This window comes from Suillus fuscotomentosus (genome assembly GCF_016647785.1).
Source record: "Suillus fuscotomentosus strain FC203 chromosome Unknown F5891scaffold_259, whole genome shotgun sequence".
Classification (NCBI taxonomy): domain Eukaryota; kingdom Fungi; phylum Basidiomycota; class Agaricomycetes; order Boletales; family Suillaceae; genus Suillus; species Suillus fuscotomentosus.
Window position 1 is genome coordinate 1 of NW_024539771.1, and position 51,966 is coordinate 51,966.

At 47.4% G+C, this 51,966-nt stretch overlaps 2 protein-coding genes across 2 annotated transcripts; both read right to left on the bottom strand.

Annotated features, from left to right (window-relative positions):
• Positions 1-29,834: 29,834 nt before the first annotated feature.
• F5891DRAFT_988909 (uncharacterized protein) lies at positions 29,835-31,144 on the bottom strand (the record flags this gene model as incomplete). The annotated part of the gene is made up of 2 exons (XM_041378040.1): positions 29,835-30,990; positions 31,020-31,144. 2 exons carry the CDS (start codon positions 31,142-31,144, stop codon positions 29,835-29,837), a joined length of 1,281 nt encoding a protein of 426 aa, XP_041216618.1.
• Positions 31,145-35,604: 4,460 nt separating this feature from the next.
• Positions 35,605-36,745, bottom strand: F5891DRAFT_1082481 (uncharacterized protein). The gene has a single exon (XM_041363442.1). The coding sequence runs from the start codon at positions 36,598-36,600 to the stop codon at positions 35,884-35,886; it is 717 nt and encodes a 238-aa protein (XP_041216619.1). The 5' UTR covers positions 36,601-36,745; the 3' UTR covers positions 35,605-35,883.
• Positions 36,746-51,966: the final 15,221 nt, after the last annotated feature.

A 51,966-nucleotide genomic window follows, 5' to 3' on the forward strand; every position in this document is an offset into this window, starting at 1 on the left:
CGCCACGTGGCTCCCTTCCCCGCACAGGACTTGCCAATGGATTTTCACCCGGCACATCGCCTGCTGCTGCTCCAGTCTCATCCACGCTGCCTGCTCAGGTCTCAAGACTGTATCCAATCCTATGATGCCCAAACCCTCTGATACTGGACATACGAAACATTCGTTCCGGGCTCCGGCCGCATCTCTTTGGCACGTGGAAGACAGCAGGCTTGGTCCTGTCCCCCTCGCAAGTTGTCAATCGTGGGGCGGAAGTCTTAATATGCGTGGTCTCGATCACGAGATTGCTGTTGAAGACGAAGACCTAGAGGAGTTCTTGCCAAGCTCCCTTAATGACCTTTTGACCCCCGAGGAACGTTCTCGCAGAATGTCGCGTACGAATTCTGTCCGCCCTACTCAGGTACACAACAACGGTCTTGGTCTTGACCCTCCCTTCCTCACTGCACATTCGCAAGCGGAGGGTTCCCGCCACCATTATTCACGTTCCGTGCCTGCCACTTCGCTCCTCGGTGACGTAAAGTCTATTTGGGCAGAGCGGACCGGAGGCCTTCCTGGCTCCCCTGACACATCTCATGCATTCAATCTCGCAGTCGGGACACCTAGTTCATTCAAATCCTCGAGCGGCTTCGGAGGTCGCTCCTTCACTAATGAAGACGTGAACCCATCTTCTTCCCTTCTTTCTCCATCCAATGCTTCGGCCGCTTTTCTCCCTTCTTTACACCAGTATTACCTTAACTCAAAGCCAAGTGGCATCCAGCGTTCCACTTCTGGTCTCGGCCGGCCTGCTGGATCCCCCCTACAGCCACCCACTCCTCAGAATCCACCCCCAACCTCATTCTCCCCCCCGCGGATCAGCTCTCTCGGTGGTCATCGTACGCCGTTCGATGAGCATGCATCTGGACGGCCTATTCCATTTGGTGAGGGTGAAGAGCGCCCAGCTGCTATTTCCCCCTCCATCCGAGCTCTGCAAGCGCACGCACCGGGGCAGAGTCTGCCGCAGGGGCTTGCGGCAGGTTACTCTCGTATCCACGCACTCCCAATGACAATGTCGCCCTCCTCAGCCGCAGCCTTCAGCCCTGGCTCCAACAATAACCCATATTCCCTCAACCAGGATTGGGTGGGGGGCTCTGCCACCCAAGGTGACCATCTCTCTGCTGCAGATGTGGGAGGAATGCCTCTCTCGACCTCGATGGCAGGCCTGGAGTCGATGTTCTCACGCCTGTCGTACTCCGCTGCCGCAACGTCGCGGTCGCCTCTGAACAGCGGCCTGGCGCATTCGCCAACACAAGGCTCACCGCTAGGTATCCAGCGTGGCACGCCTGGCAACCGGAACTGGCACGCACAGAGCCCACTGAGCAAACCTGTTGTTACAGCGGATGATGATGAGCTATTCAGTATGGATGGATGAATAGTAAGCTGTGCATAGAAGTGAAAAGTAAGTGCTTTAAAAGCAAGTGTACGCGATGTCAAATTGTTGTTATAATTGCTAGCTGCGCCTCTGCTTTGGTTTCCGGAGGACGCCATACCTCACTAGTCACTCTTGTTGTATTGCATGGTGTATGTATGTGTGGGGGCCGCCAGATGCATCTACGTAAAATATATTTATACCAACTCTCTAATCATTTGGTAGGTCGTGATGTCAAAAGTTATTGGGTTTTTTTGCTATTTTTTGTTGCCTGTCACCCATGGCAGCAAGTCACACGTTCAAATGTTGTTCCACGGGATATTTATGAATATGGTATGCCTGCAGTAGCTAAGGTTTCCACGCGAACACGTAATAAGTCGGGATATCCGATTGCACAACCGGCGACAGGTTTAGTCGAGTTGATTATGTAAGCAAATGATTGGAAGTTGTCTCCAAGTTTAACAGACCCGAAGTAATTCATCAATGTTCTTCACGGCTGTCTGTCTTTCGAAAGCTTCGCGGCGAGCTTTGACGCCCAAGCGGGGGAACAAGGACTTCTATAAAGGTGAGCCAAGCAACTTTGACTCTTGGAATGGTAGAACACACCTTGCTGTCAATTTCTCATTTGTTTCGGGCTGTCTCTAATTATGGTTTCTGTCTAAACAACCGGTCCTCTCATATCAACGCTCACACTGTACATAGGAACTAGACAGGCCTTTCTCCCTGGTGGACACCGCACGGGTGCCCCAGGCAAACATGTCATCCGAGGCGCGTCGAAGTACCGTTTACTGGACGAGAAAGTGCGGGTATTTGTCGCGCCAAGCATAGAGGAGATCAAAAAGAGCGAGGTGTGTTGTATAGATGTTATCAATTTACCCCTTTTCTGACTACTTTTGCTTTGTTATTCTCTTGATGTGTATCTGACTCTTGGTCGTTATGCACACGTATATCTACCCCTCATCCAACATCTCCCCCCATCTATTGTTTTCCTGAAATTAGCTGAAGCCGTACGTCGGGAAGGACGTCAAGCTTACAATGGTACAGAAAAGGGAGTTGTGGATGATCATGCCAAAGTCACCAGCGTCATCGCAGTCCGCTCCATCAAGCTGAACGAACAACTTTTTATTAGTGTCCGACTCTATGTACTACAACATAGAACATAATATCATGCATATCTCCTATTGTAGTAGGAGCTGGGAAGGAGTGGATGCTGGGGTACAGGTGGCGGTCTTCATACAATACGGTCCATACGAAATATTCCTGATGTATTGCATATGTCACCAAGTGATACTCTATCCCTACTTCACCTCCACCCGCAGCACGTTGACACTGTACGCTGGGGCAGTGTATGAGAAACTCTTACCAGTTTGAATTTGTGAAGTGACCGGCATGACAGCGTTGGGAGTCTCGGGCGAGTTGTTTGCAGTGGCAGAGCCCGAGAGCACTGTCGCATTGCCAGTGCCGTGAACACTGTTGAAGGGAAGCTCGAATAACATTTCTTCAGCTGTCATGCCCGTGTTGGCAATCTTGATAAAATATGAATCGTCACAACCAACAGAATAAGTCGAGCCTTAAGTACCTTGATGATAACCGTGTTGGTGGGTGCATCACGCGTGACACTCCAGTAGAGTGTGCCATTTTGAGGCAGGGTGCTTGGGAAATATTCGGTTCCACGGTTGAGACTGAAGAGCTGCAGCAGATGCTTGAGGGATGCAGTTCTACTCAAATATCAAATATCACTACCTGTTGTGTATAAAAGCTGGTTGATGGATACACGTGTGACGCACTAAAAGGATATAAATCTGATATATATCTTCAATTGTTTTGAGCAACTCACTCAAACGCAATAAGGTTGGGTGACCACTGATAGTTAGCAGTGTTCTAAAGTGCGATTGTTAGTGTCCACTCTAGTTGCAGAATCAAAAGTCAGCTCACCATTAACAAAGGAGCATACGACGCAGCGAATACAATGTCACTGTTACGCTCGAGACCGGTCATGAATGCGGCCTCCCCTACAGAACCTGTCCTGGCATCAGGTACGGTTCACAACCACGAGAGAGCACACACCTTGCATATTAGGGTATACGAGGCGACCGTTGAAGGGTTTTCCATAGAGATCGCTGGCGTTAGTTGATACAACAGCATATTCACCCTCAAAGTAGTAAGTGCCATCGCGCTTTCGGCCATGTCAGCCAGGTTCCCATCATGATGTAGGGCGAATGCAGAGCGTACGAACCTCTACAGAATCGTAGTAGAACGTGTTTTCTGCGAACCAGCCAGGTGTCTGGTACACGTGGTTATCGTACTGCTTCGGGATTGGATCAAGAGTGGGGTTGAAGGGTTGCGAAGTTGCGATGAACTCTACAAAGAAATATATCAGTCAAAGGCAAGCTCGTGCGCAGCAGTGTGTAGTGCTCACTCAGATGAGGGAATGTAGCCTCCAAGTGTTCCGCGAAATCTTTCCAGCGGTACATATACCTTGTGGTGCATCATTGACATGCTCATTCATCCGTTAATTCTAAATGAGGAACTCACGATTCTGGTGCAAAGAAGTCTTCATTTCCAATTTCGACATACTGCAGATGGAATGGTTCTGGGTGGCCAAGAGATGCACGCAGGGCAGCTGGTTTACTCGTGGCTGGATCACCGATGACAAAATTAATCTGGTCGATTGCCTGTTGGATGTATGGCGCAAGATCGTTCTCGGTGAGGCTGGCCCCGTCGAGTGAGTACCCTGTGCGTGAAATAAGCATGCAAACAATATGAGATGCACGCCTGTTATATACCTGCCCATACAGCCATAATGGGCTCCATTTCCATATCTTCGCAAAGATACAAGTACTCGAGAAGACCAAGACCGCTGAAAAAGGGGGAAATTTGTTATTGGTGGCGGAGTCAAAGTCATGAGAATGGCACGGACTCAGTATTGATGTATCCCCAGTTACCCATGCGTCCTGGACGGTCAATGAGGTTGCCTACCGTCGCATTCCATTGCCAGCGTGTAGAAAAGCTTTGGCCCTAGTGTTGCATTAATGATCGAGTCACAATAGGCTGGCCAATATTTATGTTTACCTCCTAGAAAGATCATTAACGTAGATAAATATGGTGCTATATAAAGCCTACCAAGTTATTACCACCAGGAAAACGGAAAAACGAAGGTTTCATGTCATACAATGTCTGCGTGCTGCTGTCAGAATATGTTACTTTAACTCTAGATGAAAACATGCCTGTGCAATGTCCATGCGCAGGCCATTGACCCTGCCCTTGAATGTCGGAGGGAAGAGAGAGAACATTGCGAAGTTGATCGTCTCTCCAATTGCGCTGGCACCATCGACTGTGACCGTGAAGATATTGGTAGTTGACACAGGGCTCGAGGTAGGAGTGAGATGCACCATGACCTGCTTCCAGGCTGTGGTAGAGCCGGAGACAGGGACGGAGGCATTTGCATAGACTACACCAATAGAAGACTGGAGCATGACAATGAGTTTTCCTGAAAAGTTGGATGCCCTAGGAAATCTGTAGTAGAAAGAGGCGTTGTAAGTCCAAGAGGCGTTGACGTTTATGCCTAGAGGGAAAACAATGAACTCGATGTACAAGTCCCCAGGTTAATTGGACATACCCCAATAGCCCTCATTGCCGAATCCTACTTGACCTGAGGAGCCAGATGGGATGGTGAGTTCAAGGGAGTTGGGCAGGGCACCAGAGAGCGGGATAGGGTCAGCAATAACATTGATGGATGTGCCGCTGATTGGAGCCCAGCCGAAGAGAGCATCAATTATATCTAGATACGTGTCAAGGATTATAGTTCGAAAAATATAGCTACGTGACACCTACTTGGTTTCACCTGCTGGAAGGCGCGGTTTTGGAGCACTTGCAAAAGAACCTCAGAAGCATGCCAGGAGCGTAAATTCGATGAAGCACTGACATTCGGCGTAGATACCACCATCACCGCTCTGCGCAAGAGGGTAAACGTTATTTTAAAAACACTTATAAATTATCTTGACCATGATGATATGCTCTTACATACTACAATGAGGGAAGAAATGATTAATAGGTCACAGTACATTACAGGAAACGTACACTGATATCCTACGAGTCACCGATATGTTGCATGTCAGAAAGGAGGCACGAATTTCATCACTATTGACTTGCCTCGAACATCTGTCCAACTGAACAGTAGGGCCATGTTAACGCAAAATACTTAGGGTCACAGGTAAATATCTCGACTCACAAAGCAGAGGCGGAATGCTATGGGCAGCTGTGCCATCAACACTGACAGTCGTCACGGTGGCAGCACAACTCGCGAGAATAGCGCTTGCAAGGACACCACAACTCAGAAGGCTGGATAGCATCTTGCAGCCCAATTGATAGGATATACGTAGCTGACCAGATGCCTTTTTATATAAGAGTCACATAATGTCGGGAGAAGACCGGTGTTTGGCGTGGTGGAACGCACGATCAATGCAAGTGGGAGGCCCGTGCACAAGACTCGCCAGCGGCGGTTCGTGCAAAACGTTCTCCCCGAACTTGACTTGAGCAATTGATTTTAGCCTGTGAAATTCATTCTGTCAAAGCTAATTGCCAGTGAGTACTCACTACTACCAAGTAACTAGTAGCGACAGGGTGGGTGCCACAGGCAACTTCCTTCAATTTGAAACTTCTGAAGCCGCAATAATCAATGGCCCATTGTAGCCACTTCCGGTTAGACTGGTGACTAGCCTGCAGGTCTATGAAAACTTCCGGTGAATTCGGTCACTTGGGCGGTCCGGCTAATGATTTGGCCTCTTCCAACTTGGGGTCTCCCAGTACCCAATATTGCTCTCGTCATGAAAACTAGCTTCCCACGTGTCCATGAAGCTACCGTGGTCTGTAACGGTGCGCGACATCATGGTATTAGGATGTCACGATGGTTACCCTTGAAACAGGCCTGCCAGCAATTGGCAAGCACCGACATCTTTCGTAACACCGTGGGACCATCAATGCATCATAACCCATTTCAATTGAGGAATCTATCTGCTGGTTTTTTCGTACGGCGGGCTCCGGTCTCCTATGTATCATCACGGGAGCAGGCGAAGTCAGTTATGAATCGGTAACGGTGCAAGCACCCGGATCCCCGACTCCTTGGGTTGTCATTCGCAAGTATGTGTACATTATTTTGGTGGTAGAAATAGTACAAATTGACTTTCAGATCATCTTAAGCTTGCTGCGGCTTGTTCCAGCTTCTTTCTCTTCTTTCATCGACATGATCCCGAGGTCCTTGTTGGTGTATTTTGTGGCAGGCAACTTTGCACCATGCTGGTAGTTGTCTGGTGAATTCTCCAAGAGAACAATCACTTTGTGGTTCATCGACGCGCTTTTGTGCAACTTGCCTTGATACTCATAGCTATAGGTGCTCGTTGTGAAGAATACGAGGACCGGTGCTCCGTTTTTCGATTTTCGAATTGCAAAATCATATTCTGGACTGACAAGAATCTCGTTATCAACATATAGATAGCGCGAATCGATCTATGCCACAAAGTGCATCAACGAGACGAGAGCTTAGGAGCATCACCATTGTCAGTGAATCACAACGATGACGCAACAAATTTGGAATTGGACAGACAACTGAGAAATGCAACATGCCGCAATCAGAACACATTTGCGACCACGAACGTCGCGACTCGTGAAAGACAAATGTTTAACGTCCTCGAGGACACATGTGACGATGAGTAGAAGACACCGTCGACGAAGAAAGAGCAATATTTGAACCCCTTTGCTAAGCCAAATACAGGTGTTCCGATAGAACGAATCTTAAATGGAACATCCGATGCCGAATGAAGCTCACGGGGTATCACACCTCACCACGAGGATGACAGGGAAATAACTGATCATCAAAACAAAGCCCTCCTAGGAATCGGGGATTGTGGACCTGAAATGATGCATCGTGCCAATTTATATTTACTACTGGAGCGGGGCGTCCCATCAGACCTAGGCAGGTCTGGGCGCAGTAGCAGGTGTCCTGGCTCGTAGTCGGTAGCCCTCGCGCCGCGCCGCGTGTCGTAGTCTGTCCTCGATAGACAGAGTCATAGCCTCCCGCTATGGAAGTCTGGCCTTGGGTTCCCCTTGCAGTCCGTTCCCGTTACACTATGAGTGACATTCACATCATGGACCACCGCATTCAGGTTGATCTTGCAGAGACCAGGGCAATGAGACGCGGAATGCTTTCCAAAGATAAAGAGGGAAGTACTTGCAATGGAGACACTTGGTAGACATCTCCCACTAGCATTGGCCAGCGCCAGGGGTTGTGAGAGACGTTTTCCTTGTAGTGGGCAATAACGGGTACGAAAGAGACGGCATTGTCTTTGCTCGTGATCGGTACGTAAAAATATGGACACGGGGTTTGGGATTCACTCGGAGGCACTTCGAGATATCGATCAACGTTCAACGTTCAACCTTGATACTCACCAATTCTATCAAATTGCTATCATGGCGAATACCTTGCTGTCGCAGATACAAGCCCTAGGGATTCTCGTGGACATCGATTCAATGGATGCCAAGGCAGCCGAATCCTTGTCTGTCTCAACGACGTTTCATTCCATGACATCTAACCAGGCGATTGTCAATGGCCAGTTACAAGTACAGTGGGACGTGAACCTGGAACCCCTTGTGTCTCAGTATGTCCAAGATGCCGCAATCGACATATTAACAGAGGACGGTATTTTGAAGGTGCTCGACCTCGTGGTATGTATGATTGGGATCACAATGCACATCGATCAACTTGAAATTCTATTATCTAGACTGTCCTTCTAGCTAGCAAAGTTATTCCTTATCTAGACAAGACGGGTAGGGTTCTCGTACAGACATCCCCTCGCACGGCGTACGACAAAGATGCCACCGTTGCACACGCAAAGGCTCTTATCAGTGTCTTTGGCAAACACGGCATATCTAGGTGGGTAGAACATTCTAGTCCTTCTTTTAGAAGGCAGACTGATAGTGGTTCTCACAGAGATAGGGTATGTATAAAAATACCAGCCACACCTGAAAGTATCCTTGCGTGCAAGGAGCTAGAGGAAAGTGGCATCCGCACACTCGCAACTTGTTTGTTCTCTGTCCCGCAGGCTATGGCAGCATCGCAGGCGGGATGTCTCTATATTGCACCTTACTTCAATGGTAGGCTTTCCAGACTTGGTTCTATAAGTGAGATCTAATCAAAGCCTCCAGAATTACGAGTGCACTTTCCTGAAGGTTCCTCCTCATACATTGAATACAGCGACCCCGTTCGGCAGCATCCTATGTCACCGATCATATACTCCATCATCCAAGCCTTCAAAGAGAGACAAATTAGCACGACTGTGATGCCAGCGAGGTAAAAGTTGTACTTAACCCTGAAAGTATAATCCACTCAACCTGCTTTGTGCAATCAGTATCATTACAGTAGACGAGGTGAGCATTGAGATTGACGAATTCATGCATGTTCATGCATATCACTTTTGCAGGCCGTTGCTCTAACAAGACTTCGTCCGCATCATCTGACAATTTCGGACAGGGTTCTCGCTCTGCTCGCTGTTGCTCCCGGAAGATCAGATGATGAGTTGGCCGCTGTCACATTGAAAGTGATCGAAGAAAAGTCTGGTTTGTTTGTTGCATTTTCGATTTCAAACCGCAATCTCAAGTTTGAAATACAGTGTTTGATGTTGACTATCTGTCCAACAACGCAGCTGCCTTACAGATTGCACTTCCAAAAGATGCAGAAACCTCTCGAAAGATCAAAGAAGCTCTTGAAATATTCGGTCGGCAGGAGGAGAATTCGATCCAGCTCTTGCGGAAGGCGTTGTCTACTAATGAAGCCTAACCAGTGACCTCACAACTGAGTTCAATTGGGTTATCATGTTAATCACTTTGTATTATCGCATCGAAGGGGTACAAAACAAGGTGCTAATACAGTCACAGCGTTTGAATTGTACATATCTCAATCAGTTTTTCTACGTACGAGAAAGGGTGTACTTTCAATTGCTCGTATACCGACGTGACATATAGGCTCTCAATTGGTATCGTTGATGCGATGAAAATCCATGTATAAGAAAGCAGATGATTGAAGCAGTATTTGCAGTGTACGTGACTACTGTGACGTCCCGCCGTGACAGACTAGACTCAGATGGACTGCCGTGTCGAATCTACTACTGGGTTGCATGCTAGACCCGTGGCCTACATCTTCTCAGAAGACTTAGTCAAAGTGAGTACGAGTACCTACGAATCCATTGTGTGTCATCGGGTGACGTCTAATCCATTTTCTCGGATATTCTGCACCACCGTGGCAGATATCTTCACGTCTACCTTCCAATAGAAACCGTTCTCTCCTCGTCTATTCACTCGTTCACGCATATGGACTTCTGGCAACATGCACTGGTCAAGAGTCCCAACGATTCCTGGTTGTGCGACCACGGCCTGCTGGCCAGAAGGAGCTCTTGGCTTACCATACTCGTGACTATCTCGAATACGTCATGAATCAATCAAGCGATGCGCAGAACCTGCTAGAAGCTTCAGAGTTTGGGCTTGAAGACGTGCGTATACCAAACAGATTTGTCGTTTCGCGACCTGTCAATGTATCACTATGTAGGACTGCCCCATGTTTCATGGAATCAAAGACTACATCACACTAGTCGCTGGCGCTACCTTGACCGGAGCGGCTACGATTAGAAACAATATTTCGGACATAGCCATTTGCTGGGATGGCGGAAGGTAAGTGCTCGCTTAGTTCATGGCGAACTTTCCTTGGAATTTCAGTGTCATCATATACAGACATCACGCCAAAAAAGCACGGGCTTCAGGTTTTTGTTACGTAGCTGATTGCGTTCTCGCTATTCTTTTCCTCAAACGAACAATACCTTCTACACATCCGTTGAAGAAACCACGTGTGATGTATCTCGACCTTGACCTTCATTTTTCAGATGCAGTGTCACAAGCTTTTCACAAACCTGGTTCCACAACTGCTGCTCAAGTTCTTGTGCGTGCACCTCGGGTCGTTGACAATATATGACCCAAACAATTATTTTCAGACACTATCTATTCATCACGCAGCTCCAGGATTTTTCCCTCTTTCCCCCCTCGCTTCCCTTCCGGACGTCGATGATCCGGCCTTCGATCCTTTCACTTTATCAGTGCCACTTAAAGCTGGTGCATCCAACAAAACATTCCTCCGCATTTGGCCTATCGTCGAACATGTCAAGGACATCTTTCGACCTGATTTCATTATAGTTCAGTGTGGCTTAGATGGCCTAGCGGGTGATCCCATGGCAACCTTCAACTGGTCCTTAGGTGGCGAAGGCTCGCTCGGCTGGTGCATACATCGCATCATCCATGAATGGCAAGGGAAAAAAATGTTACTTGGCGGAGGTATGGTGCTACTTATCAGAACATCTTCCCGCATACCATCCTAGGCTTTAGGTGGTTATAACATGTCCAATGCCGCGCGAGCTTGGACATATCTCACTTCTGTGGCAGTATGTTTGAATCTCAGGTTCTGGCTCGTCACATGTTGATACATTGTGTCTAACAGGGAGGGATTCCGCTATCCCTAGACGCTGATATCCCCGAGTATTCTGGTTATCTCCGCTTCAAGCCATCGTTTACGTTGGATGTACCCGCTGGCAACATGCAAGATCAGAACACGGAGGAGTACTTCCAGGCCATAGAAGCCACATATGAAGGTATACTGTCGGTACTGGACTCGCGGATGGTTCCCCCAACACTCTAAGCAATGGGTACGACGGCCGCTTGTGCTTGGTATACGTTAGACACATCGTAACAAGCCACACAGCAACAGGGCTGGGTTTCAAAATTGCTCTTGGTTCTCGGGTTGATCTCCAATCTCGTTTTGTAGATTCCTTTTATTTGAATAATTGTAGAATTGTAGGGCCGACATATCAGCTGACAACTCTAGCAAATCCGCGTGGTTTAATCCTTCGAATTTTACGTTGAATTTTGAAGTCGAGAAATATATGTACACAAATATTCATTGCGGCTACTTCCCGAGTCAGGGGCAAGACTAGACGTGGCTCATGAGTATTTCGTCCCATCCTGAGCAGTGCATTGTGAAAGAGCCTGGCCAGCACAGGGTGGCACCAACCCAGCGGGTTCATTCCCATCTTCATTGAGCAATAGCGCCACTACACCATGCGCGGGGACATTCATGGCCGTGAAGCTACGCACAGCGGTGCCGTTATTCGTGTGTGTCCACAGATCCTATCCCAAAAAAATGATCAATAATGACTACGAAGTGCCACGTGGTGTGGGAGAGCCTACCCGGACGGAATACTGGATGCCGGCGCGAATCCAAGGAGATTCGGTGAGGTTGAAAGATAGGTTAGCCGGCTCGTTCAAAGTGTTAATCTGGAGTAGATCATTATTGAAATGACTATGATACCGAGGTTCTGAGATTACGTACAAGCATGAAAACCGTTCCGTTCTCACTGGGACCACTCCAGTATTGAGCAGGGTGTGTTGCATCGTAGGTCCAGTCAGACTGTTCAGCCAACGATGTGTATGATAGAAAAACACCAAGAAGGCAGTAACGTACATTGATGCCCCAGCGGAAGGGCGAGATGCTAGTGCCATAGATGGGGTCCTGGTTAACCGCGATGATCTCTTGATTCTTCAGGATACTGAGCATTTCCTGGCTTATAGTGGCGAGCTAAACGTGAGGAGCGCTGGACGGCTGCATTGTTTGGAATGAATGAAGTACCCACGTTGGTGCCAATGAGCAAGGGGGCCTTAACAAGAGCCCACACAGTAAAGTGGGTTTTTGCTTCGTCGTACGTGAGGTCCCCATTGCCTATTTCGAGCTGTCATTTGAATGATATACTAAGTACTATTACAAAGGAGACCTTCGGTTGGACCTACCATGTCGAGATCATTGCGCCCATAGTAGCCAGTAGCTTGAGTAATGAACGACACGCTGTATTGAATATTAGGAGAAGAAGGTTTCCCGTGAAGCAGTGACTGACGAGTTGATGATACTAGAAATCGAGTTCCATTGAGGCGCAATGTCATCATCAATCTAATCATATTTCTGATCAGTTTGACGCCAGAATTTAGATGAGAGGTGACGAACTCTCCAACTGTGAGAAATTTGGGCACCCCACCTATACTTTTCCTGTGAGACAGTGATTATCAAGATGAGATTGATACTCACAACCAAACGTGACTCTGAGAAGATCGTCAGATACGTGAGATGCAATACAAATGAGTATAGGAGATGAGACTTACCCAGCCCCACTCACACAGACTGAATATTAGAGTAGTGCCAGTCTTCTTCGCTACCGCAGCGAGAGCGTCTGCCATGCGCTGGTACTCTATAGCTCAAAATGTTTAGGAAATGGACTACGGTGAGAGGATTTCTACCCACTTCCGACCATGCCCTCTCGGATGATATCATCGAATGGAACTGGAACGAAAATGGTCAGCATTGGCTGGTAGTTCCTGGTCACTGATATGCTTACTGGCGCAGTTATCATATCTAAATTGAGTTGTTAGTGACCTTCTAGTCATCCTTATGAGTAGTGCTCACTTGAGGAAGTCGAAACCCCAGGATTGAAAGGTCATTGCGTCCTGTTCCTCATGCATGAAGGAGCCAGGAAATCCGGCGCAGGTAAACCAGCCAGAGTCGGAATACTAAGACTGACAGTGAGAAATTATATTTTAGTCAGAGGTAACCTTCATACAATGCCTGCGTAGCTAGGAGGCATGTGTGAATGGTGTTGTAGTACGGACAATACATGTTCACGTACAAGCCAAGAGCATGGAGCTGATCTGTGAGTGTTCTCATGCTTGGAAACCTGATGCTATCTTTGATGAGGGTTGATTAGCACATGGATTCGATTTTTAACAAAAACCAACCCGATATGACCTCGCCAGTAGAGCTACGATCCTTCATAGCCCAGCAATCGTCAAGATTGACGTGGTTATAGCCAACATCCTACAACGAAGTAAACCAGTGAAATTTGTCTGATTTAGATGTGCCAACGATACTCACCAGGAGGCCATACTCCTTCATGTATTTCGCAGTCTGTATGATGAGAGTCTCATTGACGTTGCACTATCGAATACTACGATGAGGCCACTGTTCTTGGTTGAGAATTTTCACTTACCGCAAAAGCGTTCCAAGCTGACAGCCACAGGGACTGATTGTCAATGGTGAGCTCCTGCACTACTAACAGCACGTACCATTGTAACCCATTACTGCACCAAACACGTCAATGAAGCATCATCGCATCGGGAAGAACTGAGAAACAGACCAGGCAGTTTACCAACACCGTTCGTGATAGCATTGGCAGACGTAGCTGCAGAAAGTATACAGATTGCAGCGGTGACGAATGTCCTCATGGACAAAGTCATTAGTAACTCCCAGAGACTCTAGTCGGCATGCAATAAATCCTCAGCACTGTTCTTATAGCGATGAGCGGAGGCGGGAGTTGCCACTTGCAACGAGCTCGTGAAAATGAGCTAGTCAGGCCGGTAAAATTAATTGGCTTTTCACTCACAGTGACTCAGCCCACAAGTGTTCTTTGGTGTACGTTACTACGCACTAGGGGCCGAATTACTGTTCGGAGCAACGGGCATGCAGATTCAAAATAAGAACAAACACTAAGATTCAGTTTCCCAAGACAGCGAGCCTCTAGGAAAACATAGTAACCATTAATACAACATCGATTCGTAATTCGGAGAATAACACTCACAGATTATAATCAAATCAACAATTATATAAATGTATGACGGGCAAAGTCAATATTGTGATTATTGAATCTTCTCGAAAGCGTCGTGGCTGATGTGATTAGTCAGGGCGTGCCCTCGCAATACAGCGGACTATGAAAAATGTATTATGCAACCGCTGATATGACGGCAAATCGATCCACCACACAAACAAGAGTCAACAGGGGCGCCGACTCGACACTCGATCAGTCTCAGACAGTACTACAGCTGCAGGATCGACGTAATCCACCATGAAGCTCGTAAGGTGAATACTGCAGACGTTTCTTTCGTCTTGGTCTGACATTTTCAAGATCACTTTCATTTTGTGCATCACAAAGATCGGGCGCTGACCCTTATTTTCATCAGATTCTTGATGAAACTCAATAATGAGACCGTGACTATTGAGCTCAAGAACGGTTCTGTAGTCCATGGCACAATTACTGGTGTGTCAGATCCGAACAAAACCAACACTACAAAATCTAAACCATTTTTACAGGTGTAGATATGCAGATGAATACCCACCTCAAAACTGTCAAAATGACAGCCCGTAATCGGGACCCAACATCCCTCGACTCCCTATCTATCCGCGGCAACAATATCCGCTACTTCGTGCTTCCTGATGCCCTCCCTCTTGATACTCTATTAGTGGATGACGCACCAAAACCCAAAGGCAGGAAAAAGGATGATGCACGCGGAAGGGGCCGTGCACGAGGGGGGTTAGTTGACCGCGGGCGCAGCCGAGGGAGGGGAAGGGGACGAGGAAGGGGTTTCTGATGGTTCAGTCCTGAAAATATCATGCTCGTATTGCATTGTCACATCTGTATATCGTGTTTCTGTTTTTTTTTGCTAATGCTAAAATATTGCACCGAGCTACACATTCGCTCGGTTTGTATCAGTTATTTATGAGTTATCCTGCCAGGCTTCCCGTATGGCTTGGAGTCATTTTGCAGACCATACATAATAATGTCATTGTCAAGATCACAACAAAAATGGTTCGAAAATACGTGTGGCTGTGCAAGTTTCTTTCATGCTACTGCGCCGTTTTGCGACAGCTTCAACGTCGTTGCGGCCAACGATCCGACAGCTGTTGTCTTCATTGCCACCGGCTGGCCAGGCGATTGAAGTACAATTGAGTGGTTGGATCAAATCTGTACGAAGACAGAAAAATGTCACTTTCGCGGTGATTAACGATGGAAGTTGTGCTTCCGGCTTGCAAGCAGTCTTGAAGCCAGATGCTACACCACACAAGTATGTTCCCAAGGCATTTCTGAACATAGAGGTCTATAATACTGTTCCTCAGCTTAACCAATGGCGCCAGTGTCCGCATTTGTGGCAATCTGGTCCAAAGTATGGGCCGTGGACAATCATATGAACTGCAAGTTGAGGCGGTTGATATCTTGGGCGAATGTAACCCAGAGGTACGCGTTATTGATGTACAAAAGGTCGTCAATGTTAGTTGAAACTCTTTGAAGGCCTACCCTATCCAGAAGCAAGCCTTACCCGTGGAGTTTCTGAGGGACAATGCTCATCTGAGGGCCCGAACAGATATCAATGCTGCTATGCTCCGTCTACGTGACTCTGTCCTCCGGATGCTACATAGTTATTATGAGGTGCTAATGGACATCCCATCGTCTGCCCTGTTGTTGACACATCCGAACCCAGGCCCAAGACTTCCATTACGTGCACACGCCCATTCTGACTTCAAACGATTGCGAGGGCGGCGGTGAAACGTTTCGTGTCTCGCCCGCTTCTTCCGCCCTTCCTTCAAAGCAATCGCCCGATCCGAGCGCACAAGCCGAGTTTTTCTCCCAGCCTGCATATCTTACTGTATCTTCGCAACTTCATCTGGAGGCCCTTGCTGCTTCCCTGTCTCGGGTTTACACGCTCTCTCCTTGCTTCCGGGCAGAACATTCCCAAACAAATAGGCACCTCGCCGAATTCTGGATGCTTGAAGCTGAATGGGCATTTATTAACCACGTCGGGGACATATGTGATGTGGTCGAGGAGTCTCTCAAACATGTCCTTCAGTGTCGATCAGAACAAGCCCTCCTTTGGAAGGATGGCGACGAAGCAAAACTCAAATCTCTGGAAGATGCATCGCGCCCAGGAATCCCCTGGACACGCATATCATATACCGATGCTGTAAATGAGCTGCAGAACTACCATGCTTCTTCTCGAGTAGGATTCGAATTCGAGCCTGCGTGGGGGAAAGCATTGCAAAGCGAGCACGAGCGCTGGGTTTCGGAACGACTTATTGGCGGTCCTGTGTTTGTCACAGACTACCCAACTTCCCTGAAACCATTCTATATGCGAGCTAATGATGACGGGCAGACTGTAGCGTGCTTTGATCTTCTAGTTCCTTCCATCGGTGAGCTCGTGGGTGGGTCGCTCAGAGAAGAGAGGTCCTCTCATTTGGTCGAGGCTATACGGAGGCATGGTCTCAAGGAGGAAGAATACGGGTGGTACGTGGATTTAAGGAAGTATGGAAGCGCACCTCATGGGGGCTATGGGCTGGGGTTCGAACGTCTGATTAGCTGGATGAGCGGGATTGAAAATGTGCGGGAGTGCATCGCGATGCCGAGGTGGGCAAAACGGATGTTGTTGTAACATATTACTCTTGTCAGCTCCTCTTGATTTAGTGGAAAAGTTACAAATCGATTTGGGCTCTGTCACAAATTTTCTTGTGAGCTATACTCTATAATCTTGAAAGCCACAGACGGGGGCGCTAAGTGATTGGAATTCTACCCTAAAGCGAGGTACGAGTGTATGGTCACAGAATAAGCTGACTGCTTCTCTTTTCGAACTGCGCACCACCGACAGCCCAGGCTATATTTCCGGGCCAGAAAAATCTGGCGCCTTTTGGATTTTCTTCTCTGCCACAAACTCTGGTGAGCTCTGATGGCTCTGATCCTCGCGTGCATCTGCATGCAATGAGGGCAAGTCCGGCGGGGAATCTGGCCATGAGTAGAGAGCACTCGAAGGTGCTACTGCACTGCTCTCTCAAGCTTACTCGTGTAGAAAGTTCACCGTTATGAACTCCCGTCAGGTTTCTCATCAGAAATCCAAGGAGGCCCGCGCCGGATGATCTAAACAGTCATCATGACACCTTTTGCCAGTGGCGAGCGAGAGTCAAGTTCGTCCTTGCCAACAACATGTGCTGCTGTGTGCATGCACTTTCGCGGACGCGAATGCCTGCAGATGCTCGCACGTACCTGGTTGCCTGCATTGACGCAGATGTTTGCATTGAATCTTGATCTGACGTGGATATGCGGCATTGTCGCGGATGCCTGTATTTACACAGATGCCCGTACTTATGCTCACGCGGACACCTTCTTACTATTTTTTTAACTGTCTCCTCATCTGGCTTCATCTTGATGTGTTGCTTTGCAGCTTTTACGATTTGGGGATCCGAAGTCCGCTTTGCTGCATCGCTACTGATTTGGGAATCGCAGGCCTCGCAGCTCACCTCGGCTCACTTTTGTAGTACAAGTTGGGGTCAGTATCGGGGGCTTTCGCCCGAAAAAACCCATCCGCGTGCAATCAATCATGCATTTTTTTTCTCATTCTCACTACGCCGTGGTCCGTTACACAACCGTACAAGAGCTCCCACAAAGTGTGGATCTTGTCTGCAGTACTGGAAAATTATTCGTTGGTTTGATTGTGAATGTCGCAAATTTCCAACATCAGGAAAACCCTCCCAGGGCAAAATTACATAAATTTGCTAAAGTTTACATAACATTGTGAATTCACATAATTACATTAAGAATGATAATGTTAGATAATGTCAGATGGATTATTTGAACAAGAACAAATTATTAGCGAGAATTATCTGAATTTTGAAAAAGTATGTCTATCTACAATCTATCTATCTATGTATCACTAGCCACTGTGTCACCACCGCGCAGTAACCTTGAGAGTTTATCAAGTCCGCTATTTCACGCAGGAGCAGACAGGAACGGTGTAAGTAAACCATTCAAATGATATGCAGGAAAAGCTGAGACCAGAACATTGAAATTTCGGGGGCCCTTGTTTTCGTACCACTACCATGGACGAATCTTCCCACACTTAAAAAATGCGGGCAAGGTAGAGCAGTCATAGCTCACAGAACCAACTGGCCATATACTAAATCAATCTATAACTTATATGAACTACAGGAACAATGATACACCCCTAAACTCCAAGGCCGCCGTCAGCCGTCCCCAACCAATGAAAGTACCGACACGTAGAAAAACACGATGAAAACACGATGAAAACCACTCACAGGCCTAGGTTAACCGAAACTAATCATACTCAATCAAGAAACATTTAAGAACATAACTGATGTCAAAACGACGCCAGGAGAGAACACAGCAAGTGATACACGTAAAAGTGAACACAAGCCATCCTCTCACTAACACATATCACCGCTAACAACCCCCATATGAAACTAACACCCACCAGCAAAACTCAGATAGCACACAGCCAACACGAAAAACCAAAATTACATTGGCCACGACGCCAATACCGACCCACCTTGGCGAAAAACAAACGAGGGACATTGCACCCAAGAAAAGGTATAAAAACCCCACCCCCCACCAACTTATCTCCCCGTCCAACCTAAGATGAAAGAGAAAGAACCCACTTCCCTCAAGGCCATATCCCAGGCCTCCCGCCCTTACCCCTCCACCCCCCGCACATCATCTCAACCATCCAGGTCTGGACCAAAGTTCTTTCCCCCCGACGTCCTGCCGGAAGAAGATCTAGAATGTGCTATGGACCTTATCCCTTACATACCTGACCCCCCCTCTCCACCATCCCCCCTGAGCCCACACTCCCCTCCTGATACACCGACCCCCTCAGGTACTACAGACCGCGTTCACCCACTTAACCCTGACCTCCTGGTATTCTGGGAGTTCAACGTTAAAACATCCAACCCGTGCAATGACGAACCAATGTCCAACAGTCTCGCAAACTCCATACACACCCCCAGCAACCCCGCAGTAGACCACACTATGAACGACTCTACTAGCCCAACCATAGACCACATCCTGACCCCCGAGGAGCAATCTATCTTGGCGCACCTAGCATTAGCAGATATGAACAGGTCTGTGCTCAGTCAAAACAGCACGAACCACGCCATCTCCCTTCCCCAGTTCACCCAAGCCCCAACTGGAGGTTTCCCTAAAGTGTACATGTTGCATTCCGCGCAAATCTTCGACCACTTAGAGAATAAAGTCCTACTTGCCTGGTTTCAAGTTGAACATCCGAAGTTTATGGTCAGGGTTTTCGATCACTCAGGAAAAGATGTAGTTGAGAGGGCCGCCATAATTGTGGAGCGCATTCGCGCCAATATCACAACAATCACAGAGTCCCTCAACAAAGACACTCCTCCCATCCGCGTCTCCCCCCCTGCAACCCCAGGGTGGAAAAGGAGCCAAGAACCTTCCAAACAGATTCCTAGTTCATAGCATCTCCAACGAGACCAAGGACTTTATCCTGAAACAATGTATATGGTCTACAACGGACATCACATTCGAAGCCCTACCCTTCAACTGCATGAACCCCCCAGATCTCCTCTTTGGACTATCCGGCTTCACGACGCTGGATGCAGCCACCATCCTCCAAGCCGTCCAAGAGACTTGGGCGCAAGACGAGACTTACAACCACATTGAAAGCTTCTTCTCTAAATGCGGTGTAGAAACAACAATACTGCTAGGAACAATGAGATGCTCCTAACTGTATCTAAAAATGTCGTAGGTCGAGTGTTGCCTAGTCTGCTATGCTTGAGGTGGCAAGCACGTTCAACCCTTAAGGGGAAGCAAGTGCAGCAAAGATCTAGAGGTACGCGCCGAAGCGAAGCACGAGAAAACACAGGTGCGCGCAAGGTACGAAGGCGCGGGAACGCGCGCGCGTATTAGCGCGAAGCGCGGGAAAGCGCGCGCGTGCGTGCAGAAATGGTAGAGAGACTAAGCTTAAGTGATAATATAATGCAATATAAGAGAAGAGTGCGAGATGTAAAGGAATAGAGTTCTATTGCGACTTTCTAGGTAGTAAGTACTAGGTAAAGTGAGAGGTGAAAGTTCAGTAAAGTGTAGTATGTACTGCTGGCGCTTATATAGCGCGCCTAAGCGCGGTCATGCGGAGCCGAAGCGCTACCGAGTAGGTATGTAAAAATATATATGAGTGAGAAACTATGATAAAAATAAAGGTGGAACTATGCTAATAAAGGAAATGGAAATATACGTACTAGGGAGCTTGGTGGACAGTGGATGGATGCATCTGAATGGCTGGCGCTATAGGGTGCGCAAGCGCGGGAACGCGCGCGCGCATACATCGTGAAGCGCGGGAATGGTGCGCGCATGGCGCGCATTGCGCGGGAAAGCTGCGCCTCATATAGAGATAGCTGCAGGTAGCACACAGAGTGACACTACAAGTTCATGCTATGTACTTCCTAGTGTAAAGCTGTCATATCAGACCATGAGACACACGAGTCTCTACAGTGGGCTACCTGATGATGAGATGATCTACAAAGCTACCAGGGACTTCATTGCATCCTGCCAAGCCGAGACCCTCAATTTCAAAGTACCTGGAGGACTCTCAGTCCCACACTTCAACATTTTCGCTACGAGTCCCACCAACAACGCGAAAACATGGACTGATCTCAGACTCTACCTTAGCTCCCTCACTTACCCCACCAACCTGGATGGCTGCGGAGTCGCTACAGCGCTCTTCGCATGCCAAATATGCCATTCTCTCGCGCACCCTCGTGGCTTGTGCCCTTTCCCCCTCACTCCAAACTGGAATGGCCCGAAGGTGGGGAACAGGAACTCCACAAATGGATCCTGCCAACTAGGAAGAGGTAGAGGTGGCAGACAGGGACGAAGCACCTAACTTGATCCTCCCGAGCATCCAAGTATATAACCTGACGAATGCATTACATACACAGCCGAGAACAATCACCACCGTTACATACACCTCCCTCTCCTCAGTTTTGCCTTAGACACAGCACATACATCCTATAACCCTACCTACCCAGCCTCCCTCATCAACACACAATAATCACATTCATTCCGTCACATGCCTGAAGTCTCATGCAGCATGATAACAAACTAACAACACGCTCACGAGCCTTGCAAACATGTCACACCACAAAATCAATAAGCGCTCCCCGAAAACTCTTAAAATTGAAAACCTAATCTACGATAATCTAAATCCTGAACGATAGATTATCAACTTGATTCACACAGTTTGCCAAGGCGCACTCTGGGCCCAAATATACTGACTGCCCCGCAGGACAGGAAAGCTTTGGTAGCCTCGACGGCAATTGCCAACAGCAGAGACCTATTGAGGTCAAGGACCCGCCGCGCTGAGAAGCTTAAGCCACCGCCGGATGAGAAAGGTAACGGGATACCTACCTCTGAAAGCACGAGCATACGTCCACCGTGGTTGCCCGGGATATGACAGCCCCCTCTTCCTAATGGTCATTTCGGAAGCTGCTGGTAACACGACCACCCCCCCACAAAGTAACACAACTCCCCCACATGGTAGCTCTCATGGTCCTGGTTTTCTCCTCTCAAGAAGCAGAGAGGTTGGGCTTCAAGCCACTGGGCCCACCCTCGAAGACGCTACACAAGAGTTCGGAGGTGGAAACACTCCTATGGTACCCAACCTGGTACCACAAAACTTAATGCAACAGAACACCATCAATGAAAGACACGCACCCCGTAACCATTACCGTGAACATGTCTACTCCCAATCACAGACATTGAGGCCTACCCTGCCAAACACACCACCACGCCAACAACCAAACACCGTGCAAAGGAGCGAAATCCAAAGGCCAGAATACTGAATCATCCTACCGAGACCAACATCAACCCAACCATATAGGGAAAACAATAATAACAAAAACATACCACACGTACGAAGCCCAAACGATCTCACACGACACAACCAACCCCTGCCACCCCTGAACAATATCCACCCACCCACAACTCAAGCAGCGCCCCCTATGCCTACAACCACAGGAACCAACACCAGCCAACACCAAGCAACTCAACAAACTCATACCAGCACGAACGAATATAAGAAAACTAGAGTGAACATTAGAATAGCTACCCTCAATATGAAAGGACGGACATCAACACACCTCGAACAGAATCAAATATCTAAATGGACGACAGTAAATCAAACAGTAAGAGACAAAAAGATAGGTGTGCTATGCCTACAAGAGACCCACCTGACCACAGACCACCAAAACCAAATCGACACTCTATTCTCCCGACGCTTGTGAGTCCTAAGCACAAGTGACCCAATTCGATCAGGCAATTCAGCCGGAATTGCCTTCGTTCTAAACAAAGAAATAACAAATACCATGGATGCCGCTATGAAAGTCTTGATACCAGGACAAGCGGCAGTATTGTCTCTAAAATGGCACAATAATGAGACCATCAATATAATGAACATCTATGCACCAAATAACGCGAATGAACATCGAAACTTCTGGGAAAAAATCAACTCTGAATGGTCAAGGACACATGCTGGCAATATAGACTTCATGGTAGGGGACTTTAACATCACCGAAGAACCAATAGACCGTGCTCCCACACGATACAACCAAGAATCAGCCACCGAAGCCCTGAGAGAACTAAGATCAACACTAAACCTACAAGACACATGGCGCCTCGAAAACCCAAATCGAAGAACGTTCACCTTCAGTAGCAATCACAATACTCTATCATGCCTAGACAGAATCTACACCTCAACATGCCATGTAGAAAGCATGATGGACTGGGACTCACACATCAGCCATATCCCGACAGACCACCACATGGTGTCGGCGAGATTCGCACCGCCCGGACTACCACACATAGGGAAGGGAAGGTGGTCGTGGCCAATAGGGATAATGACAGATGAAACCCTAATCAAGAGGATCGTAAAACTAGGGACTGAAAACCAACAAACAATGGAGGAAATGAACGTATGAGACAACACATACAACCCGCAAAAATCCTGGAATATCTTCAAAACGAAGGTAACCAACATAGCAAAAGAAACTCTGAAAATACACCTAGGACGACTTAATCAACGAATACGGACCCTAATGAAAGACCTACGGAAAACAACAAACCTAAATAACATAGACTCCTCTGAAATTACTAGAATAAACTGTATTATCATCGAAAAAGAAATAGATCACTTACAAAGGAAGCAAAACAAAAGAGCCCAGCTAAAAGCCCAGTCGAAATGGGCGTCACAAGGTGAAAAAATAAGCAAATACTGGTCAAAAATAAATAGTCAAAAAAAACCAAGAGATATAATATACCGACTACACGTACCTGGAACCAACAACTACACCACGAAATCAGAAGAAATGGCAGAAATAGCAAGAACATACCACGAAAACATACAAACAACCGACAACTCCCATCACCATAACCAGACCCAGCAAAATACGAGAAGAACATCACTAGCAGAAATACCGGCAAGTCAAAAGATTGAAACACAAACAAACCAACTCAATGAACTCTTACAAGAAGAACACGTTCTCAACGCACTGATGTCCTCAAAATCAGGAAGTGCTACTGGTATCGACGGAATCCCATACAAGCTGTGGAAACACCTGCACGACAAATACACAGACACGAGTAAGAAAAACCAGCCAGGTTTCAATATAATCAAAATGCTCACCATTGTAATGAACGATATCCAACTTCACGGAGTCAACCAGGACTCGGACTTCACCCTAGGATGGATGTGCCCGTTATATAAGAAAAAAGACTGCACTAGAATAGAAAACTACCGACCAATAACATTACTGAACACAGATTATAAAATACTCACCAAAGCCCTCACCATACAACTGACCAAAGACATACACCGACTAATTCACCCGGACCAAAGCGGCTTCATAAAAGGGCAATCTATTTTTGACCCGATCCGCTTAGCCCAAACAATGACCGCATATGCTGACCTAATGGAAGAAAATGGCGCAATTGTAGCCCTAGATCAAGAAAAAGCGTATGACAGAATTCAACACTCTTACCTACTCAAAACACTAGAAGCCTTTAACCTCCCACGCATGTTCATAAATACTGTCAAAACCTTATATCAATCAGTGTATACACGAGTAGCAATAAACGGTTTCCTCAGCTCACCGTTCCAAGTAACACATGGAGTGAGGCAAGGTGACCCGCTATCCTGCCTGTTATTCGACCTAGCGATAGAACCTCTGGCCTGCGCAATATGAAACTCCCCGAAAGTGAAAGGATACCAAATCCCTGGCATACAAGAACGAGTAAAGGTCAATATGTACGCAGATGATACCACGATATACCTCTCAAAAGATGACAAATACTCAGACTTAGAAACAATATTACAAACCTGGTGCACAGCATCAGGCGTGAAATTCAACATGGAAAAAACTGAAATATTACCTATTGGAACCAAGGAACACCGCACCTCAGTAATACAAGACAGAAAACTAAATAGCCTTGACGCACCTTGGCAAGACCAAGTCAGAATAGCCAAGGATGGCAGCCCTATAAGATCACTTGGGGCCTGGATAGGCAATGAGACAGAACAAGCAGCATCCTGGGAACCGACACTAACAAAGATCGAAAACAACCTTAACAGATGGAATATGGGACACCCCTCCCTCGATGGGAAGAAGTTGATCATCCAAATGGTAGTCGGCGGAATGACGCAATTCCTCACAAAGGCACAAGGAATGCCTAAAAGTATTGAGAACACCATCACCAAAATAATCAGAAACTTTATATGGGATGGAAAAACAACCCCACCAATAAGCACGGGATGACTAGAATGTCCCATCGCTGAAGGAGGCCTTGGTCTTCTAAATGTCAAAGTAAGAAACGAAGCAATAGACATAACATGGCTACAAGCCTACATGGACACAACACCTCATAGACCAACATGGGCTTTCGTCGCTGACACCATAATCAACACATTAAAACCAGAAGGAATCACCAACAACACTGACCTACGTAATTTCCTATCATCCTGGAACCCTCCCGCCAAGGGTAAAAGAGCAAATAAACTGCCGTATATGATAACAAACATGTTAAAAACCGCTAGAAAACACCACGTAAGCTTCGCACCTCTAAAGATCTCCAAAAATCTCAAAGACCAACTCCCGGCCTGGTTACACATGGGCACTCCACCAAGAACCTACCATAAAACAAAAAACAACTGCCTACGACAAACACACCAAGTGACATCAGTAAAACACCTAAGAAATACTGCTGAACGAATAACAAACCAAATTCCCCACCAACCGCAAGCCACATGTACATGCACCGACTGTATCAACGACAGACTAGCGGGATGTAAGAACCCCCATCAATGTGCACAGACAGCACAACACATACTAGATAGCCTCCTACCGAAATATAACCCCAATACGACTCCCAAAAAAGACTACTTAACATTAACACACAGATGCCTAGAAAAAAACGCACAAGCTCGCACACAACCACAGGGAGAAATCCTCTTCAATCCCTCCATCACAATCTGGAACAGCCTGACAGACTGCTTTCACATTTCCGTAGACCCATCGAGACCGGTAGAAATACCTGCTTACAGACTACGTGTCCCACTCAATGGAAGACAAATGAACGACAACACACTCACCATCTTCACAGATGGCTCCTGTACCAACAACGGCAAATATAACGCAAAGTGCGGAGGAGGGATCTGGATCAACGAGAATCACCCAATGAATCGCGAAATTAGCATGCCCGGGACGCACCATTCAAACCAGATAGGAGAGCTTGTGGCAGTACTAGTAGCATTACAAACTGCAAACCCATTAACACCCATTAAAATAGTTACAGACTCTAAGTATGTAATAAACGGCCTAAACACCCACCTCGATGATTGGGAGAATAACGGGTGGATTGATGTGGCAAACACCCAAATATTCAAAGCAATAGCGTACCAGCTACGCCGATGCTCGGCACCAACAAGCTTCCAATGGGTTAAGGGACACAGTCAAGTAACGGGAAATGAAAAAGCTGACCTACTCGCCCAAAACAGCGCATCGAAAGCGACCACCGACGTCATCAATACATACGTACCACGAAACTTTGACCTCCAGGGCGCAAAATTGTCGAAAATCAACCAAAAAACAGCCTATAAAGTGTTAGTGATAAAGAAACAAATAGACTATGAAAGACTGACCTTAGGCATGCTAGACATCACGAGATACGCCATTGAAGCACTAACCAAAACACTGGAGACAGATGGAACGATATGGCAAGGATGCCGAAACAACGACCTCTCCAAAAAGGTCCAAATCTTCATATACAAAATGTTAAACAATGCCTTCCGCTGTAGAAACAACAATACAATGAGGAACAAAAGAGGCTCCTAGCTGTATCTATAAATGTTGTGAGGTCGCACGTTGCCTAGTCTGCTATTCTTGAGATGACAAGTGCGTTCGACCCTAGGGGAAGCGAGTGCAGCAAGGATCTAGAAGTGTGCGCCAAAGCAAAGTGCGAGAAAGCGCAGGTGCGTGCAAGGCACGAAGGCGTGGGAACACGCGCGCGTATTAGCGCGAAGCGCGGGAAAGCGTGCGCGCGTATGCAGAAATAATAGAGAAGTTAGACTCAAGTGCTAATATGATGCAATATAAGAGAAGAGAGATGCGAAGTGTAGACAAATGGACTTCTACTATGTTCTGCTAAGTAAAATGGTGGGTGGTAACTAGTAAGTTAAAGGGAAAGTAAGTGAAAAGTAAGTGGAAAACTTGTGTCTCTAGTAGTATGTACTGCTGGCGCTTATATAGCGCGCCTAAGTGCGGTCATGCGGAGCTGAAGCACTACCGAGTAGGTATGTAAAGATATATATAAGTAAGGGTCCATTATAAAAATAGAGGTGGAATGATATGCTAATAAAAGAAATGGAAATATACGCACTAGAGGGCTTTGTGGACAGTGGATGGATGCTTCTGGATGGCTGGCGCTATAGGGCGCTCAAGCGCGGGAACGCGCGCGCGCGCCTACATTGTGAAGCGCGGGAAAGCTGCGCCTCATAGTGGAATATCTGTGGATAGCACACAGAGTGATGCTGCAAGTTTGTGCTATGTACTCCTAGTGTAACGCGCCATATCACACCATGAGAGGCATGAGTCTCTACACCACATCAGAGATTTCTGGACACAGATACCCAATTTCGGGCACTGAGCGCGATGCCAATCCTGTGGAGAAGAACCAGAATCAATGGAACACATACTGACCCAATGCACCAACCCAATAAGAAAGAAAATATGGAGCCTAGCGAAAAACCTTTGGCCAAATAAACATAGCCCATGGCCCAAACCTTCATTGGGACTCACATTAGGAAGCGGCAACATATCACTCCCGAGGAATACACAAGCCCTCAACGAAAACGACTGGAAACACGACACAACAACAAAAGGGGCATCGCGCCTCCTAAAGATCTTAATTTCAGAATCAGCATACCTTATATGGGTAATAAGGTGCGAATGTGTCATTAGAGACCAAGCACATACCGATGAACACGTCACGAAACGATGGATGAATATCATAAATCAAAGACTACAACTAGACCGAGTGACAGCGTGCAAAACAAAGCGATCAACCAAAACGACGTCACAAATCTACCATACATGGGCTGATGTAATCGAAATAAACAATGACAAATACGAAACAGAAAAAGACTGGGTGACCGCCCTAGAGGTTTTAGTGGGTATTAAACTACCCCGGCCCCCGCAGACCGAGGTGTCCAGGTAGTATATGGAGCCCCACACTACTCCCAGTAACAGAGTGTGCATAAGTAGCATTTTTCCTCGGACGATGCCAGTACGTCGCTATAAGTGTTTATTTAGGACTAGACAGTGTCAGTTGCTGAATAATAAACTCACTTTTCAAAAAAAAAAAAAAACATTGAAATTTCGTTGAAGTTCATCATTTGCACATATTTGTTTTGTTCACGTGATTGTTTGGTTGATATTGAAATCAAACCATTTACATGTATTTGTTTGACTCACATGACTTTGGTTTGAAAACCTTTGAACTTTTGAACTTCCGACATTGATCCCTCATTATGATTCCTTAACATTGTCAGCCTCAACCATCAAGCTGATAGGTACGTCTTAGATATATAAAAAAGTTTTGTTTAACAGTTCATAGTTGTCCTTTCATGCTTGTCATTGCCCACTGTTTGCAGACCGAGTGTGCCAATTCTGCTTCAAGGTCGAGCCATGCTGATCAAAGTTGTCAGGGCCTGTCGTTCATGCTCACCATTTGCAATTCGTGAGTCTGTCTATCCTCATTTGAGCAACAGCCACACTGATCCAAGGTGTTGCCCGCTGTTCGCAGGCAGTGAGTGTGCTGATCCTCATTCGAGCAACAGCCACGCTAATCCAAGGTGTTGCCCCTTCACAGGATGTAGATTTGTTGATCCTCATTCGAGCAAGGGTCACGCTGATCCAAATCGTTGCCTGCCATTCACAGGAAGTAAGTGTGTTGGTCCTCATTCGAGCAAGGGCTACTGATCCAAGTCGTTCCCACCATTCGCAGGATGTAAGTCTGTTGATCCTCGTTCGATACCCAGGATATTCTAATTGACCTTAAACCAGGCTGAACTCCTCATATTGTTGATATCTAACCAGCTCTTTCATAGCTCAAGGGCCATTGGTGTGAAATTCGTGTCACGCTTTGTCGAAATCTCCAAGAACAAGTCGAAGTGTCCCGAAATTCCGTTGGCTTGCAGTAAGTTGAAACGGAATGGTGCTACTGGGGATCACATCGAGCTGAACGCCTTCGAACTGCTTGACCTTGAGGGTATGGAGGAAGACTAGTGACGGGAATCTGCTCTTTTGGTGTACCTATGTGATTCAAAGATTGTCGAGACTCCGAGTCATGGTGTTGATTGATACATATCTCTATTCCAGATATTACTAGCTATTACATACCCTTTTCTAATCAAAAACTAATTTGTTCGTGTAATGCTGTCTGATGGTGGGGAAATTGGTGAACACTGTTTGCCGAAATTTGAATGGATGGTCTCTCAAATGCTCGACAAATTAGTCAAATAACTAATGATTAGAAACATTTCTGTCAAAGTTTCTTGGGGTAACATAATCTATGCGATCCTTGAAATCAGTCGCTTTTTGAGTAATTTGTCAATAATTGTCGATAATCACTGATATTTAGCCCAGGAGGGTTTTGCTGATGAAAGGTTTCCAAAAATGGGACCCCTCTTGAGCGCTGAGCTTGAGGCTTTGCAAGATCACCCGAAATGTTTCCAAGTCAATTGGAAAGGACGTAAGTGAAACTTTTGCGAAAATCTGTCCTAATCTGTCTCTGAATGAGGTTCCAAATCAGCTTGCAACTTGCAAGTATCAATTGAGCCTCGCTTGCAAGATTTTCGGGTCCACTTCCAAGGCAGCTCGGTCAATTGAGGGCTTGCAATGCCTCATAAGGCATGCCAAACAAAAATAACTTTTTCCGACAGACCGCTCCTATGAGTCTACATATGACTGCCAGAGGAATGAACATAGAGAATTTTCTTTGCTCTTCGATCCAGCTTCATCTAGCTCTAGGGTCACTGACATGTTCTAACAGGTTGGGCTGGGCCGAGCATTAGCTCGGGGTGGTACGCGAGCAGGTGGAGCCGCTCACCCATTATGCCGGAATGACCTGCGGCAATCAGCTGCTCAGCCCAATGAGAGTGTAGGCGGCCACTAGAGCAATGCAGCGTTGGCCAAATGTTGCGAGGAAATTTGTTCAAACGCCCAGATATATGTTTCATAAGCTAAGGACTTCCAGCGGCCGGTGATCCGCACGATTTCTGGATCAACCTTTTTTGCAAGGTAAAACGAAGCACCGCCAATGCGAAAGGAGTGTCCGAAGGTAGTGCCCCATCCCCAGGCCACCAGTATTGAGTTGATCCGCTCTATTGCCCGTACTTTGGCCATTGGGTGGACATCGCCTTTGCTGTCATGCCATGAAAATAATGGGTCACTGGCAAGTGCGGGAACAACACTTGCCAGGTTATGGAGGGCTGTGAGAGGGCACAAATCACCCTGTTCATTGAGGAAAACTGACTGCCTTTCCCCAGGACGTGCGGTTTTGGCTGATGGAAGGTCTAGACGTGCATAGGGCTTGCATCGCAGGTCACGATCAAAGAATGTGTCTGCGCGATTGAGGTGTTTGGAAGGGGAGAAGGCTGCGCGGGATGCGACTGAAACTTCGCCGAAGCGCATCATCCTGAAAAAGGCACAGGCAGCCATGGCCCAAATGCACGTGTCAAAGGGATCTGACAAGACTAGGGTGGCTTTGAGAGCTGTAAGCATGGATAGTGTGATGGGGGGGCGAATAGGCCTTCTGCGACCACCATGTAGGTTTTCAAGGCCTCGAAGTGACCAGTTAATTCGGTCGTGGTTGGAATCAGATAGTGGTGGGGGCCATCCTTGTGCGATGTGCCATGCGCGTACTGCCGATAAGTATTTTCGTGCGACTCCCACTGAGACCGGTCCGAAAGGGATGCTGCCTTCGGTGGACAACAGTGGGTCACCAGAATTTGGGTCAGCAACCACCCATAAGGCAAAGGAGTGGAGTAACTCAAAAGATGCTGGAAGGCGGTTGGACTCAGGAACTGAGAAGATGTCACAAAATCTGTGGAACTTGCGCAATCCAGCACCATAGCTTGCTGCATCTCGGAGTGACGCACAGGTAGCAATACTGGCCAAATGGCAGATGACCGGGTGCTCTATAGTTGCCGGAGGAGGTGAGTTTGGCCCTCGCCATGTGAATAGCCTTTCTGCTGCCTTGCAATGCGGGCAGAGGTGAGAAGACTCGATGTAAGGTGCTGAGGGTGGGGGAGGCTCGTGCCTGTGGCTTGGTGATACATGGTATAAGGATCTTACAATGATTGAACAATCTTGTCTGCTAAATGCAGAGGCAAGGGAATCGGCATTGATGCCACTGCATTGGGAAAGCCAGTCAGAAATGAAGTGATGTCGCCACGAGACAAGGCGTCCGCAATGTTCATGCGGGTGGGGACAAAGATTGTGTGCAGGCGGATGCCGTTGTCTGCCTGCAAACGGTACACATGCTTTAGAATAGCATTTGTCTGTGCACTGCAGGAACGGCCTTTGTTGGCCACAGCCACTATTCCAGCATTGTCCAAATGGACTAAGTACACTGTGCTTACTGTGGTGCCGGCAGGAATAATGCCTTAAATATCATCAATGGGGAGCAGTTCAGACAAAACAGATAGGCGGTACCTAGATGCAAGGCCATGCGAAGGCCGAGTTCGAGTGCTGCGGCTTCCGCCCAGCCGATATCGAAGTCTTGTTTTGGGCCGACTTTGAATCCTGGGGCCCAACACCAGACGGCCCAGTGTCTAGTGGGGACGGTGTAGAGACTCACGCGTCTCAATGCCGAATATCCGGCCTTTACCCATACATTCCTATATGCTACAGCTCTAATCCTAAGGACCAGTCTCGCGCACGCCTTATCCGTACTCGCGCGCACTTAGGCGCGCCTTACCTGCGCACGTGCTATGCGCACTTTGCGCACCTTCTCCTAGGTCTTCGCACTATTGTCTGTCCATTCGTCCCATGTCCTTACTGATTCGCTGGTGCGTTATTCCTATCTTGTCCATTGAACTAATAAAATCTTCGGTCCGACGTCCGCGCTACATATAGAAAGTCTATTTAAACTTAGTTATAATTAGAGTTGATATGGTTACTCGGTGTAGAGAATCATGCCTCTCATGGTGTGATATGGTAGTTTTCACTAAGAAGTACATAGCACGAACTCATAGCATCACTCTGTGTACTATCCACAGTGATTCCTATATGATGCGCAGCTTTCCCACGCAATGCGCGCCATGCGCGCACCATTCCCGCGCTTCGCGATGTATACGCGCGCGCGCTTTCCCGCGCTTGCGCGCCCTTTAGCGCCAGCCATCCAGATGCATCCATCCACTGTCCACCATGTTCTCTAGAGTGTATATTTCTATTTCTCTCATTGCATATTATTCCATCTTTATTTTTATCATGGACTCTCACATATATATATTTTTACATACCTACTCGGTAGCGCTTCGGCTCCGCATGACTGCGCTTAGGCGCGCTATATAAGCGCCAGCAGTACATACTATTACTTTACCTGACTTTTACCTCCCAATTACTAGTTATCACCTACTTACTACTTAGCAGAATATAGTAGAAGTCTATTTGTCTATACTTCGCATCTCCCTTCTCTTTTCTTGCATTATATTATCACTTGAGTCTAGTCTTTATCATTTTCCGCATACGCGCGCGCATGTTCCCGCGCCTTGCGCGCACCTGTGCTTTCTCGCGCTTCGCTGAAGCGCGTACCTCTAGATCTTGGCTGCACTCGCTTCCCCTTTAGGGTCGAATGCACTTGTCTCCTCAAGTAACGCAGGCTAGGCAACGCACGACCTACAACTATTATAGATACAGCTAGGAGCATTATTTGTTCCTCTCTGTATTGTTGTTTCTACATCGGTTTGGGAGCGCTGTAGAAACAACAATACTACTAGGAACAAATGATGCTCCTGGCAGTATCTATAAATGTTGATAGGTCGCGCGTTGCCTAGTCTGCGTTGCTTGAGGAGACAAGTGCGTTCGACCCTATAGGGGAAGTGAGTGCAGCAAGGATCTAGAAGTGTGCGCTTAAGCGAAGCGCGAGAAAGCGCAGGAGCGCGCAAGGTACAAAGGCGCGGGAACGCGCGCGCGTATTAGCGCGAAGCGCGGGAAAGTGCGCGCGCGTATGCGGAAATGAGAAACTAAGCTTAAGTAGTGATATAAAGCAAGATAAGAGATATAAGAGTGCAAAATGTAAAGGAATAGCTTTCTACTATATTCTGCTAAGTAGTAAGTGGGTAGTAACTAGTAAGTGAAAAGTAGGAAAAGTAGGTAAAGTGTAGTATGTACTGCTGGCGCTTATATAGCGCGCCTAAGCGCGGTCATGCGGAGCCGAAGCGCTACTGAGTAGGTATGTAAGGATATATATGAGTGAGAAACTATGATAAAAATAAAGGTGGAACTATGCTAATAAAGGAAATGGAAATATACGTACTAGGAAGCTTGGTGGACAGTGGATGGATGCATCTGAATGGCTGGCGCTATAGGGCGCGCAAGCGCAGGAACGCGCGCGCGCGTATACATCGCGAAGCGCGGGAATGGTGCGCGCATGGCGCGCGTTGCGTGGGAAAGCTGCGCGTCATATAGAGATAGCTGTGGGTAGCGCACAGAATGACGCTGCGAGTTTGTGCTGTATACTTCCTAGTGAAACCTGCCATATCACACCATGAGACACACGAGTCTCTACAGCGCGCTCGGAAGCGCGCCGCTTAGCGCAATCTCCATTCTTAAATACAGAAGGGTTTCCTTTGGTTCTGGTACTTACTTTCCCCTTATCTTTGTGTACTGGAAAGTGTATAGATCACCTCCTCACTTGTTATAAGATCTTATTCTCCTGTCAATCATCCATCTGGGCATTCACTCCTCAATAGGACCTTTCCCTTAACGCTCAAGGCGCGCCTTCGCGTGCGTTATCTTCTTGCACCTGTTAGCGCCCACCTAGCTCATAGAGTTTCCCTCCACTTTATTTTGAGGAACTTCTCTCAGTGGTTGTCCCTTGGGTTGAGTCGTTGTCTCATATCCCGGTCTTGCTGTTGAGCACCCTTTTGTTTTAAGTGTTTTCATGTCTAGTCAAGATTCCTCATCTACAACGGGTTCGATAGGGGAACTGACTTCAGGAGGTGCGAAAGAAGGGATTGGATCCAGGGAAGGTCTGCGAGAACGGGATGGGATGGCTTGAGATGTGTGCGTGGCGACCGGAAATGCGCCGCAAAAACTGCTATTGAGCGCAGAAACGGACAAATGAGGGGAAAGATACATGCCACGTAGACAAGCTTCCCATGCAGGCCCGCTGCTTCTTTCGCTGTGAATGAAGCTCCTTCAAGCAGCCAGCAATTGATTAGTTCCTGGACTTTGTGGAGCTTGTCCTCTGGAAGGGAAACCTGTTTTCGGTCCAGGTCCCAATCGAATCTGATATAGCGCTGGATTGATGCGAAGCGTCTGAGTTTCTCCAGGCTCCATGGCAGGCCGAAGAAGGCTGAGATGGTGATGAAGTCTGCCTCTGTCCATGACTGGTGTGGCAGTCTGACAACTAGGAAGTTGTCAACCCACTTTTGGATGAGGCTGAAGCCAGCTCTGCCATAAATTGCCACCAGCATATCGGCGACTGAGCCGAAAATGCCTGCACTTGAGGTGAGGCCGAACATGAGAGCCCTGTCCATGTAGACAATGCCTCTCCAGATTATACAAAGGGAATTCTGCTGCCAAGGAAGCACAGGGACTATATGATAAGCTGAGGACACGTTGAATGTTGCTGCGACGCAGCCCAGTGGAAGTGAAAGAATGAGAGCGGCGGTATCGTCGAATGTTCCCCATACTGTGGGAAAATCGTCTGCGCTGATGTCTGCGTTCACAGCACGCATAGATGGGTCGTTGCGCGGGTAGGAAAGATCTTGGACTAAGCGGAATTTGTTGGAATGGGGCTTTGGCACTAAGCCTAATGGAGAGGTGCGAAAAGGTCCAATTAAGCACTCTAAGTCTGCAGGACTGTATCCTGTAGAGTAGCAGTCTGCGGCTTGCTCTGAAATTATGTAGTTGTCCATTACAGAGGGGTTGAGTAAGGAAGATGTGTGATTTTCGAAATAACAAAGTAGAGTTTGGTAAGCTTTGGACACCAACGTTGAAACCGTCGCAAATACTGTTGACTATATGGCACCAATCATTGAAAATATCGTATTTACGGAGGGTATCTTCGACCTTGAGATGGTCGAGAGGGGTCACTACTGTGCGTGGGTCAAGCTCGGACTTTGCAATTGCCAGCTCCATGGGACAAATCGCCGCAGAGACTGCATGCGTGGACATTTCTACAATTGGAATTGAAGGAGCAATTGGAGCCGTTGGCCCAATTAAAACAGTAGTGTTTTCCGGCCGCATTAGCGAGGGCATGCTTGCTTCGAGCATTGGATGCAATAGCTGCAACTGGCTTTCCTGCCGAAGTAGTGTCTGCTGAGCAGTCAGCAGGCAGATGGCCGGATGCTCCACAGCGAAAGCAATGGCTCGAGGCAAAGATATGCGGTTTCTTACGAGGCGATGATGGAAACTTGTTTGGAGCAGCACACTTGTTGGGTGAGATAGGAGCAGGTTGTGATAGTACGACAGCGGAGATTTTATTATTGGCTAGAGTGAGAGCAGCTACATCGAGTCCGGCGAGATTGTGCTCATGGTTGGCATGTGCTAGCTCCCTTTGCTGCACATCATAATGCATCACCACCGACCAACTGTGAGTCCGTCCGATATCGAGGACTACGAGGTGGTGCGAAATTAGAGCAGCGGCGCGCTCTTCACCCCAATGATGCGCTGTCCTTTCTTCAGCGGCTTTGGCCGCTGCAATCCAGTCCACTGTTACAATGGAGAGCTCGTTCGAGCGGTCAAGACCCTTGGCCGTTAAACCATCCTGAATGAAAACAAAAGACAAGTCTTCTCCTCATAGGAATGCTTTAGAGCGAGCTGCGTGCATTAATGCCGTATATGGCACATAACGGTAATGTTTGAAGGCCTCTTCCACTTTGGCAGGTATTGCTACGAAGGAAGTACATTAGATACTAACTTCAGCGGTACGGTAAACGTAGAATGAAATAATATTGGCACGAATGCAAACGAGTAGTACAACCCCCCTTTAGGTGGTAGATCGGTACAGTAGCGGTAAAGGCCAGCTTGGTGGACTGAGGCGGTACCAGAACAGTGTGCCGAAGAGGCATTGTAACATATGGCCGAAGCCGAATAACACACGCAAGCTTAGTGCGCTGACTTTATGTCCTGGACGAAGAGCCGGTAGCGATGGTCGCTTCGACTCTTCCTTGGCGCCATTGAGATTTGTTTGAATGCGATCCACTGTGGTGGGATCTGCGACCATGGCTTGTTGAGGCGCGGGTGCTCTGGCTGGTAGATGGTTGCCGTGAGCTTCCCCGCGCTCCAGTTCAGCAATTCTGGCTCTAAGGGCATCAATCTCGTCCGCAGGCGCTTGTAAGGGCTGTTGTTGCGCCACGACTGGCTGAATAACGGCGGGTTGCGCTGCTGGTTGGTGCAGGACATTAGGTGCTGAATTAGGCGCAGCTGAGTTGGATGATGAAACTACCGGTGCACGGTTTTGCTGAGGTGCGGAGGATTGAGCGCTCGAAGCATTTGCATGCTGGGCAGGCTGCTGAGATGTTCGAGCTTGAGCCGAACTTCCAGGGGCAGTTGCATTTCCGGTGCTGGTGGATGACTGCCCTGTGGAAGTGGTTGTACGAGAAGATGAACCAGGGCCTGACGCTGAAGCGGCTTGAGTCGCCTGAGGTGTGGATAAACCAATGGAGGTTCTATTATTGAGTTCAAGGCCGAGGTGCTCGTGCATAGCGAATGAAATACTCAAAAATCTAAGGGAGCGAGTGAGGAGGTGAGAGGTACGACGAACTCGATGGTGTGGATAACTGAAAATCGAATGAAGAAGAGAACAGGCGCAGGCGCTCAGCTGGACTCCTGGTGCCGGGACATTCCGGCGGGCTGCATGACCCGGCACCATTATAAGTTCGCCATGCATGATATTTGCGTTTCCCTACGTGATATCCCATGCGTACATACATAGCTTCCGCCGTGCGAGTATCCTTATTGCTTCCGTGACCGAGTTTACCCCAAGTTTCCCCACAATATCATTGCCCATTACGCTGACAACCCCAACTGCCATCCTTCAGCTATGAAGCTGGAAGTCCCGCATATTCAAAAGAACCCTCTTGTTACCCATGGAGCTGGAGGTCCAGCATATACTGGTATGACAATTCTCGAAGCTTCACCGGGAGGCAGTGAATGTTGACCATGTCTACGTTCATAAGCTCGCTCGAAGCTTAACAGATCGTTTGTTGTCCTTCTTCCATTAGCCTTGGCTGCAATCTTGGGATATACCACATACCTCGCCCACCGTCATGATGCCCCTCACCGCGTTTCTGCTACACTGGATAACCGAGTTGCCAAACTACCAGGTGCGTTTTTCGAGATTCAGTCTTCGCCAATTCGTTCATCTTATGTGGTGATAAGTGATGGGCTATAACAGTAGGTTTCCACGTTCCGAAAAAAAGCTGTCGATACTGACCTGGCGCCTCACGCACAGCTTGGAATGCATACCATGTGAGTGGTATGGAGTTAGTTCGGAAGGTTTTAACTCAGATCTTTTAGTGCGACATAGACGAGGATCTCATCTTACAAAACGCACAGCTTATGAAATCACTCAACTTGGCGGCAAGTATCGTTCGCCGTCGGCCCTATTCAGAGTGGCTGAACTTGGTATCACCACTAGGATGCTGGGTATACATATGTCAACATTGATGATTGTTATTCAGAGAAAAGCAGAAATGATGATGGTGATATTGTTGAAGGTCCAACTATTTTTTCCTGACGGTTCATATGTTAACATCCACGGCCAGACGCGACGAAGTTTCCATCTGGAATGAAGGCTCTCACAGACAAAATCCATGATCTCGGACTGTGCGTGAGATGTTATATATACATCTAAAATTGCATTTCACTGATATTTTTCTTTGGCGCACACAGGAAAGCTGGCATCGTAAGGACCTGTCATTCAGTCATTCCTGTATCCCTGACCATGTCCCTGTCATGCAGTATAGTGATTCGGGTTGGTTCACATGCCAGCTGTATCCTGGCTCATTCCAGAACGAGGCAAGGTCAGCAATTCCGCTCCTGGTTATTACATCATGATCATATCTAGCAGAGACGCAAAACGCTTCCATGACTGGGGTTTTGATTATCTCAAGTAAGTCTCGATTTACTGACTTGAACGGCTGTTCTTGACGGTGATTATTGACAGATATGATAATTGTGCTGGTACGCGGCCTCACCTCATGCCCTTTTCGTGATTGCTCGATGTATGTCAGTTCCATTCGACAACATCACTCGGGAAAATATTATGGGAAGTATGTACTCATGTTCTTCACCTCTGTCATAATCCTCACTGACGTGTCTAGGATACGAACGTATGGCAAACGCCATTGGTGATTTTTCACTGTCGTCTGGAACACCACCCTTGATTCTGTCGATGTGCCAGTGGGGAAGGGTGAGACTCCACTTCGTTGCAATTTTTGGACTATGGACTGTTTTTGCAGGAGCAAGGCTGGACTTGGGCCCGCAGATATGGGCAGAGTTGGAGGGTGAGATAGAGCACGTATCACAAATTTTTCGAAGCTAACGGATACTTTAGACGACTGACGATATTGGTAAGCGTTCAAACCCTCGAAACCTTTCACTGAGGAAGCAACTAATCGGTGGCAAGAACCGTACTGGCAATCCATCGTCAAAATATTAAACCAGTAAGGAAGCCGCGTTGCTTATCCTAGAGTAATTCATGTCATCTTCCAGGAACTCGTTCTATACTTGGGCAACTGATTTCTACGGCCATAATGACATGGACATCGTTAGTCATGTTCTGTGGTGTTATTGGCTGCGCTGACACGGGTTTTTGTAGCTTGAAATGTACGTCATTGAGAGGCCGAGTATAATTGTCACCTCACAATCGACAGTGGTAATGGCCCCCTCACGTACGAAGAAGCGAAGTCCCATTTTACTGCGTGGGCGCTCTTGAAGTCACCTTTACTTATTGGCACTCATGTAAGTCCGATCCTGCTGACGAACCCTCCGCTCACGTACGTCCAACGTAGCTCGCTTCTGCTACCAAAGAAACCCTTGAGATTCTGACCAATCCAGAAATTATTGCGATCCATCAAGACTCGGTTGTAGGCACTAGCATTTCACCTTTCCGGTGGGGCATCAATGTAAGTCATTTGCTGTCAATCGGAGGTCCACGTCATTGATGTCACGTTGCATCGATAGTCTGATTGGGTCAGCAACGACACACATCCTGCACAATATTGGAGCGGAGAGAGTCAGAACGGGACTGTGTTTATGCTCGTTCGTATTCTCTTTTAGACGTGCTATTCAAATAACTCGAATTTTATACAGTTGAACACACTGGATGAGCCCGCCGACATGTTCTTCAAGCTGGCTGAATCTCCGTGGATCCGAGCTGGCAGACAATATACTGTCCGGGTAAGTTTCATATCTCATGCAGGTTGTCCGCGGCCTTCTGATTTGCTTTGTCTGTCTAGGACCTTTGGACGCATACAGACAACGGCACTGCAGTTCGCAATTTCACAGCCCACGCTGTTCCGCCGCACGGTGTCGTGGCATTGCTCCTTCAAGACGCTGGTGACGAGCCGGATGGCTTGTGGCCACCCTGTGCTGTGTTAGAGTGGTGTATGCATTCCAACGGGACTCGCATCGACGAATGAATGCTGAGGGCTTTTTCCAAGTAATGTACATAAGTCTTGTAGCACCATTGTATGTTGACAATATTTCATTGAACCTTGTATGGATAGAGGGCGACAGGATTGTTTTTTGTGCCACACTCAAGTCATTGCCGTCTGCATCTCTTCCGAGCAGCGAGACACCTTGGTCCATTCTCATGTAGGATTTGAGGTATCCCGACAGATAGCATACTTGACAACCTGTCAAGTTGTTGGAAAACGTGGTCTAGTCATCTCTGCCGCGTGCATGTATGGCCAAATAGCATGGCCTGCCTTGAAAGTCATAAAAGCCAGCACTGACTCACCCTGAGATCAACAGGTCAACATCATGCGTCCTTCCACAGCTTTACTGACGCTCTGCTGTCTCGTCTCTCTCATTGTGGCATCACCTCTAGATGCCTACCAAAGAAATACCATCAGTATCCCGCTGAGTAGAATATCCGGAGATACAACCATAACAGATGTTGCATCGCCGGCCTTACTGGCATGCCCGGGATTGGAGGTACGTGCTATAAATAAATACAACACAAAAGTATGCTCAAGTATCGAGGAAGAACATTGGATTATTGGCGATGTATTTTTGCAAAACGTGTACACGATCTTTGATGTCGGTAACACTGAGGTCGGTTTCGCGAACCTGAAATTGTGAAGGGATACCCGGGTTGCAGCTAACAGGTTCAAGCCTCGTGGATGGGAGAATGAGATTTATTAATGTTTCCATTGTTTCAAGCTTGTTGCATACAGACAACATACAGAGATCTTATTGCTGTCATCTTGCTTGCATGTGAAGGTTCTACTGCGCGCAACTAATTCATCCGAGCTCACTCATTGTCATCGTATGAGCCAACTACTACATTATGGACGCACGTAAATCTACATATAGTCTCAGATGAGAAAGGGGCAGTGAGAAGCCAATGAGAAGCAGGATGGTACATGATGCAATGTATGAGTTATAGTGAAAGTCAAACATGGGAGTTGTGAGATTTTCACGGCCCCTGACTCAGAATAAATTAGGGCAATCGATGTGGGATTACCGCACAAAAGAAACCCAGGATACAAGACATCCTACGACAAAGATGGAGGTCCATTTTCTGACTTCTTTCCACCGATTATCCCATGCATGCGTCTCGCCTGTCAATCTCGGGAGGGAGACAACAGTCGGCGACAACACCACCGGTACAGACGGTGTGTCAGGCTTCTGGGAGGTAGGGGGCGTAGGATCATTCTCATGGTGGTTACTTGAGCCGACGATGTCCTGTAATGGGAAGGCTTCAGCTTGTGCGATGCCTCCGAAGAAATCGGTAATAAGCGTCTTGTCCAAGGGACGGCGGAAAAGATCAGACCGGATGCCTGGATGAGAGTAAATCTTCACCGGGTCATATGAATCGAACTGTCGCAATGAAGAATGAACACGCGCATCAGACCAGTTATAAAGTAGAATACCAAATCTTGCATAAATGCCTGACTCGTCTTATTTATTCCTTCCATAAATTTGAGGACGTAGTGTGTATAGCTGTCAATGACGGAGACGCCGATATCATTGTCATTTTCGTACTAGATCCACGACATCGTGAGCACTTTGAACCAAACGGAGTGTGGAATTCTTACAGAGTAAGAATTCTCTTCAATCTGAGAGGATCCAGTGGCAAGAATGTTAGGGGAATAAATTTGAGAGTACATGGTATTTGCTTGACAGGTATCAATCATGAATAAAATTTCGTTGTATCTGCTCCATCGTGAGCCTCGAATACGACAATGCGAAGGGAAAACCCACCTTTTTTTCTGCCACATTTGCTCGAATGCGTCAGCAATATCAAATGCACTTATTTCCTCTTGGTCTTGGAATTTGAGGAACTCGTTTCCTCCATGCCCAGTCATGTAGACGAAGATGTTTGAGTGGTCATCTGTCAGAAGTCTTTTTGACCGTGGCATAGAGGGATCTACCCGACCTACAACACTTTAGATGACCTTCAATTAGCCGATTAGCACTGGACCATTCATACCTGTCAATAGGCGTATGAAGTTCTCCACAGTTACTTCATAGCCACGATAGTCTACCTCGATGTTGTTGCCGTACAAGTCTAGATGCCTTCCAGCTTCTGCATAGACACTGCCAGCAAATTTGTTCCTTGCGTTACACGCTACGTCATCCGCCAACATGAGGATAATGTTGGAGTCTGGAATCCCAAGACGCTTGACGGTACGATACCTGACAGGTGCATCAGGCAGTGAGCAACTAACTCCGGGAATGGGGTGCGTTACATTCCAAGGGCATTTGCCATATGCTATAGCACAGTCTCAGAAAAGGGGGTTTATAGTGGTACAATCGTGCTCACCCTGTAGTTGAACCAGTACCGAGACGCGCATACAAGAACTGCCCAATTGTTGGTGTGTCCTGAACCTGAATCGTGTCTACTGAAGAAATCAGCTGCGCGCTCGCCAGCAGGCGCGGAAGAGCCCGACGATCCGACCGCCCACGCTACGAAACATGTTAGCAACAGCAGGCAGGCCTGCGGAAGCAGCTGGAAACGCATGGAGAACATAATTGACACTGACCAGTGAAGAGGAGGACTAGGTATTACAAACGGCAACTCGGCAAACGAAATGCAGTGCGGAGTTCTAAAACACTACAATTTGCCCTTTGTCTTTCACTCTCATGAACGGTAAACACAATTCTCTCGAACTACACGACGTCGTTATGCTCATATTTTCAATAGGTCTTCACGCCTATGGAGATGACTCGCAGAGCGACTCGGAGGAGAAAGTCGCTTCATCCTCAAAGACCAGTGTGGGAATATATCTAAATAATGTAAGAGATTCTTCACCGCAGCCTCGTGCAATCGTTTCCCTCTTTGTTGGCTGTCGTTCTTCCTGAGATAGGATAAGGCGCTGAAGAGTGTATCAAACTCATTCCCAGATGGTATGTACCGCATATCATGATGCATACATGTGCCGTGTTGAAGATGGAACCCAGCCAACTCAGCTCGCCTGCTACCAAAATCTCAAGTAATCATTCGTCGGCCTGCGCAGCAGAGAGGTCACCCTCGTGCTCATGTATCAGATGAAATTGCAGACGGTTCAGAAAGCCTTCGAGCTTTCAGTCCAGCGTCCATGCCCGATGCGTTTCCGAACACGGAACAAGTTGAAACTGGATCTCCAGAGGAGGCTGATGAAATCTCCCACCTTCGACAACTATTGAGACCACTGCCAATTCCAGGATTCACAGACTGGGGCATTTTGCCAGCGTCTTCATCTCCATATGACCCCGCAATTCAGGTGCGACTGTGCTCCCATTCATTAGGATCTTTCTGATTATCCTTCAGACTAAACTTGCGAAATTTCATACCTTGAAGCAAGATCCTGAACATCCGAAGCATTTTAACGATTCACTTATGTCCAACCGGTCCTTCCGCAATCCCCATCTATATGCTAAGTTGGTGGAATTTGTGGATGTCGATGAGCGCACGACAAATTTTTCAAAGGATATGTGGGATCCAGATGACATGCGCTCTGAATGGTTTGCGGACAGCATCGGTACGTAAACTCCCTTATTCGCATAGCACTCGTTCATGCCCTTGCCTTTGGCACCTCTTCGCACTTGGCCAATTGTTCTACAAATTGTTTCGTGGTCAATTTTTTTCTCGTGGTTCTCGGCGATACATGTGGGCGCCTGTATTTCTGCCTCAAAGCTGCGCTGCAAAAAGCTCGTTCAGAGCAAACTGCTTCCTCTCAGTCGAAGCGAACACAGATCAATTTCACGACTCCTGCAAAGGTACCACCCCATCATCCCACTCATGACAAGCTGGCCCCACGACACGGTAGCAGATTCCATCCCTACTCTCGCGCGCGCTAAGCTCGATATTCATGTATATTACCACGCATCTCTATATGTTACTCTCTCCAGGGTCCTTGAAATGTATCAGTTAGATGTGTTATCATGGTGCCCAACCCTAAATACGCTGCAATTGTCCAAGACAGTGCGTGATCAGCTCCACCGGAGTCTAGTCAACATGCAGGCGCTTCAAGTGTAGTGGTTCATGAAAAATCACATGAATAAAATTAAAATGTTCGACGATTTTGCCACTGCTTGATGACCAGCAATAATTTGGTCTGTTCTCGTGTACATAGAACCCGTAAACATCGACCATATTAATTCAAATTTTCGGGTATTGTTTCAATGCTTTCGAGCACAACACACCAAAGTTGACTACACAAAACGCAAGTGCCTCAAAGGGCACAAATATATTACATGTACGTTCGACCATGCTGGTATTTCACTTCAGGTCCAAGTTTTGAATGTTCGTTTAACATTAATGGATGACTTCCCGCAGGATTTAGTGTTCTAAATTTCGTTCTAAACCTTAAAATTCGGAGGTTCGGCAAGGTGGAATTTATATCTAGAAACTCGTTCCAAACCGTAGACACGAGCTCTCAAATGAACTTTCTGATCTAATTCTACTTACTAAACTTTAAACATGGCATACAACATCACTAGCACTGATGAAGATGACGAATTACAGAGGAGGCAATGTGTATCATAACTACTTATTGGCATCAATCCTGATATTTGTCGGAGCTGAACGTTATTAACAATCACACTCAGGCTATGAACACTCTGGTTCAACGCCAACAATCAAGAACATATCTCATTCGTAGTTATTTGTGTGAGTTGGCAGGTCAAATGACTTTCGCACATGGTGCAGAATGAAGCGTACTACACTTGAAATGAACAATGATTAGCATTAAAGAGACTTGGTTGAACATACGAAAAACATTGTAAGGGTGCCAGCTAAGCGCATCACATGGAAATGCGCCGTAATCACCCAAAAAAGTCGACATTGCCAGCGCGGACATTGAAATATTGTTTAGAACGATGGGCACCCCTCTTCCAGATTAGGGTCTGGAACATGGTGCGTTTGACGTGCGGAGTTGGAAGTTGCTTACGTTCTACAGCGGCTCCTCGGCACATATGGTTTGAAACGGGTATCTGGAATTCTAAACGCTGCGGGAAGTCACCCAATGTTGGGGTTCAGATCGAGCTAATTTCGTCTACATCAGTCAGCTGACATTTGTCGGTATTCAACAAAAGGAAATCATAAACGGTGAATAATGACAGAATTGTAAGGGTATAAGGATGTATGTGATACACAGGTACCAAACCTGAAATCGAAAACGAGACATTTATGCTAAGTCCTTATGGCAAATCAAGCAGAGGATGAAGAGGATGAGGATTATGCCAGTTCGGCAAAGCCCACTTGAGTGTTTCCCTGATCGAATACTGTGTAAACGTTCTGCAGGAAAATGCCCCCGACAACCCAAAAGTCTAAAACGGATAGATGAAAAGGAGAACTTAGCTCGCGTACATTGCGCATGATATGAAGTACTCACCAAGATCTGACATCCCAGCAATACCTCCCACGCAGTCGCTTGAACCCTCGCTCTCTGGACCAAGATTGAACGTTCCCTCTGAAACATCGAAGCCGCGCCCACCAAATGAGAATGTGGGAGTGTATGATCCGATCGTGTCGCACGGAACTAGGGAATAAGTCAATTATAAATCATCAACTGCAAAGGATCGGCCAAACTGGTATAATATGTCATTCCCTCTTGAGTACTGTTGCTTGAACCTGGAATATCCTGGTAGTATGCCTCCGCTGCAGCATCAGTTGTGATGATCATCGTGGTCCCGGTATCGATAATAGATGCGCTGTTACTGGCAACAATAGAGCCATCTCGCGAAACTGCCTCTAGATTCACCTGCCAGTAGCCTTCCTGGGTAACGGCCGTATAGGTCAAGGTGTCTTCAATGTAGAGATTGGGGTTCGTCGCTCCGATACTGAGCTCGCTCTCCCCGGCTGTAGAAGAAAGTTTGACGCTGAACACGCGTTCTGGGAGTACGCCACTGTCACTTATTGTCTCAAAGACTGACTTAGCCTCAAGACCAGATATTTCCTCAAAAGCAAAACCGAGAAGACCGTCAGGTTCGAAATCCGGATACGCGAAGTTGCTGGAGTACTCATAGGCAGCAAGGAATGCCTGGCTGGAAGCCTTAGCAAAGAAAATCAGTCTTTGCGACGTAAGAAAGAGTTATTGCGCCACCTCGTAGCCACCAAGGAACACGTCATCGCTATATTCATCTCCTATTACTCGACCTTCACCATACGAGAGGGGAACAAATTTTCCTTCGTCCTTGGCTGTAGAAGACGCGGCAGCGTGATACATCTTGTGGCCTGCGCAGTCCATGCAGGACGCAGACGGAAGGACTAACAAGAAGTGGCCTCAGGTCAAGATAAACGTCTCGTCAGGTGTATGTGCTTACAAAGGTCCGTGCTTCCTGAGTCGATAGATACTGCAGATAAAGTTCAATGAGCAATGTTCGTTCCATGCTGACAGTAGGGTTGTCTGACCGTTAAACGTCTGTGGTGGCGTGCCCACATCGATTTCGCCATACCACAGCTCAGTTCCCTGGTTGATGAGCGGAACATCACGCTCTCTTATAGAAGACCTCATCTTCGCGCTCAAAGGATGAGCATAACCGGTATTAGCTTCGAATGCAGAAAATGTCTGACGATACTTGCTGAAAGATAGAGATTGCAAGCGATCAATACGGTGGTTGAGGGCTATGAACAAAGAATTTTGAACTTACTTCGAAACGCTGAAGAGGTGTGCACTGAGAGCACTCATATCAACATGCCCGGCGACGTCAGCGCTCTTGCGGGCAAGAGGAATCCGAATAACACCGTCATTACGGCTCTTAGGCACAGCAGCAGTAATAGAGACAAGAGCCAGCAGAGAGGCAAAGGGGGATGAAAACTTCATCTTGCACTGGGAGGCAAAGACAAAGACGCGTGGCCGGTCAAAAAGAATTTTGATATTTTGATAACTGCGTGTACGTTGTTGATTATTGGCACCACTTCTACTCGGGTCACTCGCGCACTAAGGCGGCCAAATGCGGAGGTGGGCCCGGGGAGCATCTGTCAGTCGAACGTTTCTACATACCAGCGCCGCCATCCATGACACCGACGTACAGATCAAGATGTTATTTTCACCACTGCGTGACTTTGACTACTGACGCAGCAGCTACACAATTTTCTTGCAAAGAGTGGTCCAAACTGTGCGTTCATTGAATGTCATAGCAACGTATAGAAGAGTTCCTTTAACGTCACCTACAACAAAATCATAGTGACTAGGAGGTTGTGACCCTCGTTGATGGCGCGTTAGCTAGCTGCTGACTCTTCGGTGGAGAGTCGCAAGTGCTAGTGATGTCTGATCACTTGCTAGTATGATGCTGAGCTTCGGATCTACTAGCGTATGATCGAAAGCTAGTTTCCTCCGGAAAGACCAAACAGAACTAAACATTCGGAACGGGAATGTCGATTGGAGACCTTTCTGGAGGCCACAACCATTCATCACGGCTTCTTTTTTTGCAGTCATGTCTACAAAGTATGTGCTGAGTAGCAGTCAGAATATAGCTGCGTGTCACATACCTGACGGAGAACTAGACGATGACGACGATTTGAAGAAATCGGACATGTTGCAGACAACGAGGAGCTGAGGGCATGTAGGAAATGGCCGGTCTGTGTTAAGTCTGCGCAGACTCCGCCTCAAAGTCTGGGGGACACGTCTGGGTGTGTTTTGTCGGCAAGCTCCGGGTTGTCTGACATCATCACTCTCGCCACTACGCCAGCCACTGTGACACTAATCCCATCAGCTACCCCCGTCAGTGGCTAGCCACCCCTGCCATCTACATCAACCACCCCGTCAGCACTTCAGCCACCCCTGTGTCACACTTCAGTAGGTGCAATCAACGACGAGTCCGATTGATGACATTCCGCAGGATGGCACCTGGAATACTTGGCGGCTGTAGAGCTGTAGTCGATGATATGTTGTCTGTAGGCACGGCGGGCAACGTGAAATGGCGGGAGAGGCTGATGGCGAGATGGCGGGGGACTGACACTAAATTATGACATAATACAGCGGGCAGACAAACATAGACTTCCCGGCACTTTCCGGACAACTGCTGGCAGACCCCCAGACTTTAACACAGAGTCTGTGACTTGTCTGTATAGACCTCACGCAGACTGGCCAAATCCCGCACTTTCTGAAGAGGCGAGTGTTCTTTTGAATTATGTAATGTTAGTCTCACCTCTGTCCACGACATCACTCTGACAGTTTGACTAGTTCAAGTTTCTTGCGCACTAATCTTCGACTCTGCGGCTGAAAGCTGTTAAATGATATGGTCTTACCCGATTATAATATCGATTCATCATCAGTCCTAAGTATGGAGCCAATATCAAGATCCGGACAAGCCTCCTTCCAACCGCATAGAATCACTATAACGTACCCCCGCGTATTCTTCCGCAGAAATGGAGCTCATGATCAAACGTTAAAAAAATTCTCGATCCCCAATTGCGTTGAGACGTTAATACTGAGTATTACTGACCACTTGCGATGTCCAACTCAAAGGACGCAGATCCGCATCCGTCTCGATGGCGCAGGTTCCTGCAGTACATTGAGGTACCCACTGATCCTGGAGTGCCCAATACACCATGGCTCAACCGCGACCTCATCCCCATGCCCAAAGAGCGCCGCACCTATAAGATATGGTCCTACTTCATCTTTTGGTGCATCGGTGGTCTCTCCATTTCAGCGTATACTGCCGGCAGCACATTACTCGCGTACGGCCTAGATGCGAGACAGGCCATCGTGTCTCTCGTCATCTGCGGTCTTATCGTTGGATTGCTTAGTGTCACCTGCGGGTGGATGGGAGAGAGGTGGGGATGCTGTGGTCACGGGATGGGTTCCATTGAAATGCTGACAGCTTAAGTAAAGACACCACATAGGTTTTACTGTGGCGTGCAGGTTCTGCTGGGGCATGCGGCGAGTATGCAACAATTGACCGCGGCACATTATGCTGATTCCTCTAGCAGAGGCGCCTATTTTCCTGTTATCGTTCGTGCTTTTGTGTGAGTGATGCGCTAAACGTATTGGAGTACACTGCTTGATTTCACAATTCAAGGGCCATCTTGTAAGTTCTGAGTTTCTTTTTCAAGTGCTGAAAGCTGTATGCGCATTTAGCTGGGATGGCCTTCAGGCCTACTGGGGTGGACAAGGTAACTTGTTTTCTACTCCTGTTCTCTGTTATGTTGCTGATAAACTTTCGTGCAGCTGTTGCGGTACGTCTTCAAGTCCTTGTGCGTCTTATTTCATTCCACACATTTGAATAGGTTACAATCGGCGCCATCATTCCTGGTGCGCAACCTTTCTTTTAGGTTGTTAAATGCTTATTTTTATCTTGTTATAGGATTTGCCCACATGTGAGCACATGTGCACCCAACTTGTTAAGTTCTCCAGCCATTTACGCACGATGATTCAGGAAACAGACGTTAGCAGGAGGAATCTTGCTGAAGAAGGACTTCATAGGCATGATGTTCGATACATCCTCTTTCCACGAGTCCATTCAACTTGACCGTCGTATGCAGCATCTACTACGTGTTCTTCATCGCGATCATGCGCATCCCTCCTGAGCGACTCCAGAAACCCTTCATCGTCTCGTCTGTCATGTTTAGCGCCACGTAGGCACCGTCACCATTCTAACTTCACGCATGCGCTGCACTTACTCTACAATCCAGCCTGATCGGACTTCTTGTTTGGGCGGTCTCGAACACACATTCTGGCGGTCCCTTGTTTCAGGAGAAAGCGAGTCCCGTTCATGGTGGAACAGGATGGTGAGATCAAGACCTGAGATAAAATCAGATATCTTGTTAAATAATACGATAGGGCCATGTTATTCGGTATCACTGCGATTCTTGGCGCATGGTGCGAGACTGTCCTTTTGTCGCTTGCGCGCCCACCTGATATATGTTATGGCTATGGTGAATAGGAGTGGTGGCACCATCGGTCAGAGCGACTGGACGCGCTATGCTAACCGGCCATGTCTGCCCAACGTCATCACATTCTTGTTTGTCACACTAACACGTCCATTCAGATGCGCCTACGCTAGCTCAGTTAATCGTTGCGTACGTCCACAACCAATATTCACTATGGTTTACCTGACTGATTACTCCCAGCCCATTTTGCATCATTGTGTGTGCCACGATTGGTATCATCGTCACGTCATGCGCCCAAGAAATTGTAGGGAGTTTGATTTGGGAGCCTTTCCTGCTTCTCGCAGCTCTGCAGAATTACTAGTAAGTTGGGGGGAGGGGGAGTTCGTCCGCTGGGCATAGCTTAACTCCTTTTTTCAGTAATGACTCCCCGAGAGGTGAGGACAATCTCACGGTAAGTGTGGGTGCTCACTTCTTTTCCATCGGACAGTTCGCGCTGCGATGTATGTAACACGTTTATCTACTCTAGCTTCTTCTCTGACTGCGCTTCAGTTTCTTTGCTGGACTCAGCTGTGTATGCGCCCAGCTCGGCATGAGCATTGTTCTCAACTCTGTGAGCGTCGGAATGGATATCTCGTACGTCCTTACTCTCGTATCCCAACATCTACCTAATACACGAGCAGGGGTGTTGTACCGTCCGTATTCTATGTTTATTGTGCCCCAAATGCACAAATCAACGAATGTTCTTCCGCAGACGCTATATCAACATCAGGAGGGGTGCTTACCTGCTCGCCTTCCTGGGTCTAGCTTCAAACCCTTGGCAATACCTGTCTAATGCTTCAATTTTCTTGACCGTACTATCTAGCTTCGGAATATTCTGTACGTGTTAAAGAAGTCTGATTCATCACGATAAACTGATCCTCCCCAGTCGCCTCCTTTTCTGGGATTCTTCTTGCAGACTACTTCGTGGTAAGGGGATGCATGATCAAGCTCGAGGACTGCTACATCGGAGACAAACGCTCTATTTACTGGTACGCAAACATTACAAGGCATATTCTTCCCCTCACTTCTGTCAAGGTACCACAATGGCGTCAACTGGCGTGCCCCACTCGCCTGGGTGCTTGGGGTCTTCCCAACCATGCCTGGGTTAATCATGACAACCCGCGACGCGACTGCGTGGAATGTGTGGGTGCGCATTTTTCACATTGCGTTCTTCGTCGGTAGGTTTACTGTTTCTATTAAACGGTGTTTTAAATATTCATTAAACTTTGACAACTCTGCAGGCCTTTTGATATCATTCGTCGCGTTCTCGGTGATTTGTTGTAGTCTCATCCCCGGGAAATGTGGGTATTGGAGCGCTGTATCACGAGGAAAATAGTTTCGAAGTGGAGGGATGAACTGGAGACCGAGGAGAAGGAAAAGGGACCAGTGTAGGATTGGTATAGATGGTGGTTTGTTCTGCAAGACCTCCTATCTGTGAGGCTTCCCCATTCTCTATACGCCGACCATGCCTCAAAAATGAAGACGCTCGAACCACGCGGTCGACGTCATCCACGTGATTCATTGATACGAAGAGCGCAACTCTTCGCATCCGAATTTCTCTCTTTTGTTATCTTATCTTGTGCTCAAACTTCATGATTCCTGTTTCTTCACCGATATCTTTGAACTTGCCATATGCTCCTTATCAGCCTAGTCAAGTACTCGAAAATGTATATATACTGCTCATGTACACTCATACCAGCAGCAGAATCATATGTTGGTTCCCTGCTCCAAGCAAACATAGCGCTACAGAAAGTCTGTCAATTCAGGGTATACGTGTGCACAGTTAGTAGTACTGTCGAAGGTCCGTATGTAATACTCCCTAATTCAAAACTTCTCCCACAACTCTCATCAGATGCTCTGATGAGCTTATGTGAGCTCCGCAAACCCAACTCGCAATTTACACATGTCAAAGATCGAGTACACGTTCTGCAAGAACACGTCACCCACGACCCAGAAGTCTAATATAGTAAGCCTGAATCAGAGTACTGCAAGCTATCCATGTATACGAAAGTCTTACCCACGTCGTCCGAGCCTGCGATGCCAGCCACACAGTCACTGGATCCCACTTCGACAGGCCCGAGATTGAATGTGTCCCCAGGACACGGTGAACGGATGTCCTCCGAAGGTGAGAGTCGGCGCATATTTTTCAATGATATCGCACGGCACTGAATATCTAAGTATTAGCCTGCAGGGTATGAAGATCCTTTTTCTCGATTTGATACTGACTTGAATAAATCACTTGAATTCGTCAACCGTTGCCGTAACGTTAGCAATACCAGCAAAATAGGATGCAGTATCATTCATATTCGCTACGATTAAAGTTGTTCCCGTGTCAATGATGGATGGTGCCTCCGGTTTCCCCACAGGGGCGCCAGCTCGAGATATCTGATCGAGTTTGACTTCCCAGTAGCCTGGTTCAGTTACAGGTGTATACGTTAGAGTGTCTTGCTGATACAGCGCCGTGTTGGTCCCTCCGATATATAGTTCGCTTGCACCGGGGGCGGCTGAAAGTTTGACACCAAACATATCTTCCTGCAACTG

Excerpts from the sequence above, each read along its gene's own strand:
- F5891DRAFT_1082481 (XM_041363442.1), bottom strand. The coding sequence starts at position 36,600 with ATGCACGAGCACCTCGGCCTTGAACTCAATAATAGAACCTCCATTGGT.